Here is a 70,589-nt window from a genome sequence, read left to right as displayed (position 1 = left end):
AATCCAAATTAGGATACTTTGGATAAATTGCGGGTTTAGGGTTTATCATAAACCCTAATTATGTGGGGAGCTAGGGCTCACTATCCTATCCCAATTATAATTAACAGACAGGAAAAAGACCAGAGAGGATTTTCAAGATTGAAAGAGCTTAAGGCATAGGCAAAAGCTCCCAACGAAATTGTATTACCCAGAAAATAAATAACAACGTATAAAAAAAGTATGGAAGATATATACTCTCAAACTAAACCATAATCACTATCATCAACCCCGTATGTACGAAATTTTCAAATAACTATTTATGATGAGACCTCCCATATATGTCAAGAGCATGCCGATTCTTGTCCATTACTCGTCCGGTATATTCTATATTCACTTTGGAAACTACCAGCACCTTCATCGTTGAGGCTCAATGATGCTCCATGATGTTCATTTAAAACGAGACTCAAATTCTTCCAGTCATCCAGTGGTACGCTTGGAGGATTATGTATGGGGAAAGTTTTGTAGATTTAGCCAAAGTACAGACTCAAAACACCTCTTCCTCGTCTTGGCACATAACCAGAATTAGACATAAACATAATTACTAAGCAGGATTTAAAACTAAAATGACTAAGCATGTAGTCGAATCAATGACTGAGAGAGCTCCCGCATTGTCTTCACAGCAAGCCCTCTCCCTCTCCGCAACAATAAGTCAGGTCCAGGCATTGTCTTCTCTCTCCATTCTTGCTCATGATTGATGGATTCAGGGGCATTCCCTTCTCCACTGTAGGTCACGTGAAGAAATCCATCTTCACCCTTGTTTTCCACATCGACTTCAGACATCAAGGCACCTATAACAATATTCGAAGAGTTACAACCACAAACACAGCTTTAACTTTGGGAACAAGGTGATATATTAAATAAAAACGAGTGGAAACTCACCAGCAGGAGGTTCTGTGTTCTTAAAAGAGACAAATATAGGCTTGTCTATGTTGTCTACGTTGAGCCACCCGATCCGTCCCCGAATATAATAAACAAATTCTCCAAGTGGCAGCTCACCATGGACATTGAATCTGCAGACAAAAATACAGAATATGCAATAAAATTGTGAGAAGAGAACCCCGTCATTAATTTAGGACAAGGAACTATGAAGGCAACTGGTCTTCTTTCTTTTTCCGATAAATTTCTGAACATATACCAAAAGCATAAACGACGACTCCATGGTAACAATGAAAATAAAGATCACTAAAGCAAAAGGGAATTGGAAACTAACTTAACCAACTCAATGTCAGGAATGTCACTCCTTCCATGCTTCTCCACAATCACCTGCATGAGATCACAAATTAGAATATAGTATATTATCAAATGAATGAACGCATGGGAAGTAGCTAAAAAATAAATTCCTACTGGTACAAAGTTTGGACGTTTTTGCCTCAATTCCCTAGCTTCTGGACAAGTACGAAGTTCACGTCTGCATCTCTTAAAATATGGCCTGAACATATATCGAAAGCATGAATATTAAAACAACAATCCCAATCTATTGAAGCAATATACAAGTCATGATAACAAAAAAGAACAAGGGAATTGGCAGCTAACTCCATCTTTCTCATGGCAATCTCCTTGTCAAGAATGTCAGGCCTCGCCTCAATCCAAGCCTTCACATTCTCCTTCACGGCAGTCTCCTGCAACTTCTCAAATATCCCACCCTTCTCCGCAAACCACATGCATGCAGGTTAAATCAAAACATAGTTCATCCACAGAATTCATCGTAGGAAATAGATTGAGTGAAATTATTACCCATCCTCTGGCTTTCCAAGGCTCTAACTCAATAATGGTCCTTGAAACCGCAAAGTTTCCTATAATCCCAAAAAAAATTTGGAAGAATACAGATATATTTGAGAAAGAAAACTAATCACGAATTTCCAAAATTCACACCAAACAGAAGCACCAATCTTAATTTCCATTTTCTTGTTTTGTTTTGTTTTATTGTTTGTGTTTTAATAAACGAACTTTAATCGATAAGCAACTTACAAATTTACAATTCAAAGAGGAACAAAACTCATACTAAACATTCAAAATTATCACCAAATATTTATTTAAAAAAAGAAAAAGAAAAAACCAAAATAGGCACATGAGTATTACATATATTATATTAGTAACTAGTTTAAAAAACAAAATAAACCAACCAACCCCGAGCATATTCGGCAAAAGAGCTCTGTGCCATATCGGGTTAGGATTGTCGTTGCCTGCAAATTTTCAAACAACGAAATAAGTTACGGCAAGAAATAAGTTGTGGGATGAATAATTTCAGAAAGAAAATAAAATATATCAAAGACCAAAAAGGGATCGGTAATGAAAGAATTCAAACTGGAAAAATTAACAGAGGGTCCAAATCAACCGAAGAGGGATCGAAGGAATCATATGTATGAAGGCAAATAATCATATACTCGTACGCATACGATACATAAATTTAGGGTTTGATATCGGGCAACGGACCTGTTCTGCAGGTTATGTCCAATTCTGAGTTTCAAACCAAGGTCTCTTCTCTGTGTCTTTTTTCTTTCCCTTCTCTGACAACGCGAGGTCTCTACTACATCTTATCACTATTTATATCCTAATACGTTCCTCTTTTTTATTCCGGGTGTTGCAACCGACCACGAAGCTGGCTAGGCTATGGGATATTGTGCTCATGATCCCATTTAATCAAATCTCAACCACTTATTTTTATAGATGAATATCAGCGGCTGTGATGCGTTTTTAAAAGAAACCCTAAAAATTCTTATCCTGGAGAAATTATAAGTACGAAACAACAGAAATAAGACACATGGTAATGCAAAAAGGCTAACGTCTTTTTTAGTTTCACGCTGCTAATTCATATCCCAATTTTTTAATTCATATTAGAGATGATTGTCGTTCCATGCAAATTTTCAAACTACGACACATTACAACATCAATATATATGCACGGCAAGGTAATAAAGAATCACGGACCTAATCTCATATTATATGGAGATGTACTGAGCACCTATGGTGTTCGCTCCAGTCTAAGTATCGTGATTTAGCTCATGCATGTGTAGAGAATCCATTTGGGTTTCGTAGTCACTTTGGGAATTGTACTTCTCCGCAACCTTGCTGACCTGTGTACTTCGGGAAGTGCACTTATATGGTGATAAATTCGTTATTGTTGGAGAATAGAATCTTACATCGTATGACAAAATAATATACAATTAATATATGAGAGTTTTCACTCCTAATATTACCGAGGTTTTCTGTGATAAAACTCAAACACCTAGTAACAGATGGTTAAGTTGGATCAATATCAGTGAGATTGGTGGTGAACTATGCTTGAGTCTACAAAGTTTATCATGGTACCAGAGCAGGTTATTCCATTGACACGGCATGGGCTCAAATGCTTCCTAAAGTTGGGCTTTCGAAGATTGAAGTTAGTTCCAGTAATTACTTGATCAGTTCCTTATGTAAGAATTGGTTTCTCTTGTGACCCCGTGTGGAACCACTCTTGAGGGGCGCATGTTGGAGAATATGATCCCACATAGGTCATATGACAAAACAATATTAATGTTATATCATGTTTCGGCCTACAAAATTTATCAGTTGTTCCATGCTTCCACTAAGCATATTGAATTAGATTATCATTTTGTTCATGTGTCAAACTTGGAATGCACAAAGTGTTCTTCATTCCTTCTCTGAATCAACCCGCAAATAGTCTCACCAAAGAACTCTCCAAGCAACTGTTCCTCTTTGTCCGGTTCAAACTTGTCTTCTCTCGATCGTCAAGTTTGCGCGAGCATAATAAAGATGGCGTGTTAAATAAGGGAACCAGCCCTCCTTAAGTTTAGGAGCCTTGTTCATAATTGTATTATTTGTAATCGTAAGTTATTATTTCTTGTACGGAAAATTCCACATGTGTATATAAATGCACCATAAGTTATCCAAAACATTGTAGAATGAAGAATTTCACGAAAAGTAAAACACACCAAAGATTAGATTTTGAGAAATTTTATTTCAACCCATATAATCTCTCTCTACACCGAATTTACTCTCCACACCCATATTACTTTTAACTGAATTCTCAATTTTTCTTTAAACCCAATTTATTACCTAAACTACCCTCACAAACTCAATCCAAAATATAAGTTTATCTTTGCACCCATTTAGAAAATAAAAACCAAAATCAATGAATTGAAGCTCATTTTATGCGATACATGTCACTCAATCCTTTATGAAGATGAGCACTATCAACCATGACATGCACTTGGAAGTGTTCATTGAATTTTTCCTCATTACAGTCGGATGAGACAAAAATTATTTGAAACTCTTTGCCTTCCACTCAAAACATTTTATAAAGTCTCACATTTGAGAGGTAAGAGCCTTGCAAGGCCTGCACGAATTTGCAGAGAAGTAGAGGCACGCCATCTTCCCATTACATGACGATAACGAAACCCAATAATCTCGTAATTAAAACAAGATTATGTTTTAATTATCATAATCAAGATAAAAAATTCACCTTTGAAATTGAAGGCATGTTTTTCTATGCTACAAACATACTTGAAAATCACGTTCCTATATTTTCATGAAATTGAAACATTTTCGACATCCAACAACTGAATTAAATTATGACTAATTGAAACAAGCGGAAGACGGGGAAGCTTTTGAAGACTACATACATACATTTGTTTCACCGGATAGAAGGAATTCAACACCTTCAAATTCAAGGACAATCGCTATATTGCTGCAATGCACTGCCATCAGAACTACAAGCAAAGTATAGCCTCCACCCTTCATGAATGAAACGAAAAGAAAGCATGATATTCACACAAGTAGCTAGACTTTAAAATTTTAAATCCTATATATGTTTCTGCTAGTAATTATGCTTTGAAAAGGGGGTTGATTGTGAAATCAAACGAAAAAAAATTTGCATAAATCGATTCATACCTTAGTTGGAGGATTCAAAACTTCAAAATCATCATCTCCATCGTTCAAAAAGAGCTTGTCTTTCTCAAGAGAACATCTTAGAGTTTTAGCTAGAATGAATGGAGGGTAAAGATTCGGTGATAATAGTTTTGATTACTGGTTATGGGTTTGTTAATAAATTTTAGTTTTATTGTTAGTTTCATTTTGTACTTAATGGTAATTATGCAATAAGATAAAAAGACAAAGTCACATTTAAAATTTAAGTTAGGTGTAGAAATAAGTTAGATGAGTTCAAATAAAACTTCCCTTAGGTTTTTAGTAATTGAAGAATTAATTGATTGAGAAATCATATGAATAAAGGCAAACTCATGTACTCATACAAGCATACTACGATGCACAAATTTTGGGGTTTGATATCAGGCATCAGACCTGTTTTGGGTTATTCCGACTCTGACTTTCCAACGAGATGTCCCTATACTAACATCTTAATCTCCACTCCCCATATCCATATCTTAATCTTTCCTGTCCAATTAATTTAATGAAACGTTACAATTACCCCTATTTTCTCTTGAATTCCGGACTGATGAATCTAGATGTTTCTTGATCAATCCATCTTATGTTCTGTTGCGTCAATTAAATTGAAATAATGGCAGTGGGTTGAATATTTATTATAAAAATTTGAGCTCAATCCAAAAATCGAAATTAAAAAATATATATATCGTAAAATTAACCTAATAATAGCCAGTTCTACAACCCGCGCTTACACTATATTGGTGGACTATTAACTCGAACCCACGCTTTCCGCCTCCTCTTCTGCACCAGCAAACTCCGCCGCCTCATCTCCTGCTGCACCGGCAAACTCAACCGCCTCCAGCCAATCAATATTGTTAACGTTAATATTTTGAATGTATAGAAGATCCATATCCCGGCACAAGACAGCCTGCAGATTTTGCTCAACATGCTCCAGAGGCATATTGTTGACCACGTCATCCCTCGGCAATTCTGTGTGGCCTTGATTTCCAGGGGAAAAGAATATGTAGGAAAATGCATGCAGCAATGGAGGCCCGGGCAGAGGCGGCTCCCCGTCTAATTGCACGTACATGCGTGCGAGCATATATTGTTCAGCGCGATCGATGTCAAAAGGCCTGACATTGACATCTCCTCGAAATCTCGTCTCTCCGTTTGGAAAAACTCTACGGAACGGAACAAGTCTAGCGTGGAAAAAGTCATCCATAACCACGTACCGGATAAGCTGATAAAAGGCTGGCCATGTCAGTTCCATAGCCTTCTCCCTGGTGTATCTGTCTCCTCCTAATAACCCAGGAGAGTACACAATTGTCCAGTCGTCAGGAATCCGCCATCCACGGAGGTTATATAGGCACCTACAGGTAGTTGCAATGAGAATCTCCAACTCTTGCACACTGCCAAACAGCGTCAGGTCCAACATAAACAAAAACTGCCACACGTTCGAGTTGAGATCAACTGAAATAAGCCTGTCCCCTTCGTTAACTCCAGGGACATTCGCTGCAGCATTCTCCTCTTGTTGCTGGCCCTGCGGCCCGTCCCCACCTTCACCAGCAAAAGCGAAACCAACATTGTCAATGTTCGGACCAATATTATTGTTAATATTCGGACCAATATCCGAACAGAAGACACACTGCAGACCACGCTCAACATCCTCCTGAGGAATGTTGACCACGTGATCCCTAGGATATTCGTAGATGCCTAGGATTCCAGGGAGAGACAGTTTGTAGGAAAAGGCATGCTGCAATGGAGGCGGCCCGTCCTCCGGCGAATACATTTGTGTGAGCATATATTGTTCTGCGCTAACGATGTCAAAGGGCCTGATATTGACACTTCCTCGTTCTCTGGGCATCCCGGTCAGCAAAACTCTATAGAACGGGACAGTTCTACCGAAGATATAATCATCAGTAACAACGTATCGGATGAGCTGACGAAAGACTTGCCATTCCAATACCATAGCGTGACCCGTAGTGTATGTGTCTCCTCCAAATAACTGGGAAGAGTACACACATGTCAAGTCGTCTGGAATCCGCCATCCACGCAAGTTATATAGGGTGGTAAAGGTATCTCTAATGAGAATCTCCAACTGTTGCACACTGTCAAACAGCCCCAAGTCCAACGCAAACATAAACTGTCGCAAGTTTGAGTCGCGATGAACTGAAAGAAGTGTGTCCCATTCATTATCTCCAGGGACATTTGCTGCGGCATTTGGCCCCTCTGGCTGGTCCTCTGGTGGCCCCTGTGGTACCGGCCCAAGATGCACATCCATATTATGCAAGGTAATTGGGCATGACAACAGCTCAAAAAATTTGGAGCTGCGCGCGCGTTGATGTCTATTCACGCAATGAATGTCAGAACAATCGACCTCAATAAAAACTTTTGTGCATTAGGGCAGTGTCTCTTTTATAACAGTACACACTGAACTTGAAAAGTTTGAATTAGGGCAATACTTGTTTTTCACTCTAGTACAATCCTAGCTTAGGAAAGGGGAAGATTTCTTCCTTAGGGTGGGATCTTGTCCCTTTTTTGTCAAGTAGCTATATTATGTATCCCCGATTCTAGAAATCATGCGGGAACCCACGTCAAAATCTGACGCCCCAGAATCGATCATCTACGAGTCCATGCATGCAAAAAGAGGAAACAAGTCACGAATTGCCTGTTAAACACTTGGCTCGAAAACTGGCAGTCGATGGTGTGCAAATCAGGTAATTAACTTACTGCTTTAACTTGGAGTACTTCTGATATTCTTAACCTTTTTGGTTTTCTAATGATCAATGGCACTGACTTTTAAGTGCCAGAAAGCAGGAATGGCAATAAAATCTCAAGTCGGTGATGTGTAATTAACTTTTCTTTTTGATAAGATAGTCTATGTAGTTTACGTTTTGCCTCGGCCTTGAGCTCGTGGAAGCATGAATTCTATGAAGGCGACGCGAGACAGGACAATGAGGCCTAGCTGACTGCCTTATATAAAGGCAAAGAATGATATGCACCCATACAACGCATAAATTCTAGCTAGGGTTTGGAATAGTGCAACGGACGTTACAGACCTATTTCTGTCTAAGTAATGCTAGAGAAACCAAATGTTTTAAACAAAATTGCAAACCAAATGATGTGTCACAAATGAGAAACAGTAAGTTAATCGACACTTAATTAATAATCCAATTATTTAAAACCACATCATTTAATTTGTAAGTTTGTTCTCTCTAGCATTACTCTTTCTGCTTTGGGGTTATTTCTAATTCCTAGTTTTCCAGCCATATATATTTTAGACCACACAATGGTCTTGCCCACCCCATGCGAGAGATGTCCTAATCGGTTAGTGTTTCGGTAATTGTAAGTTATTTTACCTGTGGAGGGTCTGAAGCATCTTTGTCAGATTTACTAAGTGGTGTATCCGGCCTAAATCAACTAAGTCGTGCATCCGGCCCGTTCCTCTAAGTACTGCACTCATGACGGGAAACTTTTGACCGAGATGCGTTCCTTAATCGACCCACAATCATATTGAACAAAGACATATCCAAGCCTAAATAAGGATGGGTATTGGTCAAAACAAGTGGGTTTGGATCAACCCATGCCCGTTAACTAAGATAAAAAGGGACATATTCGCTCCTCCCATCGTAGATTGTTCGGCCACGTCCGGTGACACGAAATGATCGAACCAACAAATTCATCTATCTTGATGTGGTATATCCATGCTCGTATGAATGAATAGCTGGTGGGAATTCAATCTACTATGTAATGAGTACGAATTTTTGTCATTAATAGCCATAATTTAGCGCTTAAATTCATAAATATCAGTTTTTATAAAGAATTTCAAATGTATCGGAAATTCCACTTTAAATGTATCCAATTGCTCTCAAAATTAAAACGTAGTTACAACTAAAACCCAACAGCCTTTTAAACGGAAATTCAACCGATATTTCATCAGAATCTCTTAACATTTTAGAGAGATTCAACCGAAGCTTTGTTATTTATCCGAAATTTCCAAAAATTCCGAAATTTTGGCGACGTTCCATGGAAACTCAGTACAGAGAGCTGTACCCCCATTTCAATTGTCAAATGCCTGATTTTCCTAAATTTTGTTCGTAGCGATTTTTTAATCCATGATTCACACAGAAATTGTTATAAATAAATAAATAAATTACATTAGCAGTACCTTCCCATTGATAAGAGAAAACAAATGCGTACACTAAATTATGTCAAAAGAGGTCTAAAGTATGCTGCTGCTGCTTCACCCGTCACACAACTCCAAAGTCCCTTTCAAACCCAACTTGCAACTCGGGCAAGCTCACCACCTGACTTGAAACGTTTCCCGGTTAATATTTTATCCTCATTTGATTGATTGCTGGAGGTTGGAGGCTCTGATTAAACCATTTGTAGGAGTTCCTGGACAATTTCAGATATTCGTGGCCGGAATTCTGGCTCCCTCTGTGCAAGAAAGATTGGATGTAAGGTGAATTTATCGCTTAACGGAACACCAAGCAGTCCTTGAAAATATTTAACATTCAAGTGTTGCTTTAAGGAAAATAATACGTTGCTTCCGATGTGAACGGGATACGTAACTCAAAACACACACAAAACTTGTGTGTAAACATTTCAGTGGTACGTTTTCTTAAGTTTTATATTCCTGAAGCATGGCCTAGCAAGAACACAAAAAGTTGGTGGGAGGTAAAAGGAACGAAGAAAACTCACTTGTACGCAGGAGGAAATGATATCGGCAAAACGGGATAAAGACTTCATTGTATATGCTCCATTTAGAGAGGGATCAACCATCCTTGATAATGCATCAATGTCATGAAGCTTCGGAACTGCCCATCTAACCAAATATTGCTCCCCACGAGGCCGTGACCTAGATTTTTTTAGTAACAAGAGAAGACAAAATTGTGAATGATAGCTAAGTTCAGCTGAGGCAAACATACTTTGCAGTCAAAGGTGCGAGAAACACGCATATTAGTTCTTGATGTAATTGCCAACCTGTCATAGGCCTTCCTCCCTGTAAGGAGCTCCAACATTACAACCCCAAAGCTGTAGACATCACTTTGGTGAGTATAACTTCCTGAGTCAAATTCCGGGGCAGCAGAACCATAAGTAGTGAGGAGGTGCCCAGACATCTGAGAGTCAACGAACACAAATCAGCTATAGATTAAGCCAACTCTATTTATAGCTTAAATTGCACTCTTATCTCCAATAGTGAGTTGGCTCCACCCAACAAGTCAGCTTATTACTTGCAAGTATAATATCAAGGTTTCAAATCTGAACGTTACAAGCTTACCGAGGGAGACAATATCAGAGGAGCTAAACCACAGTCCGAGACACATACTTCAAGCTCTTCATCAAGGAGAAGATTGGCAGACCTGAAATTATGGTGCACAATGGGTGGCTGACAGGCCTCATGCAAATACCTATACCAAAAGTAAAAGATAAGATTAATAACCTAGGTGGAAGGCCAGCTCAATGCACAAGTGCACATGTCAAAAATAATAAAGTACGGAGATTTTGGTTTTGAGTCATTGCTATACTTACTCAAGAGCTCTTGCAGCTCCAAGTGCAATGCGGATGCGCACACTCCATGTAAGCTTATGATGGATTTCATCATCAGTATGCAGTGCATCATGGAGAGTCCCGTTTCTGCAATACTCATACACAAGTAGCCGTTGGCCATGCTCAGCACAGTAACCCATTAATTTCACGATATTAGCATGTTTTGCTTTAGAGATATTAGACACTAAATCAAGAAATTCCTCATCGCTCTGCTGTGTGCATGCTGTACTGTCCAGTTTCTTGACAGCCAAAATCTACAAAAAAAAATAAAAAAGTGAAGGGTTAGATGCCAGGGCAGAGACATAAGAAATGAGGAAGCCAAACAAAGTAATCAAGAAACCAGTATCATCACCCCAACTGCCAACGAACAAACAGAGTCTAATGTAAAAGGAAAAATAAGCCACACGACCAAATGACCAGTTCGTAGTTCCAGAAGATAAGTTAACGAAAAATCAAAGGAATCGTACCTTTTGGTCAGGAAGCGTAACCCTATAAACACTGCCAAGCATGCCTGCTCCAATATAATTTTCTTCAGAGAAGCTATTAGTATACTGCTGAAGTGATCCAACAGTAAACACTTGTACAGAGCTTAGGTCCAGCGATTTCATGGGAATCCTGCTTGTTGTTACTCTAGCAGGGCCAACCAAATTTGCAGTGTCCTTGTTGGCAAGGAAAAATGGGGGAGGGGGTGGTCGTGGCAAAAATTCTGCACTCACGTCTGTCATGTCAATTGAATGATCCTTCTTATACATCGAACTTTCTGCAGAACTTTCCACCTCTATATTTTTTTCTTTTTGTGGCTTTGGAACTGCAACCACTCTGTTGCTGTCCACTCCATAGTCATCCAGTGGTTTCATAACTGCCTCTTTTGGGACTGTAAAAGAAGTTCAGGAAGTTACCTTTCTTGTATATATAATGTAAACAGAGAAACTTATGTTTTAATAAAACTCATAGAAATTAAGTTACCTTTCTCCATTTGACCACCTTCCTGAAGTGACAATTCACTGTAATTCTTATCCACTTTAGGGATCTTATATGCACTAATCTCATGCTTCTTTTCTTCCTTGCTCCGTCTCTTTCCTTTGAAACATCTTACTAGAAGACATAAAATTAGTACAATAACTACTAGAATCCCCCCAATAGCAATCCACATCACCGTCTTAGTTGTAAAAAATTTCCTAGTTCTAGCAGTAGTTAGCATTGCTGGCGAAGAAGGACCATTAGCCTGTTGCCGAGGTAGCTGAGAAGAAGTAGGTTCCCCAGCTACGAACGAAGGTGCTGGTGATAGAGGTGATGGAATAATAGTAGTATTGAAAGGATTTCCATCTTTTCTGCACCCACAGGTGTTAGCATTAGTAAAAGTAGAAAGAGATGTAAACTATACCGCATTCAGTAATTTCTGGGGAAGTTTGGCAAAGGAATGAAGAAAAAAAAGAAACAACAGGAACATTCAACATGAATACACTGAGACGGAAAGCGATGACAATATAAGCATGCATGGTTTTTCTGCGGAAGGTTCCACCGGAAATTTTATAGTCCCTCAGGTTTACCTGAAATTAGGAATGCCAAGCAACTTTGGAGGTATTGGCCCAGAGAATAAATTGTTTTCAATGTTCCTACATCAGAAAATAACAATTTTGAGTTGCTAAAGAGAGCTGCAAATTGGTTGGTGAACTAAAACGAAATCCAATTAAGGTAAACAAGCAAATAAAAGGCCATCAGACAAAGTAATTTAAGTTATAAGGGATGTAAGAATTTACAAATCCTGTAGGGGAAGATCCTGTAACACATCAAGGGTTCCAACCAGTTTATTGTTCTGTAAGTTCCTGCATTCAAGAAATACTTACAGTTAGCAGAGATTATGCTCGGATAGTAAATAGATGATGAGAAATCTGAAAATTAAAAAATGTCGGACACCACTATCCAAAAATCTTAAGTAGTCTTGAATGGACCAAAAATTTATATCAAGCACCATCATAACTCACAATGTGGAAAGAGATGACAAATTTGCCAATGAGGGGCACAATTGACCACTTAAATTATTGCCAGACAGATCCCTGCACCATGATATATCGTTATGACCAAAAGTACGAATTGTAAAACAAAGGAAAAACAGATTGAATCAATGAAAAAGTCGTACAATCTATTCAAAACGGTGAGCGGTTGAAAGGCATCTGGTATTTCTCCACTAAGATGGTTATTGTCTAACGACCTGAAGGCATATAAGAATATATCATATTGCAATGAGAACAAGACAGCATATTAAATAACAATACAACACCAAGAAAAGCAGTTGTTGAATGAATCTTACAATTGCAACAACTGCGCTGATGATGACAAACCGCCGCCTGGGATGCTTCCATTGAACTGATTATTTGATAGTGAACTAAAGCAGGGGAAATACAAGATAGAACTTTGTTAAGGAAACATGCACAAAAGGATATACAAACAGCTAAACAATCAAAACAAAAACGAGTTGTGGTGCAGACATACACGTTCCTGACGGTCAGGGGAAAAGATGTTGGAATACTCCCTCCAATATGGTTATTGCTGAAATCTCTGATCCATAAAATAGAACAAAATTTCATAAGATTACACATAGAGATGTACATAAATTTAAACAAGCGAATGCAAGCAGCCAACACCAGACAGTTTGTCCACCCTTTAAGATGATGAAAATTGAAAATGAGACTCACATTTCTATGATGGACCCGAAAAGTGCCAAACTATCACCCAACTGTCCTCCCAAGTTGGCTCCATTAAGATTTCTGTTAATGCAAATAAATAGTTCAGAACATATGGCTTAAAAGATTAGTTTGCACTATTTACAAAAGAAGGAAATCAACCTACAGTGATGTTATGTTTGAGAAGACGCAGCCAACACCTTGCCAGTTATCCCCACATGGGTCTCCTCCAACAAGAAGCCACCCTGGAAGAGGAGGGTAGCCTAGAGCAACGAATAAACTATTCATTGCCATAACTGAAAGACAAAAACGCACAACATAATCATTCAGAGCATGACGTTCGCAAACTCAATTAAAAATCAGGAGTAAAGTTCACAGTTTTTAAATAGTTTGAATCTTCATCCATTGAAATACAAAAACCCCCAAGACTACAAGAAATATAAACGCAGAAACAGCAAATTATGAGGAAAAAAAAAAAGGGGGAAAATCTATTCTAAGCATTTTGCTCGCAGTTGAGCTAAAGGTTTCCCGATAAACAAACAGAGGACTAATTGTTGAGAGTGTTAATCCCACATTGCAAAAAGAAAAGACTATGCATGTGCTTCTAAGTATTTGGGCTACTCCTCAAATCGCCAATTGATTTATGGTGGGACCTTAACTTTCTTCTTGTTTTAACAGTATGTTGTCCCACATGTCCATGTCACTACGTTTGTTTGTGTTGTCCACATGTTAGGCTTAAAAATTCACCATGCGTGAGGAACAACCATATCACTATCACAGCATATGTTCAAGCATTTTGCACTCAGTATAGTTCAAATTTTCGCAAGAAACAAACAGATGACTATCAAAGCATATTCCAAGTATTTTTCTTTCAATTCAGCTCAAATTTTCCCAATAAACAGAGGACTACCAAATCATATTTTCAAGTATTTTCTTTCAGTTTACTTAGCTCAAATTTTCCCGAGAAACAAACAGATGACTACCAAAGCATATAAATTCAGCTCAGAAATTGAGAATTTCATACTTACCATCTTGAGGATCAGTCAGTGCAACAGAAGCTGGCACAGTGAGAATCAGCATCAACCCAATCAACAACTGCATGCGTATCTCCCACTGCACACGAACCATCTTAGGCTGCTCCAAGAAAAACCCAACCTTTTAATCTCCTTATTTTCTCAGGAAACAAACAGAAAACCCCTTGAATACGAAACCCAGATTTTTTCTGCCTTTATTTTCTTTTATTTTCTCAGGAAACAAACAGAAAACCCCTTTAACACAAAAACCCAACTCGTACAAAAGCTTACAAATTTCAAAACCCAGCTAAAAAGTTCAAATTTTCAGAAACTCCATGGGCTGAAAACTGAAGAGCTGAACTCAAATTTGGCTAATAACTTGAGATTAGCAAACAAAAATCAAGTCTTTGATGGGGTTTGGGAGATTAAAGAAAGTAGCAGGAGCAGCCGAGGAAGAAGAAACAAAGAAAAAGTGAGTTGAACAGTTAGCTCTGCCTTTTCGAGAAAAGCTATAGGGGAGTGCTCTGTATACATCCCATTCATATGTATCTTTTTCAAAGATGCGTTTCGTATTTTTCAAAAATTTAAAAAGAAAATCGAACCGTTTCTTTTTGGTCTTTGGGTTTTTGTTTCTTGGACATTCTTTCAGTTTCAGGTCTTATTATATTGCCGTTAGGAACCCGCGCTTGTTCTTTTTTTTCTCTTAAAAGTTTATCTCCACTTGTATACTCAAGATAACCTAATTTTGTGCTAAATCAATGAATTTTTTCTATCTTCTTAACGTCTGTATGCTGGTTGTATTTTCGATACACCATGTGTTATAATATAATTAGTTTAAAATTTGAAAAACAAATTTAATCAATTGTGTTATGCTACCTAGTGTATCATGTCATATTCTCGGTGCACTGAAAAATTTCTCCTCTTAACAAGTTTGCAGGTTTGGAAAATTTGAAAAAAAAACAAAGAAAGCATAGTTCTCAAGGTAAATTTAGTCTAATTCTTTTTTTAAACCTAAATTCGGCTCCAATTAAAACAATTATATTATAGACCATGGTGAATTTAAACAATTAAAATCTACACGAAAGTACCTTAAAATAGCAAAATACAAGCAACGCCATAAATTAACGAGGTCTGACGATGTTTAAGAAATTTCACTAGCAAAAAGATACAATTCTAATGGTGAATAAATCTAACAATCTCTTGTTGCTCTCCTTCACAATCTCTCTTATGATTTTCCTACTATTTAAAGTACATTTATATCACATAAGACCTATTACATGTACACTATGGGTTGAACATAGGAAACTAAGTTCCTAAAGAAGTATGAAAAGAAAGATGGAAGGAAAAAAACCGACATGCTCGATCCTATTTACCAAAGGGTTTTTGACAATATTTGGACTCTAGTTCTTCCCAATTCTTCTCGACAATTTTGGTAAAACCGACAACACTTTGCTATCTACGTAGTGGATTAATTTTGTAAGAAATCTGAATTTAATAACAATGTAGGTCAATAATTCTCCTTACCAACGTTGTTATTTTATAATTTAAATGGCTTTGGAGTTCAAATTTCATTTTGGTAAACTTTGTCTCAACCGTGCATAATTATAAATTGGGTGATGTTAGAGAGTTATATTTTTAGACTATATGATGTGACATTGATAGTTTGATTATTTTTTTAATTCATTAAAAATAAATACAATCATCAACCACCATATCATTTAATTTACAAAATATGGTCCTAAGATATGATCTCAAGAGCACTTTCCGTATGAATATAATCTGTGATGCTAACTTGGTGAGAGAACGTATTGTTTTATAATTTATTGTTAGATGGTTAATAATATTGAACCAAATCCCAACCATTTATATGCAATTCATGCAAAGGACCCATGTGATTCTCACGTCAGCTTCCACATGAGATATCAATCACGACGAGACCCATAATTTTCTCTCTGCACGCACCAATGCATGATGAGTGCCACAATTAGCGATCACACTTATTCTCGCTATTTTGTTTAGTTTTTGTCAATTGAACTTGAGAAGCGAGGACTTACTATTGATAAGGAAGGGGGAGAGTTCAAAATTATTACTAATTTAGAAGAGGGAGAGTTTTTAACCTGAGACGCTTGGGTATAAATCCTATGATATTGGACCACATGCAATTTAAAAAATGAGAACTTGCGATTTGCTACTTATCAATGGAGAGTGAATGTATGCTTTATTAATCCGAGAGCTTCAAATGTGCTTAATATGATCTCAAATGAGTTGATAACGAGTATCTCAACCTCTTTAACTAATTCTTCATGCAGGTAATTGCTTTAGTATCTTACTTAGTTACAAGCTAAGACTCAGCTATTAGTAGTATTAGTAAAGCCCAATCTTGTCATCTTAAAAATCTATAATATTAATTGTTTTCTTGACAAGCAATTCTTATTCTATACTACATTAAATGTACGGAGAAGAGAATTCAAACTAGAGTACAAGAAGGTAAAAACATTGTTTTGACCAACCAATGTTTGGAGAACTTTTTTGGTGCGAAGGGAACACCGCCTCAGTACACCAAGTGCCAAGTGTCATGATACAATTAATTGGTATTTTTTTTTAATTTTCAACCAATTGTATTATTACACTTGATGTACCGTACTGTGTTCAGGTATACTAAAAAATCTTTCTAACGTTGGTTAATGTAATTTTTGGATAAAGTTAGACTTGTGGGCAGGGAATCCCTTTATGCTTCTATATATGTTGACCAATGCTTTATCAATTTTAATCAATGATACAAACAGCACGCAGCAATCAATCATTGTACTCTTTGAATAATTGATGACTTTATCTAATAATATATGCATGGTACATTTGTAATTGTAACTTAGCAAACTTTGGTCCACATAATTAAGCTTCAAGATCACGCTTTGCACAGAAATGAGCCAATCATTGAATTCTTCCACATCTTGAAATGTGATTATACAAGGATATTTTTGCTCATCACCTTTAATTGATGGTGACGTTCACCATCCTATTTATCATCATTAGATGAGTTTAAATTTCAAAAATACGTATAGTGGATAGATGCAAATATCGGAATGTTAACTCATTTAACAATGATAAATAGGATGAGAGTATCACCAATGTCTAAGAGTGGTGAACAAAAATGCACCCGATTATGCAAATACCTAATGCAAAACTTAACTAGCAACAGCCTGTATGGCACTTAAGTAGCTAAACCTTTCACAGGCCAGTTTTCTCTCTCCTCAAGAGTTTGATTATTATCCCTGGGACGAGCAAAGAAATAGACACTTCACAGACATACTTGTCTCGAAGCAGCTCGTAGTCTAGCTGATTCAAGTAGAAAAACAATGACAGAAGTCGTAACTTAGAGCATTGTTTTATTAGTATAGTATATTTATATACGTTTCTTAAAAGAAGGTTCACACCAACGATTGAAGGTTAACAAGTCATTGGCGTTAATCTAAGTGGCGAGGGAGGGTGGAGTAATTAGTTTAGAGTTCGATCGCTTGAAGTATAATACAAGGATAAAAACTTATGTTGGGACAAGAAGAAAAAGATAATATTAAATTTTTAACGTGTATGTGTGACTGCATAATCACGTGATCCGACAGACAAACTTTATAATTTATCCTAAACAAATCTTCAAAATAACAAAACCACGGTAAAGTAGAGACAGGAGAAAATGCAATATTGGGGCCTTCTTTACGTTTGTGTATGGGTGCACAATTACATGACCCGACCGACAAACCCCAGAATTTGCCATAAACAAACCCTAAAATCATATAACTCATTAATCATTCTGACTAGATGTGGGTTGGTGATGTTCTTCAATTTCTTGTTGATCCAAACTCATTCCAAGGCCGAACCAGCCCAATGTTAAATTCACCACAACAGTTGTTTACCATTTCGCATGACAACATTGACAAGCCCAAACATACCAAACATAAAAGCTCTGTTAATCGAACCATCTACCTGGCATGCATGGCAAAATCAGCCATAAATAAATGAACAAAACCACAGTTGTTTACATACCAATATATATGCGCATTATTTTGTTTGGGTGTAGGAGGGACCATGCTTTTGTTGAAATGTCCTACATTGACCGTATCAATAAAAAAAGAAAAGTTTAAATATTCTAACCTCATTTCAACTAACACTGAGACCTTTTGTGATAAAACTCCATACCTGACGGATTGTGCAGGTGGTAATTACCAAGTTGGGAACAGTATTGATGTTATTGGAGTTAGGACTATGGCCCGTCTCTCTAATAATTCTACATGGTATCAGAGTCAGGAAGCGGGCTCATACGTACTATCACGTGATGGGTGGGTCTTTTGGCCCCGCGTGTAGGGTGAGTTCTTTTGGCTCCACGTGGTTGTCAATGTGTGGATCAAGGGGGCGTGTTGAAATGTCTCACACAGTATCAATGAGAAAAGAAGAGTTTAAATATCCTAACCCCACTCCAACTAATACCGAGGCCTTTTGTGATAAAACCTCATACTTGACGGATCGTGCAGGTGGTAATTACCAAGTTGGGGACAATATTGATGTTATTGGAGTTGGGCCCTTGGCTATCTCTCTGACAATTCAACAGCTTTTTTCTGGTATGCATGCAAGTTGCAACTTTTGGTTTTGTGTTTAGAGCAGCTCTAGTGTAGGAAAGGCCCCCCAAGGCAACTGCCTATTGAATCCCCTCCAGTGAACAATAACTGCCTTTAATGAACAATAATTGCATTTTGCATCTCCACCCCTAAATTGAATAGCCATGGCAATATGCAATAAAATATTAGTATTTTTTATTTTATAAAATAATAAAAAATAATTTTATTTCAAATTTTGGATATGATTTTTAATCGGTCTCGTTGTACCACGTTTCATTAAATAAAAAATTACAACCCAAAGTATTTGAGAAAATATATAATTGTGGTGTAAGGTGAAAGATAATGATAACATATTTATAGAAAAATTAAATCTTTTTTTTTTTTGGATTTTTTATTAATTGTTTACATTTTTTAATTATATTTTTTATATTTTTTTTATTTATTTTATAATGTGGCTAGCGTCAGGATCAACTTTCCCTAAGGCACTTGGGCTTGCGATTCGAGCTCGCCCTCTCACTCAGGCCCCCCCTCAGCCTAATCGCCCGTATAAGCTAGAGCAAGAAGGGGAGGCAATTGGATTGAAAACCTCCTCTGTCCACCGGGCTATCTTATTAATTGTATAATGTGGCTGACGTCAGGATTAGCTTGCCCTACGGCACTCGGGCCTGCGATTCGAGCTCGCCCTCTCACTTGGACCCCCCCTCAGCCCAGTCGCCCGCATGGGCTGGAGTAAGAAGGGGAGGCAATTGGATTGAAAACCTCCCCTATCCACCAGGCTATCCACAACGGTGGAGCTGCTCTTAAGGCTTAGGGTCTTCGTTTCTGCATGTAGGTGAATTATGCAGAGTGCATAGGATAATAATTGATGCACATGAAGCCACATTTCTTCAAAATCCTTTGCTTCTTCTTCTATCACACGTTTATGTCTGTGGCTCTTTGCGCGACTCTATCTATCGATTTACTTTTTAATATGCCAAGTTCACATCCATCCCACACTGTTTTACTGCAGATCTCACATAAACTGTTTTGCCAAATGGAGGAGGAGATGACCTTTCCATTTTCTCCTGCATGCCCTCGTCTGCTTAATCTCATAGTCTCATTTGTCATGGCAATCACCATGTCCACATATTAGTATGTCACAAGTCATCTGGTTCATAATTCATCACGCATACCACATTAACATCTTGATTGCACTAATAGGATTAACTACAAATTTTATCCCTAAAATTATACTCGTGTTTTGCTTTCGTGGTGATATTTATCCCTGATATCTTAGTCATAGGTATGGCCAAAAGTTATACACAATGTAAGTGAGTGTGCATCCCTTGTCGGATAACTAAAAGCATCGGTCAATATATTAGTACTAATGTGTATAAACTACTCTAGAACATACTATACTGAATTTTCTCTCACAAATTCATATGATCATGTTCGTTGTTTGTTTTCATGTAACTTATAAATATAACAGTAGAAATAAAGAAATGTACGTGGGAAGTTAAAAGTGTTGTTCCACCCTTCTGGTTCATTATCTACGGGGGCTCCTATTTGATGATTCAAAGCCGTATGAGCATTTACAAGTTACAAGGACGCCCACCCACCACCTTTGTTTTAGTCCAGTCCAAATTCAATTGCTTGTGGTAGTCTTGCCATGGGACGGCAGGGTACAGTCCCATACTGATTGGACATGGCATTTGTCTTTCTTGCACATTCCCATGTACAGGATGGACGCTTGGGAATTGTATAACAACATTTCTCATGCGGCGCTATATACTAAAAACGCTTTCCATTTTTTAATGTGAAGAGATATTCTCGAATCTATACATTCAGGATTTAGAGTTAAATAATTTAGATTTTTAAATTTTAATTAAACGGTTAAAAATAGAGAAGTTAGTAAAAAAATTTAAAATTTACAATATATTTTTACCATAGGATCAGATTTAAAGGTCTAAATTATTTAATCCCTGAGGTCCGGATGTATAAATCCAAAGAGAATTTCTTTCCTTTTTTTAATAATGCAGCCTATGTATATGGTATTTGTTTAAGAGTATCTTACACATTGAAATTTAGCTGTTAAATTCTTGGTCAAGGATTCAGTAGTTGCGATTTAGTGTCAAAATCTAGTCGTATTAGAGTATTTTATACACGAGATATCATTTTACCGGTACATTAAGCAACTAATGTGATTTAAGTGAAAATATTTTAAGACGTAATAAATCTCACTTGATAATAAAAACATTTCTGAACTGTGTGTGTCTGAAAAAACATTCAGGTGTAAAAGCATTTGAAATATTTTTTAATAAAGCAATTAATTTTAATAAATATTTCCAATTTCTAATAAAGCACTTCTGATAAAAGTACTTTCTGCACCCTAAATTTAAAATAATGAGCCACAGATCACGAGACAATTATCACAAGAACCATATTTATAAACAAATGCAGCAGAGCAGTGTAGTAGCTAGTATGCTAGATTTCCCTTCCACTTGTTTTCTTTTGGCCAGTAAAAACTTCCTTTTTTTTAACTTTTTGTCCACCCCTCATCTGCGTCTACAGTTGCAGAAAGAGAGAGAGAGAGAGAGAGACCCTCCAAAAATGTCCTGCGTCTGCATTGCAATAAATACATTTCTTTGACTCTCCAATGTTCCCAAGCTTTCAGTGTTTTCCTCAAGCAACAATTACCCACCCCCCCCCCCCCCCCCCCGGCCCTGAGCTGTCCCTTCACTCTCTCTACCCCCTCTCTCTTTCTCCTGCTTTATATAGATTAAGACCTCCACCCACCATTGTTGCATCCCCTGTGATCGCAACTTCGGTGACAAAAATCCACAATGCCTTCTCCAGTTTAGCGCGCTTCTGATTGCAAACTCGATTGAAAGCTTGAATCTTTTCAAATGGGTTGCTGTTTAAGCACCGCCGCCGCTGGAAAGTCCTCCGCTTTAGGTCCTCAGAAGCACGGGCATTCATTGGTGGGCAATGAAGAGTCAAGATCTGGCGCCGCCCGCGAGAGTAGAGCACCGCCGCCAGTAGACGAAGAGACAGTGAAAGAAGTGCTGTCGGAGACACCGAAACCCAAAACCAAACCTCCACCGCAGTCTTCGCCGCCGCCGCTGTTCGAACACGAGCCAGTACTAGATCGAGATCAGGAAAAAAGAGCAGCTTCCGACGAAGAAGAGCTACCAGTGTTCGTTTCGTTGAAAACTAAACTCGACCCAGAAAAGATTGAGCAGAAAATACCCATTAGCAACAACAATGGCGGCGGCGGAGGAGAGATCTCGGAGGTGTCGGAGATTTGCAGCCTGAGCGAGAGCATGTCGGCCACCACCTTCACCAGAGACGACGACGAAGAGGTTCATCAGAAGTTAGTCAACAGGTCGCCGATGAAATTACGACAAAACCGGGACTCTTCAATGGGTCAAAGGAGAGACCGGGTTGTGGGTAAGTCACCGACTCGGAGAACGGAATCCTCTCCGGGTCGGAGATATGGGCCAAATGGTGCTGGGTCAGCGAGGTTGGTTCAGAGCAGAGAACCGGGCCCGGGTCAGCAGCCAATGTCCAGGCGTGGGCCGAGAACCGAGTCCAACCGGTGTGATCCGGGCGAGAGTTCCGGTCGGAGGTCTAGGTCACCCGCCATGAGGATTACGGACGGCGGTGGGGTTAATAGGACCAATGCAGGTAGGAGCCCCTCGCCCAGAAGATCCGGAAAGTATCCGACTCGAACTGCAATTGGTCCAATTGAGAGTTCGAGCTCTGGTCCGACCCGGAGAGTGGCTGAGGAGCCCAACAAGGAGGGTACGTGGCCCACCATCAATGAGTCTCTCGACAATCCGCATGTTTCCTTGGAGTGCTTTATTTTCCTATAAGATGCAACGTCGTCGATGTTACCGTAACCATATTTCAAATCAATTATGCACTTAAATAAAGTGATAACGTTACAACGCCTCGGCACTGAAGTTCTTAAGTTACTCTCCTAAATTTGGACCTCCATCTCTTTTTTGGGTTTAGAACATAGAAGCTAGAAACCCTAGTGTACGTTTTTGCTTTCATGGATTTTCAGTATATGTAAATAATTGTTATGTGAATGGGCAATATGGGAATTTGGGGTACGATATAGTGATGTAAGAAATGAAGTTCCTGACTGAAGAGGGCAGAAGGAGATTTGATTTACCTACCGCTGGTGTCACAGATTTGTATGGATATTAGGACATGTAATGTAATTGGGAACTGGATCCCCTCCTAAGCTGAGGATGGGGAGCAGCTCTTCAGACCGTTCAAATTTAATTCAATGTTTGAAATTATTATAATTTTAGAGGGACCTTCTGTTTGGAGTCGTTGGATCAAATTGCAACGGTTCAGATTGACTGCTCAGAAGAATCTTTATCCTGAGCTCGGAAGAGGATCTAGTTCCCATGTAATTGATGTCTGTTTTTGGGGTTTCAGCTGCAACAGCTGCATATTGGGCAGTCCATTATATATTTTCTTCGGATTGAGATACTTCCTTTGTGTCACACTCTGGCGCCTACAAATCTAATAATTCAATTTAAATTATGCTGTTCATTTCCCACACAAAATTATGTTCTCATCTCTCTCTTTAAGGTCTTAATCTCTCTCTTGAACGGTGTGAATTACTAAATCCTTTTGTTTTGGAATATGAGATCCGAAAAGAATCTCATTCCGTTTTCTTGTACTAGTTTATGTGTAGTCTCAGTTCTGCACCAATACACGTATAGTCCCTTCAGTAGAATCTCATTCCATTTTCTTGTGCTAGTTTATGTATAGTCTCAGTTCTGCACCAATACACGTTAGTCCCTGAGAGTACTGATTGATTTCTTGCACCAAAAATACTGCTATGTCTCTCTGGCTCTTGATCACAAGAGATGCTTTCCTACACATCGGGATGCCACCGTTTGTATTCTACACCAATAATGTCACGTAAAAATGTTAAAATAGATAATATCCCGATGTTGTTTTGGTTTCTACGTTGACAATCACAGTTTGTCCGTGTGTAAAAACATGCTTGGGTTGAAATATTCTACATTAACTATATCTCTGAGAAAATAAGAGTTTAAATATTATAATCCAACTCTAACTAATAATGAGGTCTTTTGTGATATAACCTCACATCTGACGGATTGTACAGTGGTAATTACCAAGTTGGGGACATGATCGGTGTTGTTGGAAGTGGGCTTTTGGCCTATCTCTCTCATAATTCCGCACTTGATTGTGTCTAGTGAGTATACTTGATTCCTTACACATGCGGAGGTCATTTCTTCTTATAAACAAATCATTGTTTAATAAGCATGCATCAACTCTCTTTTTGTGACTTTAAAGAGTTACTTTTGTATACGCGTCAGATAATAATTTACAAGTAAGTAAGAATAACTCCTTATACGTAAAGAGCTAAACTGTGTATATTTTTATAAGCTAGTCTCGAACATGTATCAAATTGTCATTTAGGCAACAGAAAAAAGCAAGGAAAACCTCGCTTATAAGTTTTCTCAAGTTGAGTGTCAAGTGGTGTTGAAGTGTATAAGAATTTTAGAAAATAATGCAAAGAAATGCTAAAACTTAGAGAAGTCAGTTTCAATAATTTCGAGGGGCCTTGTAATTTGTGGTTTCCTTGCTACTTTAACTTTTCTTTGCTTTTTGCTAAATTGCTACTTCTACTTATGACGTTGCTTGTACAACCATGAACCAACCACACAAAGCATGAAAATTTGCATGTCATCCTCATTCTTTTGGGGAACCAAACCCAATAATATATAAACAATAATTTGCACCTTATTATTGTGAAAAAATTGTAAAAATAGTCTCTTAACTAAAAATTTCTGATTATTGGTCCCTTAACTCATCAAGACGTGTAGCTATGGTCTTTTTCGTCAACTCTATTATAATTCTGTCAAAATGAGTCATGTTGGAATGACTTGATATAATTGAGTTAAAGTTGAGAGATCATTACTCCAATTGGGTTAATGTTGAGAAATCATTGCTACAATTTTTCTCATTTGGTTTTTCATATTTGCCTATTGATTCAGCTTCATGTGCATGGCACTTGACTCATTTCAATGAAAGTTCTAACGGAGTTGACGAAAAAGACTGTAGCTACACGTTTTAATGAGTTAAGGGACCAATGGTCATGAATTTTTAGTTGAGAGATTATTATTCCAATTGAGTTAAAGTTGAGGGACCATTGCTGCAATTTCTTCATATTTCACAACTTTATTCAACAAGTTTTCTTCAACTAATTTGGTAGTCCAGTAAGGAAAATTGACATCAGTATTTTAAGATTGCCGTTTTGTATTTTTTTACATTAGAGAGAAATGTATTGTGTTTAATTTGAAGTGCCGATAACAGCTCACAAATTGAAAAATATTATATATAGAAGATTGAATAGAAGTGAGCAATTTGTGAATTGAAACTTGGACTAGGAGGGAGGGAAAACTAGCTCAATATTTTTGTAGCCATTGGAGTGGGAGACAATTTGGTAATAGAAAGTGGTCCTATTCCTAATTTTGTTTATTCTTTCGTAACATTGTGCCGTTGTGCCGTTGGTGGTTTTGGTTTCATGGATTTAGTGGCTTATTTCTCTGCCAATATCCCCTATTTTTTGAACTTTTTCATAACTTTTTTCCCGGTGTCCTTTTCATGCAACTTACTTTTTATCCAATCATACATGTGCAATTGGATAGTCAGAGGTGGGATTTCTCAGGTTTTCAAAGTTTAAATTTTGAGCACAAAGTACCAATAACCTGTGAAGGATTATGAATAGCCAAAACAGCACCTTCAGATTTTATTATATTTGATTGAATTGTAGTATTTGGTGGTAAGATTCATGGCACAACACTACCAACAAAGTCTTATTCCACTAAGTGTAATCGATTGTATGGATCCTTAACGTTACTGCACTTGGTTTTAAGCCAAGTCATCCGTTAGCTCCAAGTACTCCGTATATTTTCTTACAGTCAATTCCAAGTAGTCCTAAGTCTTCCTCTACCCTTTTTTTTCCTGAGCCTCTATCTCATAATTGCATTTTTTAACCAAGACATTTGTAGGTCTTCGTTTCACATGTACAAACTATCTTAACCGATTTTCTCATCTTAGATGGCCCTTCAAGGGAAGAAAATGAAGGCTGTTTGGGTCCAAATTAGGCTTGAAATGTGAACGAAAGTTGCATCTTCCTAACCATTAATGGACTTTACCATAGTTTTCGGCCCAACTGGTATCACATGATTCACATGCAGAAAAAGAAGTTGCATCTTTTCTAACCAGACTCCACTTTGTTACAAGAAGTCTGTAAAGAAGGTCGAGGTTTTGTCTCGAAATCAATTAACAATGGGAAAAATAGCATAAATTTTTTATAAGCATTCAACGACCGTTAACTTTTCAATGTGAGAACTCTGCACATTCTGCCAGACCTCTCACATGTGGAGAACTTAATCCACCCGCACGGCCAACATTTATTGGGTGACCTAAGCATTTGTGGTATTTGGCCTTTGAAAGTCGACTAACTTGTTTTTGATATCATGAATAAAGTTAAGGTTTCATAACAAAATCAATTGGCAATGGCAATGACTTCTCACAGCTTATAAACCTATGAAAGGCTAACTTTTTTACGCGAGACAACTCTTCAAATTTGAAGTTAAAATCTCATGGATGATAATTGTTTCTGGTAATACACGAATTTGTACTTTTTAAGTGAATCTGAGAAGGGTGATTTGATCTAACGACTCTAAGGCCATCTCCAACCGACCCAACTAAAGGGCCATAGGGCTAAAAATAGCTCGGAATGACACGAAAATTGTCTCCAACTGAGGGTTTGGGCAAAAGGCTTGTGGGCCCCATCGGGCCCAAACCCCCAAATCAAGCCAGCGAGTTGGCCATTTCCAACCCTCCAGCGCCAGAATGTCAAGCTTGACATTTTGCCAGCCCTCCAGCTTAGCCCATTTGAATGCCAACTAGCAACGGTTAGCTAATGTCATGCTACTGTCAAAATTTGAAATTATTTTTTTGGACGAATAAAAAAAAAATCTTTGAATGCCAACTGGCAACGGTTAGCTAATGTCATGCTACCGTCAAAATTTGAAATTATTTTTTTGGACGAATAAAAAAATTTTTTTTTTTTTTTTTCCTGACATTAGCTAGCCGTTGCTAGCTGGCGTCATGCTGATGCCAGGTAATTGTTGGCATTCAAATGGGCTGAACTGGAAGGCTGGCAAGATGTCAAGCTTGACTTTCTAGAGCTAGAGGGCTAGCAAAATGTCAAGCTTAACATTCTGGTGTTGGAGGGCTGGAAATGACTAGTCCGTTGGGCTAATTTGAGGATTTGGACCCGGTGGGGCCCACAAGCCCTTTGACCTAGCCCTCAGTTGGAGACGGTTTTCTTGTCATTCCGAGCTATTTGTAGCCCTATGGTCCTTTGGCCAAGTCGGTTGGAGATGACCTAAGTGGAATATGACTCCGGCGAACTGTGAAAAGAATTAGTTGTTATCAGTATATAACGGGCTGCATAATCTTCTATTACTCGATAGTCAATACCAATCATAAACTGCTTACACTTTACAGAGAAACTTATGACTTTCTAAATCCATTTGATGGGAATTATAATCCATCTGTAAGGATCCAAAGTCACATTTCGAAAATGGCATATACAGAATCAGGTACTATTGCCTGAAGAAAAATTGGGCAGTTTGGAGTTATCGTCTTCAAATTCTTCTGCTTCATTTCGCGATCTCATCATGAATAGAATTTGATACGAAAAAAGCGGGCATTTCGTGTTTGGTTTTGTACTTGTCAACTTGACTTTGCGCTTATGTTTGAGGCGGAGGTGGAGGTGGGGAGTTCGGCAATGAAATGTGTTGCTGCTGAGGTAAAACAACGCGTTCTGGAGGGCAAGGCACGGGGGCTGGGTGTGCAATGAAGGTGGGGATATCGTCTCCAGGCATCAACACTGAAACTCCACTGGCATACACAGTCATCTGCATAAAATCGACAAAATTACAAACTCATGAGCTTACAGCTTCGAAAGTATAAAGAAATGAAGTTGGCTTGCAGAGAGAGTCAGAATTCGACAATGCATCGATGCACAAACAAAATACACAGATACAAGGACAGATACAATCAGGTCATTAGACAAGTTAGGCAAAAACATGGTTTTTTGGATACAACGACTCATTTCTCAACCCCGGATCCAAATTTCCATGAAGATCGCATACTCAATTATGCATATTACGCCATTTTCCAGCAAAACAAATCAGTTCCTACATCAAAGGCCAAACTCCTGAGCTTGTCTAAGAATCTCAGGTGGAAAAATGTATCATTCTATCTTATAATACCTAGTGAGCAAGAACGATTTACGCGTCCTAATCCAATGCAACAAAAGAATAACAAATGAGGGTTAGTTTTCTACTGCTCATTAATGCTGTTATGTTTGCTTCCGAGAGATACTTCAATGTGTGTGGAACGCAGGATGGTACGCCATATGTTATTATACAAGTGGAGGGAAGTTTTTTTTTCAAGTGTCCCTCCACTTGTATAATGACATATGGCGTGTGTGCCTGTGTTCCGGGCTGAAAAATCTCTCGTTTGCTTCCATTGAATCATCACTTTTTGCACATGCTTAAGGGGACCAATCCACATATTTAACTTAATGATGATAGCAAATACCCAAACATTAAACAACATTTTTGAAACCTAATCACATGACTCTGTTTGATGATGTGTTTTTCCAACCCTAACCACTACCATATGCATTTGACTTATGCTTTTAAAAATAGGGTTTAGTGAATGCTGATAGCAATAGTTAAAAGGACTGTCTGCAGTACTTAATTTGAGCCTGTTTCATTTCAACATCACTGTTGGGGGACTACAAGTTTCTGCGAATCAGACCGATTACAACGTTGCCTTTCCCGGTCAGCAAAGTTTCTGGTACAAGAACTAAACAACAATGCCAACAAACTGAAGACAAGTTCAGAACACAATCGACCTATATTGTTCTTGAAATCCTATCTATTTCGGTTTTTGTCGAAATCTATATCCTTGCAATCATCTGGCAAAGTTAAGAGAACCTTATTTTTAGGGAATCCTATGTTTGAACATTGAAAGGACACTTTGAAACAAACTAAGTTGGATTCGGATGGAAAGTTTTTGTTAATAATAATACTCTACACAATACACACACTCCCGTTTTTCTCATTCTGCACTACGCCTCTAGTCTCTTAATTCTCGTTTGGTTTTTTCAATCCAAAGACTAGAAAAACATAGTGTCATATGGAAAAAATGCGAGTGCGAAAATTACTAGCTTGACTCCGACTCAGGGCTCAATCCGTGCTACATCATAAAAGACTGGCAACGATGGTCCTGAAGACGACCGCCATTAACAACGATGGTCCTGAAGACGACCACCATTAACGGTGGTGGGACTAAAAGACCAAGTCCGTATAGAACAGTCCAAAGTCACTTTGCTTGGAACCAAACACCAACCAACCACACAACAGACAACTACTGAGCTGGACCCTTAACCACAGACCACTCTATTAATTGCAGCAAAGCTACAATATGTAGGAAAAAGATCAAATCAAACACACTATCAGAAACACCTGTTGACGACGGGAGAGAAACTTATCTGCACCGGGAATGTTACTGCGGCGGTATCCCCGTTGCAAGGAAGTTATTCTCCAATCGATGTGTGAAAACCGTAATTAAGTAGGTAATAATAGAGAGAACATCATGATGGTTTAAGGTATGACATGTACAAGAAATGCATAGCATGTAATTTATTTCACTGTTAATGAATAGCAATTTGGTGAGGAAAGGGAAACATAAAAGTTCGTGAACTATGACAGTGGATCAGATCAGAGCAGTGTACCATTGCCCTTCACCTGACCAAACTCCGTAAATTAGAGTACGTTTAGAATATCGCATTGTAATTTGGAAAGGCAAAACCTTGATCTGAGAAGTTCAAGGAAATTTTGCAGAAAAAAGAGAGAAATTATGGATTTCTAGAAAGCTAAAACCCCCCAAACTTAGAATTCCATTAATGACAATGTAGAATTATAAAAAATCTTGATTATGTCAGAGAGATAATGATCACCTAAGCTCAACAAACAAAATAACTGTCCCAAAAAACAATTAGAGAAAGCAAACAAAAGCACTTTCCCTAAAAGCCACCACCATTTCCAAGTTTGCTACTTCTTGCTAAAAATTAGTAAAAACCATAACTTTTTCCCACAAATCACACCAAAATGCAATTCAAAACAAGTTTTCTTTGAAGAATTTGGTTGGTGGGTTGCTTACTTTTGGTGAAGGGTGGCTGAGCTTTCCATTGAAACCCATCTGGGCCTCAAGATCTTCACCCCCACGGCGGCCGGACGGTGACAAATCCGGAGAGGTGGGTCTGAGGAACCTCTCGAAGATGGCCATGACTAAGAACATGGAGATGAGGATGGCAGTGGCTACGAACCCAAACGAGACCGCATTGACAGAGCTGTTGAAAGAAGGGGAAGGAGGAGGAAGGCTGCTTGGATGGTCCTCTCTCAGCATGTTTAGTGGAGCTCCTATTGGCGGCCATTGAAAGCTAACTTCTTTCACAACAAGCATTCTCATATTTCACCGCTCTCTCTCTCTATAAATCTATTTGAGCTCTCAGATTTCACAGCATTTTAAGTTAGAGAGAGAAACAGAGGAGAGAGAGAGAGAGGAGTTTGTGGCAGCAGTAAAGGGTTTTACACCATTATCAAAGCTGTGGGGGAGTACTTAAATTGGTAAACAAACAGAGAGAGAGAGAGAGAGAGAGAGAGAGGGGATGTCTTCACAGACAAGTGAAAAAACAAAACAGAAATATTCAGAAAGCTATGAAATTTCGGATGGCTTTTGCTTCCTTGTACTCGATTTATAAAATAAATAAATTAAAGATCAGGAATAAAAATTGAAAAATAAAAGGACAAATTGTCAATAGTTAGCCACTGAATAAGACTTTTCAGTTTTCTCTATCCAAGATTGGGGATAAACAGATAGGCCTTTTGGATTAACTTTTGTACCATGGTTTTAAAGTTTTCTACATTTCACAAATTACTCTCTTTTACCAAAAAGGTTGAGGTGGTTTTTACTGGTCAACCTCTTTCCCCACAGTTTTATTATGCATTTTGCATCAGATGGTTAGAAGTTTTTTTGTGCATGATGTCCCGATGTAGTTGATATTGTATCAATATTGTCGCAAATGTACTCTTAACATGTACGTTGATATGTTTCACATAAGATAATACCTTATTGATATCATAGAAATAGTTCTAACTTCTGTTTCATAGCCAGACAATAAGACGGTTTGAAACAGCTTGTTTCTTACTCTTTTCTTTTCTTTTTAATCTCAAAATTCTCCATGTATGACCTCCAGATATATATGATATTGTATCAATATGTTTTGTTAGCGATGATAATATCAACAAATTATTTATAACTTACGAACAATAGTCCAACTTTTATTTCTTAATCGGAATATGAGATGATTCGAAAAATGTTTGCTTTATTTCAATTTTTTTTTTGTGAAACCAAACTTTTACAGGGTCCAATTTCACAATCATGGCCACAAATTATCACCTTTTGTTGTATATTTTAGAGACCTGGTTTCTTTTGGAAAGATTGAAGATATGCAAACATGCATTAATGCAAAAATCGGAGTTCCTAGCCACAAGATGCAGAGACAGTTTTTGGCCCAAGGAATATCTTTTCTGTGTTTTATTACTTTCCGAAGACAACATCAAATAATTTATATTCAAGAAAATCACTGTTCGATGGCCTGGGCCATGCCAGCTCCAACACACATTTTCTCTCTTGTTTTATGGTTTTCCTCTCTAAATACCACTGGTTTTGTCGAATTTCACCAGAAATGCCACTCTTCTTTAAGGGCTCAAAGGGGTAGTTTCTGAAAGGTTGTTTAGTCAAAATGGTCATGAGATTTGCATAACTCCTCACTTTAGTCATTGAGATTTGAAATCAATAAAATTGATCCTTGAGTTTGTCTACCATCAATCATTTTGGTTATTCCGTGAAAAATCTCCATTAAATAAGAATAAAATGACCAAAATACCCTTAATTTTTGTCAAATCATTTTGGCCCATTGTTTATTAAATCGAGTGTATATTTGTCATTTTGATCCTTATCTAACATAATTTTGCACATAATGACCAAAACGATTGATGGTGGACAATCTTAGGGACCGGTTTTAAATCTCAAAGACCAAAGTGATGTGTTATACGAATTTCAGGAACTATTTTGGCTAAAAAGTCTTTCTGAAATAAGTGGCTCTATAGGGGGCATATATGGCAATTGATGTGGTATAATCCAGAGTGCTAGCTAGTTGCAGACTTGCAGCTATATGGAACCGATGGAGACGGCAACATGAATGCTTGATTTGGTCCTTGCAATTCCCCCGCGTGCCCTTGATTTCGTGTCAACCCTAGTCCCTCGTGACATACGGATCGTTAGGATAAATTTTCTTTACGTTCAAACAACTCTGAAGTTGGTGTACATCGCAGACAGAGAATGCAAACACCAATAACATGAATCGTCTAAGTTTACAACTCATTTTATAATCGCTCATCAAATAGATTACGGATAATCATCGACGAGATAGAGCTCCCATACGACTGTTTCTATCCTTTGATTATATATTTCAAACTCACATCTTATCAACGATCAAATACCGAAATCCAAAATGCCATGCAGATGGTCGTTGTTCTTGTTGGCAACTTGATCACGCTAGGGGGAGGGACAGATCCCTAAACAGTGCGACAAGAGACCCCAGCTTGGGCTCAAAACCCCATCTTAAACCTTCATTAACCTCCTTCACATGCACTTTGTCTGCCAACGTTCCTATCACGCCTCCCCGAAAACCCTACAACCCCAAATGGTCCCCACAGTAACTCTTTTACCACGGGGCATACGAAGCATCCATGTCACTCATCGACACGTGGCATGTACTGGATTACTCTTTCTCTCTTCAATTTCATCTCTCGTTTTCTCATGACGAGAGACCGACATATCAGCTCCCCATGTCGGGGCTTTCAGGTCCCTAACCAACATGTGAAACATCTAAAAGTCCTCGAGGATTGTCTCCCGACGTCAACGGCTCAGATTCAGTTTCCGAGGGTGCAAAATCTGGGCCGTCGATGTGTTTGAGACAGTCAAAGTCGCACGGGTCGAAAACTCATCAGCTTCGGAGATTTCAGATGTTGCTACACAGTACAGCCTACTTGGTGTAGACGGAAAGGGAGTGAGGTAAGAAAGCGCAGCACATTCTCTCACGCGTGCAAAACCAACGGGTTTTGTGCGTGTACCCGTTTACACGTGCGGTGGCGTGTCCAAGTAGAAATTTTCAAAAGCTCTTTTGAAACTTTGACGGGGACTGGGAAAGATAATCGGAGTGCATAGGAGTGTCAGATGATGGGTCTGCAGGGTCAGAAGGTGAGGCCCATAAGGATCTAGGAGGATTTTCGTCGGATTCTTTTTATGAGAATTCTAAGAATCCTTCAATCATATTTGTTCATCGTATATTATGCGATTATAAATTATTGTAAATTTTTTTTGTTTAAAATTGAATATAAACAGTATTTGATAAAAACTGGCCGCATGATATACGATGAATTTATGTGATTGGAGGATCACCCGGATCCTCTCTCCACAAGGGTTTCCTCAGACCTAACGGACTTTTACTTGCATTCAAGCTACAATTGTAACGATATCTCAAATTAATCGTAAATTGTATATGTATTCAGGGGCATGGGTTAGCGGTGCAGACACGTATATATTTCAAAATTTTAGGTACGTTTCTCATGATACACAAAGTAAGATGAGTTCAAAAATGATGTTACTGATTTAAAATATCGTCACAATAATGTATCGGTTAGAAGTCATATCTCTAAGACAGACCACCAGGGTTGGGGACCATTAGTAGAAGCAACTACGGACCAAAGGTGAGTGAGTGCGACTCTGGGTGTCTCTGTGTGTGGGTGGCTCGTGCAGAGATTTGAGTTTCATGGCTTCACGTGAATGATGAATCTTCTGCTTTCGCTTTCTCCGGCTGAGTATTTGGTTTCCACCTTTCTCTTCTTTTGAGGGTGCTTAAAGCTGGACACCCCCTTGATCACTTGAAAGCTCAGAATTTTGGGCTGAAAAGCCCTAAAACCCTTAACCCTTGAAAAACAATGAGTCTGACCCAGACCATATTCACCCTTTTGAGAACCGGTTGGATAGGTGGGTCCCTTTTGAGAATCGGGTATGCCCCACCAGAAAGATAGAACTGAATTGGGTTGGTCCATGTGGGCTTTTGATGCCAAGCATTGTCTAATACAATTATATTTCTATCAACGGGTTTGGGGCATGTGGGACATTTGATAGGGCCCAATTAGGAGAGCAACATAATTTTCTTTGATATAGACTGATGGGAAAAATGAGTTTACGTGGTATTTGAAGCAGATGTAAATTAAATCAGTTTGCACGTTAAATGTATTTCTCATGTTGTTTAAAGCTAAATGACCTTTTTAAATTAAAGTAGTTTGAAATATCAAATGGTTCAAAAATTGTATGGTTGGAAATTGAAGTTTTAAGTATAATAATTTTATTTAGCAAATGATTTACAATTGAGAAATGCTAGGGGACTCTCTCAAAAAAGGGAACTTTAATGAAAAGTTCCTAGTACTATTAACTTTAACGAAAAATCATATTTTTATATTAAAAAGTCAATCATGGTACTATTTACTGTACCCTTTATTTTGTTGTTATCGTGTCAATCATGGTACTATTTACTGTACCATTTATTTTGTTGTTATCGTGTCAATCATGGTACTATTTACTATACCCTTTATTTTGTTGTTATCGTTAAAACTCAAAGTTTTCAAACCATTTTCATTAGTTTTCCTCTCAAAAAAGGGTTCTTCATGAACTCTTTGCTATCTCATGTTTTTGGCATAATATTTTATAATGATAGCACGAAAATTAATGTTAAACTATGAAGTGGTAGAGAGACCATAACAAGTCCTACTTTTGAGAGAGTATTCTTAGCATTTCTCTTGACAGTTTAATTAAAAGTTATCAAACTATTGAGAATGAATTAATACCACATTGATGAGAGGATAGACCTTACAAGAGCTTATAAGAGATTGAGTTACTTCCTATATTACCAATTGGTTTTACGGTGGAACCCCAACTTTCTTCATGAATAAGAGCAAGTTGTTCCACATGTAAAGTCAAATGGCCACACTCGTTCCACGTCACTCTGTTGTGTTGTCCAAGTGTTAGGATTAAAAATTCGCCACATGTGAAGGGCTTATTGAGAATGAATAAATACCACATTGATAAGAGAAGTGACCTTACATGAACTTCTAAGAGATTGAGCTATTTTCTATACTACCAATTAGTTTTATGGTATAACGCTAACTTTTTTCGAAAACAGTATATGTAATGATTCAGGTCACATTCGTTTCTTTCTGATTTTGGACAAAGCACCATGGAATGCATTTGATCACAAACAAGAATGCCCCATACCCTATTGCCCTATACCTACACCTATAAATTATATTTATCTTTTTTGGCAGCAAACACAATGTGTTTTCCTAGAAGACAAACTGAGCGAGCATCATAAAGTGGCTGGAAAACAAACGAAATTCCAATAGGCCTAGGTTAAATTCCATTTTCTAATTTAGGGTTGGTTTGAAAATATTTTTAAAATTGTTGAATGTATTTTTAGTGAAAATATTTTTGAAAATAAATTTTAGTAAAAATATAAATGAATTCTAAATGAATTCTGAAAGAAAAAAACATTTGAAGTACTTCCATAATACTTATTGTATGAAGTATTTCAAGTACCTTTGAAAATTAAAAATATTTTCAATTATTTTAAAACCATTTTCAAACAAACCGTTAGTAATCTATGTTTTTAACAATGCAATACAAAGTTCATATAGTACATTTTGTTTTGTTTATTGTCGTTTATGCATCTAAACGTTATCGTAAAACATTGTCCCAGATGGATATTATGTTAATCGTATAGCACTCTTCATTTGATCAGATTACATGAACAAAAATTCATAAGCAACATGTTTTCTCAACTATAAAATATTCGAATTCAAGAAAGGATCTATATGTATAATTCATAAACCAGTAACTAGTATGGGAAACAGATTTTACAAAGATTTTTTTCTTCTTCTTATTTTGTCACAAGGTATCCAAAATCATCAGGACTGCTCCATAAAGTTCACAACTTGAGCATATAATCCGACTAGTTAAGACAGCTACCGTGAAAACTTATAGATCAATCAGCAAAACCTTACACAATAATAATATAATATGATCATAATAATAGCTATCAGTAATAAATATAATTAACTAATTAATTAAGCAGGTACCAAATTTTTTTCAATCTTTCTTTTGCTGCAAGCAAAAGGCAAGATTCATGAGAGTTGAACAACACAGCAATGCCCACAAAGCTCTTTCTCTCCATCTTCCTCCATCGGCTCCATGCTCGTCCATGCATCGTTGGTTGCAGATATATCAAATTTATGAACGATCGACATTGTTCTTGATGATTTGCTCTCCATCCCATACCCTGCCAAGAAGTATAAATCCACCCCAATGGTTGCCATTGTTAGGTAACGCCTTTGGCTCAGTGCCCAGTTTTGATCGTGTGGCCCCAATGCAGTGAGGCTTTGTAGGCGGGACCCTTCAACTTCATTCCATATGTTGAGCTTGCCGTCGTAGGATTCTATGTGGCCTTTCCATTGCTTGTAGCAATCGCCCGAGCTGAAAAGCTGTCCATCGACGGCCAAAATTTGATTAGGTGGCACGTCCAGCTGCCACATCCCCACGATAAGGCCCCACTTCCCTACTAGCGGGTCGTACACCTCAGCGGAGCTGCGCAGCATGATGGCCGGCACGTCCGAGTCAGCCTTCTCAGCGAAACCCCCCACCACGTAGATCTTGCCCATCCACGTCACCCCAACGCACTTGTACCTCAACGTGCTCATGTTCGGCAGCGGTGTCCACTCGTCGTGGTCCGGATCGTACACCTCAGCGAATGGGATGCCCCTCGCCCAATCTAGCGTGGCCTTTCCCCCCGCCACGTAGATCTTGTTATCTGAGACCGTGCATGCGAAGTCGCACCGGGGGATGCCAAGTGGCGCGCAGGTAGACCACTGGTTTGACCCGACATTGTAGCGCAAGACCGAGGAGGAGACTTCAATGTCCATGTCGACAAGCTCGCTGCACTCGTCCGACGTGTGAGCTCTCTCCTTATTACAAACCCTACCGCCAATTATGTAAACCGAATCACGTAAAGACACCATGGCAAAACCCTTGAGGACATGATTCTCAGTGAGGCCTGGGATGGAGCTGGCATGCGTCCACACGTTGGTCGACGGATCGTAGCATTCTATCCAATTAGAAATGTTTAGGTTTGGAGCGGGCTCTCTATAGCAAAACGTGGCACAAACCCTAAATTTGGATAGAGAATTAGGGTTTGGCGAAGAGGGTGGTGGAGTTGAGGGTCTTGGTGGAAATGGGAGAGAACCCATTGGACTTGCTTGGGAGGAGATTATTTGGGTTTGTAAGTATGTGTTCGTTTTGAGTTTTGGCAAATGGGAAATGTAATATAAGGGATGAAGGCAAAATAAGATGGAGATAGCGGAGAATACCACAAATGTGTGGTTTGAGGACATCGACTAGAAACTAGGGTTGATGTGAAAACCTATGGTTTCTTGTATTGATTGATGGAATAGGTGATAAGAGTGTTTTGGCGGCTTATTGTCTCTTCCATTGTCGATTTTGTAAAATAATCAAGTTTTCCGGAGATTTCGAAGAGAAAATAAGGGGGAATCGGATTGCAAAGATTAAAGAAATAAGTGTGGAGTTGAGTCACTCTTTAATCTGATGGTTAGGTTTTGTTTGGGCTATAGTTTTGATTGAGGTCAATTGAATTGTGACAGGGACAATAATTACAATATCTAATTAACCAATTATTAAGAACCATCGTGGGGTGGCTCAAGTGGTTGGGAACGAATTCAAGTTCGTATTCCATACGACATGGCTTGCAAGTCCTAGCACTGGTGAGTTACACAAAGATGGTTAGGGGGAAGTTGAAATGCCTCTATGAGTCTTCTTAGCCTCCAAAAGGGTGGACAGTACGTAGTTGCGAAACCACCAATTTGTCCCTTTTTTTAGAGAAAAAAATTAGCCAATTTTATGTACTTTCTTTGGTTATGTGGTTTGCTTGTATCCATTTGTGTGGTATGGAAAATGTTGAGGGGAGAGTAGATGGTGAAGTGGTGTGGTGATCACTATTTTTTTTTACCAAGTTTTTCTTCTTCTTTTTCTATAGTCTCTACTGTTTTGGAATTTTTAGGATTTGCACCTGACTAGTTCAAGTTCAACTATGTAATCATGGTGGGAGCTCAGATCTCTACAAAAAAGAATGACAAATTAGCTTTTACAAAACAACAAAAGCAAAAAGATCATATAATTGTAGAAAGTATAAACGTCCTTAAGCTAACCAACACCTCTGATAGATTTGATTTAATATATTAAATTCCCAAAGAAAAAAACACAACTTTGATTCGTACCGATTGAAGGTATGTTTTCATACCATGGAGAATATCTTAGCGGAACCGAGTTCTTCAAATACAAGAGGATTTTAATTATTTATTTTTTGGGGTTTTAGAGATGGAAGGTGATCTGAATTTAGCTTATCCTCACTCACTAACTTAGTTGATGCTGGACTTAATCATGGTCAATGATTTCAACGTTAGTCAAAACATTGCTCTAATTTATGAGAATTTAAGGTTCCTGATGGTGGAACTAGACACTTCAACTCACTCACAACAGGATGTGACCCTTGCTGTGAGGCTTTTATCTACGCCAGGCCAAGCAGTTCTTAATTAACTACAGATAGCTATTTATTTGTAAGTGAGTTGGACAGTCCACCTGATCCTACTGTTCAACGTAATAAGTTTCTAATGTAAAAAAAAAGAGAATCAAATTCAAATTCACAATCTAATTAACCTACTTTACATCCGAACTAAACTACCATAATTGGACAAAGTTCAGATTTGCAAACTTAGTTTAGAATTGCTGGTATGGCACTGAGTGGTTGGTCAATCAACAGATCTATGCTGATTGCTGAAATGTTTGCCATGCTATAGGTTGCTCCAAAGCATTTTTGTCCCCCATGATCTAAACACATGGGCTGCTGACCTTTAATCACTAACAATATCATCTAATCCCTAATAAATTCGTACTTATTAGAAAAAAAAGGAAGCACAAGCGCTGTTTATACAGAAGGGTTGGGAGAAGCGCTTCTAGGAAAAACATGCATGAAGCAGCACTCTGAAAAAGCACTTAAAAAAGGCCTCAGTAGGGCAAATCCACCTGAGATCCTAATATATGATCCATGAACATATTCTGGAATATGTCATCCTTTGCTTTCACAACAAGGAAACACAGAATCATCCCTCTAGATTTGGGTTTGCTTATCAAGAAACTAATTTCTAATTTTATAAGTAAAAGTGCTTAATACTATATTTATTTTTGCTTCCGGGATCTCATACTTTATCTCTGCTTTTTTATCATGCAGATTTTGAGACAGTAGAATTGCTGGTATGGCACTGAGTGGTTGGTCAATCAACAGATCTATGCTGATTGCTGAAATGTTTGCCATGCTGTAGGTTGCTCCAAAGCATTTTTGTCCCCCGTGATCTAAACACATGGGCTGCTGACCTTTTATCACTAACAATATCATATAATCCCTAATAAATTCATACTTAATAGAAAAAAAAGAAGCACAAGCACTTTTTATACAGAAGGGTTGGGAGAAGCGCTTCTAGGAAAAACATGCATGAAGCAGCACTCTGAAAAAGCACTTAAAAAAGGCCTCAGTAGGGCAAGTCCACATGAGATCCTAATATATGATCCATGAACATATTCTGGAATATGTCCTCCTTTGCTTTCACAACAAGTAAACACAGAATCATCCCTCTAGATTTGGGTTTGCTTATCAAGAAACTAATTTCTAATTAATAGTAAAAGTGCTTAATACTATATTTATTTTTGCTCCCGGGATCTCATACTTTATCTCTGCTTTTTGATCATGCAGATTTTGAGACAGTAGAAAGTAGTCTTAACATATTGGGGAAACAAACAGTGACCAAGGCATGTGACCAACTAAATCATCCATGGTCGAGGGTGCAATTTTGTTCAAGAGAATTATCAATTTTCTGGACAAGACGTTCGTTTTTTTTTATTAAGGATGTTTGGTTCAGTTTTTATTAAAGAATGAATTGTCATATATAGAGCAAAGGAAATAGAAGGCCAGGATTGGTGAGGAAAGTTGTAAAAGCACATGATCAGATCACCATCAAGAAATGCACAAAGCAAAATCTTAAACGAGAAGCAAGTGCAGGTTAAGGTATACCTGAGAAAGATGAAAATAATTTTTGAGCTGACAGATTTGAATGTGCGCTGTCATGGATAATTTGGGCTGGCAAACGTTGTTTTCAACCCCATATACCTAGCCCTAATTTACAAGATGCAACCTTTGATCAAGACAAGATCTCCATTGTCTTGAGGTCTACCATGAAACCTTATCTCTAACCAAGGATCATTGAAGCATGGCATCAAAGAGGCCCCCACTTGAAGAAAATGCCATTTGGCAAAACTTTCACTCAAAATATTCCACTTAGTGAGAGAGACCTAAATACATCTTGAATGCTACTGCGACAGTATCTCATTCATCTAGAGAAACATATATACCTACATGCGTTTTAACTTTGATCAGTTGAGTTTCTTCTATTATTCAAATACATCCCACTTCATGTTAGCTCTCCGCTCGGGATGCATGAGTGTTCGTCTGTTCTTCATTCTCATCCGTTATGTTATGTAAAACGAGACTTCCCCTCTCATTCTCCAATATACAGAATTTATTTCCAGTGTCTTACATATGTTCTCATGCAATATTGTGTGATTGACTTGTAACACTGCCAACAATAACACTCTGTTCTATGCAAGTTATTCTCCCAAATCATCCAAATTTACTAAGAAAAACCAAAACCCTAAACAGAGAAAGCTACATAAAGAAGAAGGCAGAGAGGTGCCAACAGCTGCCAAGCTCTAGGACAACGTTTGCTCTGTGGGATAGAATGACAGGTCATCCGAAATGGACCTGGTTGGGAGTAGCGTGGCAATAGGCACAGTGAGAGACTGAGGAAAGTGCCGCGATTAACCGTGGAGAGAGACAAAACGGAATTTAATGTGCATATGGAAGAAGGCAATAAGGCTTTGAAGACGATGACAAAAAAGAAGGAAAAGGAGACAAACCAGCTTTGAGAAAAAGAAAAACTCTGATTTTGACTCTTCAATGCAGAGCTTCAGTGTACTTTTTTTTTTCACTTTGGAGTTTGAATTTCGCCAAATTTTCGTTGTCCATTATTTTCTTGATGATTTTGTGAATCAATAACCCTAAATTCAGACCCTCTCTGCACTGTTGCATTGGACGTGTGATTTGAAATTATCAGGTCTTCCTTTTCAAATGAAAAGAGTAGAAGTTTAGATCCTTTCGTTATCTAGAGAAATGTACGAGTAAGTTCTAAAAAGCGTGCGGTCGAGGTTTTTAAAAAATGTTATTGTCACTTCAAATAGTCGTTTTAGACTTATAATTCTTTTTTGATGTTAATAACAGAGTGATACTTTATGCTGGGATTGACGAGAAAGTTTCTTACACTCTTAATATACTACTGTGACATGTCGGACTAATAGCGTAATATTATTCGAAAACTTTAACGAAAAGCTCTCAGTACTGTTCACTTTAACGAAAATCCACATTTTAACACTAAAAAGTCAATCATGATACTATTCACTTTACCTTTTATTTTTTCTTTATCGTTAAAACTCAAAGTTTTCAAAACATTTTCATTAGTTTTCCTGTAATATTATTTAAAAACACATAAAATTGTGTTATTTGTTTAGAATGTCATGTACTGAAAATTATAAGCAAGCACTTCTCAAGGTTGAGGCTTCACTAATTGCTAGGGGCTGTAGAGGGCTCAAATTCCTAATAAAGGAGATGGTCATATGGCTTCAAATAGGGAAAAAAAGTAAAAACCGAGGAAAAACCGTGAAATAATTGATTCGTTATGTGTAACAACCACATTCTGCCGTGATAGTGATAGGACCTTCGGCCCACTGCCCACTGCCACTGCCCTCTGTCCACCGTACCTCCTCTCTCTCTCTCTCTCTCTCTCTCTCTCTCTCGAGCGGAATTTGAGCATCCCAACGTAACTTTCAAGAAAAAAAGTATATCAGTTTGTAGTAGGACTGCAGCTTGCAGCTCAAGCTGCACAGCTACTTTGAAAGACCAAAAAGATTGCATTCACCGTCTAAACCTTTCTCCAAAAGCTTCCTTCTCCTCCTTTTTATGCCTTTCCAGTTTCCACAAGGAAAAATTGCAACCCATCTCTCAAATTCTTCAGAAAAAAAGTGGAAAAAAGAGAGTTTAATCCTCGGTTTTGACTTGTGAATATGGGGTTGGTGGGAAAGTTGGTTTGGGTGAATGCATACAGCAGGAAGCAGTGCAGGAGCTTGTTCTGGAGAGTTAGAGCTGCATTGAGGAAGGCTATCAAGAATTCTGGGAAGCAGCGGCTGAGGACGTTCCAGTATGATCCTTCGAGCTACGCCCTGAATTTCGACGATGGAAGCTGGAAATCGGGGGAGGGAGGAGCAAATGCTGCTTTCAAACTTGCTAGACCTCAGCACGGATCGGGTTCGGATTCGGATATCGGCAGTTCTGGGTGGGTTTATATTCTTTGGGTGATTTCCGAGTGATGTTTTTGGAAGAATATGGCGGAGGAAAGTAAATTGTTCTGTTCTATTTTTATTTTTAATTAGTTTTGTGTTGTGTTAAAAAATCCCATGCTTGTTAAAAAGTATGGTCATTGTCCAAACGATGAATGAATCCAGGTTAAGCCAATTGGTCAGAGCAGTGTGCCCAAATTTGAATCTCGTGCTAAATTATATCACTTGACGAAAAAACTCAACCCAAGTTTAAATCTCCGTCGCCTTAAATTATATCATTTGTTTATGCTACACCTTAAACAGCCAAAGAATTAACCCACAACAGAAACAAAGAGATGTTATAGACAACCATTTGTACAAATGTTGAGAATGCTACAAACGAAAATCGAGAACAAATTATCAAAGATCGCAATGAAACAGCATCTGAGAGGAGAGTCATTTTTCGCAATAAAGGTACATACATCATTTGTCATCCCATGAGAAAGCCTAGACGAAACCTAATCCTCCATCTCTCCATGCAAGGAGGTTGGAGATCATCTAGACAGTAGGGTCTTCTAGCTTGGCAGTGGAAAGATCGTTTATCCGAGGATAAGCGGCTTTTTCATCAAGCTGGTTCTGAGCCCATAACAGCATCTTCAATAAGCTTGGAAGCTTCGGATCTGTGACAGGACAGCGAAATATATGATAGTTTAGCATAGACTCAATCAAATGTTCTTTCAAAGATCTGATCTTCTCGTCTCAAAGATGCTCATGGAAGAACAAATAAAACTATAGCAAACATACCAACCTTTTTCATGACTCTGGCTGGTAAGGATGGCTGCATTCACCTCACTTGCTGTCTTTAGGCGCTGTGATATGTCGAGAAGCTCTCCAACGGGACAGTTGTTCACATCTTCAAAAGCTAGCAGTGCAACAGTCCTCTCCAACTCTTCTAAAAAGCTTTGCTGCACATAAACAACACAGTGAACACAATTCAGTTGGATGGAGTTACAGAGGAAGCCAGAAGGAACTTAAATCATAAATAATCAAATTACACACATGATAGTCAGTCAAGGAAAGTTGCAATGGGCCGAATCTTACATTTTCTTCTCCCCTTGGTGCTAGCTCTTCCTGAGCAAATTCAAGAGCCTCTTCGACTTTTCCATTCCGAATTAGTTCTATCAACCTTTGCTGTTGGAGATGGAAAAATAATTGAGGATTTGTATCCAGAATCTGCAGACGGAATTTGCACAGATATTTTAAATAATTTTAATAAAGATTACGATCGAAATAATAACAGGATGCTCATTAAAGATAAATAAATAAAAAATCAAAGGATACGAACTATGAATAGATGACAAACTACTTGTGACCCATCATTAATATAAACAAGAGATCAAAATAAAGCATCATATAAAGGAGGAAACGAACCCTCCCTATGAATGAATGTCACATTAAAGTACATGCATGTCAAGAAAAACAAACCAAAACAAGTAATTGTAAAGTGTAAACCACCCATGTAATACCAGGTCTGCATTTGTTGTGTGCATATTTTTACTCTACAAGGTTGAATGCAGCAACTTTGTGGTTGCAGTTTATCGCTACATCATATACCCAATGATGCTGCATATTCAACCTGATGTCCTGATTCACAAATCTATGAAAATATGTAGCAATGATTCATACAATCTCAATTCCAAAGGGAATTCAAATGAGGCAGTTAACCTTATGTATGGTTTGTACGACACACATGAGTCACAATTATTCAAACTATACTTCCAAACTTAATAGGGCAATTAGCTAGAATGATCAGTTTTTTACGTTTGGTTGCAGAAATGATCTGTTTTTACCATGTCGTCATTATATCATCGATGTGTGGTCGTTATGTCATCGATATATGATCAACATGTCATTGTTACTAAAAACCGATCACTTTTGAAAACAAAGGTCAAAAACCGATCATTCCAGCTAATTGCCCTACTTGATATGCAAGGCCAAACTTTGATACTGGCAGAAAGCAATAAGATTCTATCAAAGGAAAGAAAAGACAAAAGTTTTTCATCAATGGTATCAAAAGTATAGACTCCATGAACAAAACATTGAAATTTGAGAATTGACATCCCACCTCAGGGTTTAGGTCATTCACTTTCTCGATCGCATCCTCCACATTACCACATTGTACTGCCTTCTTGACAGCCATGCGTTCCGTTATTGTTGCAAGATCAATATCTGCTATTTACCCATAAGGAGAAACACAACAACATATAGTACAAAATGAATCACACCAGCAATGTCCCAATTATAAGAGTAGGCCATTACACTACGGAAACAAAAGGATACGTTGGGTTCCAGATTCCATACGGAATTTCTCAGCAGCATCCACATAACCCTCAGTGACAAGAAAGTTCATCACCAATTTATTCATGTCTTCTTTCCTAATTTTTACATCCTTGAGCTTCTTCTCCCACTCTTCCCTCGTTATGACTTTCTTCGACGCGGCCTATGCACAAAAATACAAATTATATACACATTTAACATGCCGATGGTAATGCTTATTGACCTAATTACTGCACATTCAACCTCAAATCAACATCGTAATCGCGTTCTATAAACTCGAAATTAACGAGCTAAAACAGATAAATTAGAATCGATAGCAAGATTTCAACTTTACCATTGCTTCGATCTCTGCAAGCTGATGAACAACAATCCAGAACAGGGACATCAGTGTACGGCCTCGAAGCCCATTTATTCAACTCCAGCAACTACTTTCCTTCAAATTGTCCTGTAAAATTTTGAACACCGATTCAAATCGAAACAAGAACCCCTAGACTCGCCAAAAACCCTATAACTGTAGCCGAGTGATAATTTTCCCGAGAAAATTCTAATCCAAGACAAGTGTTTGTCTGCCGAGAAAATTATAGTGAAGTAAAAGAGTACCTTCGAAGCGTGCTGGGTTTGCTGGGTAGCTGGGTTTGCGACGATTGCGTCTGTATATGTATATTGGTTCGGAATTTGGGTGTGAGTGTGCGTGAGGGATTGGGATTCCGGCGATCCCTTTCTTCTCGCTGCTCTCTGACCCTTCACTCTGGCTAGTGTTCTCGGGTTCCCTTAATTGGGCCCTGACCTTGAGCGGGTCGGGTTTTGGGTTGAATTTTGACGTGTCACGTGAACATGCACTCAAATCTTTCACGGAACCGTTGGGTTTTAACCCGAATCGAGTTTGGGCTTTAGTTTTCGGCTACATCTTGATCTACAGACGAGCTCATAACGAAGGGCTTGCGAACAAAGAACGTTCACGAAGAGGACGGCTAGTCTATTTCTACGTAAAACACTTCTCCTCATAAACGATTGTTTGAAGTGTTATAAATTTGTACTAATAGTTTAAAAGTATTGGAGGCCAGAGTAATGAAATTCTTTTTTTATTCGTATTTTCAAGTTTTTCTATTAAACGTTGTCATAAAAACTCGTAGCCATTTTAAATTACCTTCAAATAGACCGTACTATGAAGTTTCGGTCGCCTGAATTCTGCTTATGCAGATTCTCGATTGCTGCTCTCGAAAGAAAATTTCATCAACGAAGTGATCTTGAAACTTTTGCGAATAAGCTGATTTGAACTCAATCCAAAAAAAGAAGCACACGACCTTAACCTATTTGATGAAGCGATATCTACACTTCCATTTTTTACTTTTCTTTGTTGGATCATCATCCTTTTTTTCCCAACTACAATTTTCACATGTTTGTTGAATTACTAAACATATTAGCAATCACCAGCCAAATAAGACCCCAATCAAATAATTAAAAACGAGTTCCAATTTAAAATGACCCCTAAGTACCACTTGTTGGAACTTGTGTTTTACATGGGACTTGGAGTCCCACATCGCCCAAACCTTCTTTGAACATCACCTTTATAAATGAGTGAACTCACTTATAGTTTGAATTGAATTGGGCCAAAGTCATGGACTTTAAGCCTTAGGCTTGGTGGGTTTGGGTGTATATATTAAATGTCAAATATGGGCCTTGGCCCTTAGGGCTCGGATGGACGAAAAACACAAGTTATGTTTTTTATTTTTTGGATTCAGTTTTCTCTGAAAGGATAAAACTGATTGAACAGTTACATTCGGGTTTTTTTTTTTTTTAAACTGATAAGCATGAACGGTTGTATTTGTTCAAATTATGCCATTATATATATGGCAATAAAATCAGAAACTGAATAATCAATTTTCATTTTCCTTCCTCCATATTTCACAGAGAAACACTCAATCAATTTGCCTAGAATTCAAGTTCGTGTGCAAGAACTTGGATTAGATAGTTGTATCCTACAAGATAAACGTCCATTTGAACTACTGCACTGGTGTAGGGGCGTATTTCTGTCTTAGGAGATTGCTACTGCAAACCTTTATCTTCCTAACCAAGTTAATGTTTTGTGGTTTATTAATTCAGTTTTATTAATTGTTTATATTGTAAGAGAGAGATATATATATATATATATATATATATATATGTATATATATATATTGTTTCCTTGTGAAATTTCTATTCGAAATAAACTGTGCAATTGTTGTATAATATATACTTAACATTTGATTGTTTCTAACACCACTTAGTATTACAGTCTGGTAGTATTCATTTTCACTTGTAAGCACGATATTTTAGGTTCGATTTTCGCCAAAGACGAATTTGAATCGTATTATTACTAGTCCATTAAAAGGCTAAACCCACCTCATCTCTTTTATTATAAATAATATCATTTGTTTTAAAAAAATAAAAGGATCCCCGAGTAATAAAAGAATGAGAAAATTCTGAAAGTGTAAGAGAAGCAGGTACAACATTAGTGGCGCGAAGGCGGACATGTTAAGTATAACCGGTACTTTCCGCCTATTAAACTTTTCGACTTGTACGCATTGGATGGATTTGGCCGGTTGCCAGTATACACCACAAGGCGCGAATTACCAGTCCCACTTATTTTTTTTAGTTTTAATTTTTAATTTTATTATTATTAGAGAAATAAAAAGTTCGAAACAACTACAATAATTTAAATGAAGGAGTTTTGATCGCAGGATACATATATAGAAACTCATCACCCCATCAATAGGATGTGGTTCAATATCTTAGTAGAAAGGATGTTGAGTTTTCATCCTATTTCTTTAAATTATTGTAACATTTTCGGGTTTCATATTTAACTCCACTTACCTTAGGTTCAATTTATAATAAATTTATTGTGTGATTTAGTTCAAACCCCTATTTCTAGTATGAAATTTATTCGTAAAGAAAACAAATTAGGTTTTGGAAATCTTGTATAGTACCTTAGCAATTAGGACAAGTGAGCACCAATGTGGGTTTGTTTTTTATCAGTATTTTTTGAACGTGCTTCTCTTTTTTATTGTCGGTTACTAGTTGTAGATATATCTAAAGTTTTATGATCACATGATATGTTGAATTTTCATGTAATCTTTCTTTTTCTTTTATGCTTATGCCCGTTGTAAAAATAAAAAAAAAAAAAAAATCGTCACCTCTGTTAATAATCAAATCAAAATCATTTACCAAAAATAAATTAAAATCCCCCCAAATTCCTAGTTCAAGCAGGAAAACCAAACGACGGCGAAATATGTATACGAAGTTACGAACCAACAAGTGTCCGACGAAATCCAAAAAAAAAAAAAAAAAAAAGGAGAGGGAACGAGTCGTTAACCTGCGCACCCCTCCAATCCAAATCCCCAAAACCCAATCTAAACCTGCGCCACCGCATTCTTCACGATCCGCGCGAGACTTTGTCGACGAAAAGCAAAATAAATAAATAAATAAAAAAAGTAATAAAACCAAAAGTCGCCTTGCGAACTTTCTCAGACGCCTTCACATCGACAACGATCCAAACGCCGCGCCTCTCTCTCTCTCTCTCTCTCTTTCTGCGCGCTCGATTTCTTTGGATTTTCTCGGCGGCTTCGTTGAGAATGCGATTGCAATTGCTCGGATCCAGGTTTTCGTTTCGGAATTCCGAGTGTAATTTGACTGCTTCTGGTTCTGGTTAGGGATTTTTCGTTAAGGTGCGAGCAAGCTAGGGTTAGGGGTTAGGGTTTCACAGTATGTTGAAGGCGGAGGACTGCTCGAATTGGGGAGAGTTACCGGCCGTCGATGGATTTGCAGGAGAGGAATTTGACGAGGACGACGAGATGTGCATAGATGTCGACACGCTCTATCGCCTTCTCGATGAAGAACCCACGGTAATTTTTGGTACTACAACTGTATAGGAAAGGATTGAACTTGTTTGCAGTTTGTGTTGGGAGCTTTGATTTTTTGCAATGTTTGGCTGCGGTGTGAAAGATATGGCAATCTTGTGGGGGTTTTGGGATTCCTGCGGGAGTGGGTTTTCGATTCCATTGGGTGCGACTTGAGATTGAGCTTGTAGTCTGTACGTGTATGTGTTTGTGCATGCTGAAGGATTTGCATGCAATTCTAGTGGAAACACTTAATCTCAGCTGGTTACTAGTGAAAAAAAATCGTTGTGTTGTGGATAAGAATGATCGAATTTCGAAGATTTTGTCTGCTTAAATTACTAGTAGAAATGGGTTTACTAAGGGGAAGCACCAAAGGGGTTTATGAGCATATTCACACGTCGTTTTGTTGTTGTAGATAAATTCACACATGCCTTTCTTGTTCTTGTTTATTGCTACATTTAATTAACTAGACCTTCGAGCATTTCGTTGAGCACTTTTTTGTTGACGCGGAATTTAGACAAGACTTACAGATGTCTTCCTTTTTCGTGTTCTTGTTTTGCTCTATTATTTATTAACCCCACCGTTTTTCTTTAATGCTGAACTTTTGAGTATTAACTGCAGAGTTGTCCAGAGGAATTGTCATTGGAAAATCAATTGGACGCTGAAGAAGTTTCCTATGCTCAGCTCCTAAGTGGTTAGTATTTTGTTTTGACTTTATAGCTTTTTTAATGTTTTATTGTTTCTCCCATATATGACATAGTTTTCTCAGCTTTGTTTTGTAGTAGGGCATCGTTACCTTCTATATTGTTGTGGTATTGTGGAACATCTATGATTCTATATTGGCAACATATGTGTTTGACCACATCTGATTGCTTATTTCTCTGTTGATTGTTTAGGATCCCAAGCAGTAAAAGAAGAACCACCAATAGAAACTGATTTAATGGGTCCAGGCGCGTGGAATCATCCATACAGCTCAGAAGCTTTGCACTCTGGGGCAGGGGGTCCTGATGGCTCTTTTGATTATGAAGGGAACCTTGAAATGAATTTTGATTACAAAGAAATGCAACCATCAGCAAACACTGGTTCTCTTGGGCATACATACTCTACGAGTCTTAAAGACCGGTTTTCCTTGGTTCCAAGCGATGAGACTTGCTTTACAGAGAGGGTTGCAGTTTCACACCCATGTGGTATGTCATCTAGTTTTTCTGAAGGGCATGCCAACCATGTTTTGGACCACGGAGATCTGAATGTCCTGCAGAGGCAAGTTGATGTACCAGGGAAAGCTGAATCTGAATGTATGTTAATATTTCATATTGGCTATCGACTAGAGAATTGCATTTTTTTTCTGGGCTTTTGAAGTTATTGATGTAGATCGTTGCATATGTGTTTTGTATTGTTTTTAAATTTTGAGGTGGAAGCACAAATTTATGTCTTCTGATGATTGATTGCAGATGCTTCGCAGTGCCTCGATATCGAGAACATGGGCTTACGTTCCAGAACCTATTTCACTTTGGGACAAAATACCATGGAAACCTTAGGGCCATCTGAAAATAATTCCTGCACTTCTATGGAAATATCCTCTACTCTCTGTCAAAATTCTGATGTTTTCAGTGACCGTGACCCTTATACTGCTATGTGTGGCATGAGCTTAGATAATACATATTTCACTGATGTCTTAATGCATCATAGTCCTACCAGTTATTATTTTCTGAGTAATGAAGAAATGATGGCTAATGTGAAGGATGAATCAGGGGAGTTTCCAGCTGATAGTTCATGCTCAACTAGCAAGATGAATTTAAATGGTCAGGAGTTGATAACTGGTAGATCTGTTTTTGAGCCGTCAATGATTGATGTTTTAGATGGAAAGGAGTGGAATATGAGATATGGTAATTGTATGTCAGCAATCAGTGGAAATTCTTCATTCGATGCTGACTCTTTTCCTGTTGACAATAAGGCATCAGTTGAGCCTTTGAGTTCTACTCAGACATACATGTCAAGCAAAAAGAAAAGTATTGGTGTGAAGGATGAAAAGAATGATGAGTTTGTTGCTCCAAGTAGTGTTGTGTGTCATTCTTTTCGAGGCATGGATGAAGCTGTCAGTACCCAGTCTTCCTTTAGTGCTGATGATCACTTTTTTGAGAAAGACTTCAAGCAGTCTGGTTTTGGTATATCAACACAGAATCTTGGTAACTCATTAGATAATGAAGAAGTCACGATTGGTGCATGTGAGAGAGCTTGTCATTCTCAAGACATTAAGCATGGAAGTTCCACATCCCCTGTTGATGGACAATCTGTGAATTCAAATGCCTATTCTCGAGGTGCTCAGTCATTCACTTCATGCAAGAGTCAGGGTTACATGAAGAATATAGTCACTCATTCTAAGAGCATGCATCCTTCGAAAGTCAGCCCTGAATCAATTCATAGTAACTTCTCTGACAAATCCGCTGCAGAAGATGACGTTGATGTATGTATTATTGAACATATCAGTCATCCTGCACCCTCAAGTCGCTCTTCAGTGGTTAGCAATACTAATTACGCTGCGCCCATGAAACGGTCTCCAGCACTTGGAAATACTGTTGTTAATTCACAACAATTGATGCCAAGTGATCATTACGGAGGAGTGGGAGGCATGAGATTCAAGACACGAGATGAACAATTGGTTTTGCGAGTAGCATTGCAGGTTAGCTCTAACCTTATTATTGTTTTTGTTATTAGAGTAAACTGCCATTTACACCCACCCCCACCCCCACCCCCCGCGAACGAGCATGATATTGTCAATTTGGTCTCAAATCTCATGCCTCCCACAATGCCTATATCAGTCATGGGTCTTGTGGCCCTTTTAATTGAATCAGACATTTGCTTTCTTTCTTTTAAATGTACCCTAAGCTGAATCACTTTTTCTGCATTCAATAGTTGATTTATCAAGTAGCTATATTATGGATCTTTTTTTTGTGTCAAACTGTTGATTTGTTAAGCAGCCTTCATATCATAAGATGGATCACTTTTTCTGTGTCAAATTGTTAACTGATCAAGTAACTTTATGTTACAAAATGGGTCATTAGAATTCATAATTTGATGGCAAGTTTTTGGAAATATTTTTCAAAATGCTATCGTGTGCCCGAATTATGTCCTATTTATGGTTTTGGTTCTTTGTTTTAGTAAGAAAAAGTGTGAGAATTTATGCCCATCACTGAAGTTGAGATCTGAAACCTTGTGAGATAAATTTTGTGTGCAGGACCTATCACAGCCCAAGTCAGAAGCTATTCCACCAGATGGACTTTTGGCAGTTCCTCTGTTACGACATCAGGTTTTAAATTGTACCCTCTCTTGACTTTTATTCTAGATAAATATAATATGAACAACCTATAAAAAGGCAATTTTGCCTTGAATAGTTTTTGCCTTAATGCTAGGTGAATTAAAGGGTTATTCTACTGTATTTCAATAGACAGGAAAGAAAGTTTCCAGTTTCACATATTCTATTGAATAATTTGTGGAGGTTCACCATATGGTTCTTGTTACGGAATCAAAATCTTCTAGCTTAAATTAGAAGTTGGATTATTTCAGCTGCTAGTTAAGTGTTTTGGCATACCAGTTAAATGTTATGATTTGTTTTTATTTTTGCTAAAAAGTCATAAGCAACTTGTTATTTGGAATAGTTGTTAGTTTTGTTTTGTTTTGTTTTTCGTTCCTTCCAATGAGTCCACTGCATTGTGCCTAGTCTAGTTTTATTTGAACCAGTGACTAATTGTTTTGGACACCTGCTTTGCATATATGTGTGTCTGTGGTGAATGCATGGAAAAGGGTCCATCTAATGTAATTCATGTCGTGGGCAGAGAATTGCATTGTCATGGATGGTTCAGAAAGAGACAGCTAGTTTGCACTGTTCTGGAGGAATTCTTGCCGATGATCAGGTTTATACTATTCAGTATTGATTAGCTATCACCACTTCCATCTTTCAAGTACTTGTGCCTAATATAATTATGTATATGTGATCTTCATTTTTCAGGGATTGGGAAAGACAATATCGACAATTGCACTTATACTTAAGGAAAGGCCTTCATATGGAGCTTGTCAAGATGTAAAAAAGCAAAAGCTGGAAACTCTGGATTTGGACAATGATAATGATATGCATTTTGAGATTGGTGGAAGGAAGCAACATACTGATGCCCATGAAGTTATTTCAAACGGAACCCCAAACGAGAGCATAAAACCTCTGATACAAGCAAAGGGAAGGCCCGCTGCTGGAACACTTGTTGTTTGTCCCACTAGTGTCCTCCGGCAATGGGCCGAGGAGTTGCAGAATAAGGTAACTGAAAAAGCTAATCTCTCGGTGCTAGTTTACCATGGAAGCAACCGGACAAGGGATCCTTTGGAGCTGGCTAAGCATGATGTTGTCCTCACAACATATTCGATTGTCAGCATGGAGGTTCCTAAGCAACCTCTTGTTGATGACGACGATGAGGAGAAAGGAAACCGAGACGAGTATGATGGTCCACCTTCCGGTAAGAAAAGGAAATACCCTCAAACTTCCGCAAATAAAGGTTCAAAAGGCAAGAAGGGATTAGAAAATGCTGTGCTTGAGTCTGTTGCTCGCCCTCTTGCTAAGGTTGCATGGTTTAGGGTTGTTCTGGATGAGGCTCAGAGTATTAAGAATCATAGAACTCAAGTAGCTAGGGCATGTTGGGGTCTTCGCGCTAAACGTAGGTGGTGCTTATCAGGCACTCCTATCCAGAATGCAATTGATGACCTTTATAGCTACTTCAGATTTCTCAAATATGACCCTTATGCTGTATACAAGTCATTTATCTCTACAATTAAGGTCCCAATTAATAGGAATCCAACAAAAGGGTACAGAAAACTTCAAGCTGTCCTGAAGACAATTATGTTACGCCGCACAAAAGGTGGGACCAAATATATTGTTTCTGCTCATTGATTGTGTCTCCTTGAATAAAAATAGTCTTAGTTTGAAAATTTTACTTTGGTTGTTTTTTTGGTGCCTTTGTAAAATTCATTGGTTATGTGTTGATTTTAGCCACGAGTGAACTGTCTCTTACCAGTCACTCTTATTTGCTGGTATATATTTACTATTTATTAAGCTTAAGTTCTGTGATGTGAATTGAATTCACAAGGCATTTCCTTTCAGAACTTGCTTTTACATTAAAACCAAGTGTTCATCATTTTGTTTCCACTGGAATTCTTGTTGTTGACATCCATTTAATCAGCATTGATTATCTCCATCTGATGGTAGTTTCTTGCTGTAGGCACACTTCTTGATGGAGAACCTATTATTGCTTTACCACCTAAATCCATAGAATTGAAAAGGGTGGAGTTTTCGAAGGAAGAACGAGATTTCTACTCGAGGCTAGAGGCTGATTCACGTGCTCAGTTTGAAGTATGGTTTAGAGCAAAGCTAATATTGGGGTTCATAGCAGTTTTGCTTTCTTATTTTTCTGACGTGCCCTTTTTCCTCTTGAAAGGATGCTTTTGGCTTTTTTTTTTTTTTTTGTTTTTTTTTGTTTTTTTGTTTTTTGTGTTTTTGTTTTTCAGAGCATGCAGTATCCATGTTTAATTCCTTTTGGTCATTTTCTCAAATATCTTTGCTTCACATGTCAGGAATATGCAGCTGCAGGAACTGTCAAACAAAATTATGTTAACATTTTGTTGATGCTTTTGCGTCTTCGACAAGCTTGTGATCACCCTCTTCTTGTTAGACGGTATGATTCAAATTCTTTATGGAGATCTTCAGTTGAGAAGGCAAAGAAACTTCCTCTTGATAAACAACAATCCCTTCTGAATTGCTTAGAAGCTTCTTTGGCGATATGCGGCATCTGTAATGTAAGTGTTCAACATCTGTTTTCTTTCATAGTTGTATTTTAAAATGGTTGGATGTCATTTACTGATCTTCCAAATTAAAATACATAGTTGGTACCGTGTTATTGTGATATACTTTTTCGTGGAGCATACTTTTCTTTTCCGAAGGACCTTCCATGCTGAGCATTTTAAATCTGATGCTGCTCTCGTATCTTTATAAATGCAATTTGAGGTGAAAAATTTGTATAACTGTTAAAGAAATTAAAACTTATGTTTATTTTAAAAAAAAAATTTCTTAATTTTTGTGGTGATTACAGTTAGGAATCTTTTGATTTTTTAGAAAAGGTTAGGGATGGTCTAAAAAGTTAATATTGATCAAATTTTATAGAACATTTAGACCGTTCCTTGGGGGAAATGTCCTGCTGACACCTCCGTTTTTATTTACTCAGGATCCGCCTGAAGATGCTGTTGTTTCCGAATGTGGTCATGTCTTCTGTAGCCAATGCATTAATGAACATCTCACCGGTGATGACAACCAGTGCCCAAACACGAATTGCAAAGTTCAACTCCACGCTTCTGCAGTGTTTTCAAAAGCTACTTTGAACAGTTCTCTTTCTGACCAGACTAATCCAGAGAGCATTGGTTCTGAAGTTTTTGATGCTGTAGAGACTGTCTACGAGGATCGCTCGTACAATTCTTCCAAGATTAAGGCTGCTCTTGAGGTTCTGTGCTCAATGTGTAAACCACAGGGTTGCATTTCTGGAAATAGTTGCTTAGAGGACAGGGTTGATCGAAATGCCAGCTGTTCTGAAAATTCTTCCGATATTTCTGTGGTTGAACCACTTGAGGACGTTCCTAAGAGTCAGAAATTGGATGTGGTGGTGGGCTCTAAGAATTCAAAGAAGGTAGTTAGAGAGAAAGCAATAGTCTTTTCACAGTGGACAAGGATGCTGGACTTGCTTGAAGCATGTCTTAAAACATCTTCCATTGAGTACAGAAGACTCGATGGAACAATGTCAGTAACAGCTAGGGATAAAGCTGTCAAGGATTTTAACACCCATCCAGAGGTTTGTGGAAATAATAGGGTATCTTGAATTCATTTATAAATCTTTGAGGGTAATTTTTTAGTTGGTATTTTCATTTGTCTGCGATGGTTCTGAAGTTTGACCCTGTTTCTTGTAGGTGACAGTCATGATTATGTCTTTGAAAGCAGCTAGTCTTGGTCTCAACATGGTTGCAGCTTGTCATGTTCTTCTTTTGGACCTTTGGTGGAATCCTACCACAGAAGATCAAGCAATTGATAGAGCTCATCGGATTGGGCAGACCCGTCCTGTTACAGTTTTGCGTTTGACTGTTAAAGACACCGTCGAAGATCGTATTTTAGCCCTTCAGGTACTGTCCTTGAGTTCGTCTGTAGTTTTCCTTTTTGTTTGTAGTTTAATTTTCTTAATCACTACAATAAAGGATTGAAAATATAAAAAAATTAATCACTTCAGTTCAAGTTCGCACTTTAAACACTGTAGGGCAGTTTTTACATAAATATTCCCGTCATTGTTGGATGGTATGTATGCGCTGGCTCTTGTTTAGTGAAACCTTCCATCGTCACAATAACTTTCTTGCATATTATCCATTTCCCATGTCAGGATCTTTCTGGCATATTATCCCTTTCCCATGTCAGGATCGGGACTAGCAAGAATGGTTGAGTGCTTTTCATTATCTTGTATATCTCGCTGTTAGACTGATAACACCATCTGTGCATTGCTATTCTGATACTATGATACATACGGTTGATTTCCACAGCAAAAGAAGAGAGAGATGGTTGCGTCTGCATTTGGAGAGGATAAAACGGGCGGTGGACAGACTCGCCTGACAGTAGAGGATCTTAAGTACCTGTTTATGATGTGATTAGAGAGAGATTTTTATAGTTCGAGGAGATTTTGGTTTGCTAACACACAAAAGGGTATCGTCGATAGGTTATTTTTTTTGGCATTGGCAGCAGCGGGATTGATACTCGAAGACTATCTGACAATAGATCTAAAAAGGAGTAGCGTATGGGGCTATCAACTGGAAGATTATGTTAATAGTCTGTATAGAATCACATGATCATTCATTTAACAATTTCTATTCTTTACCCGTCCTCGTTGTTCGTTATCATATTGTATAGGATGTGGAGTAGGTAGTCTAAAGCAATGAAAGCTGTGAAGATTCGTCTCTTTAATTTGTAATTCGCAGAGAGTACAGAAGTTTGGGTGTAAAATTTGCTTGTTTCGTGTTGGTGAAATTTGATGATTAATCCAAAGGTTTATATTCTTAGAAATTTGATTTCGTGATCAATCTTAATTAATGCTGATGGTGAATGACAATTTGAGATGTGAGATGAAGTGAGATCAGGCTTGGGGATTTTTTTGTCTTTTGATACAGTGATTATTCTAGGTGCATTGATTTGGGGCTAGGTCACCCGAAGTGACGGCATAATAATCAGGTATCAAACCCGTCCTTTGAGTGAGTTGAATATGAGACTTGAGTGAGCCGAATCTAAAACCTCATTTACAAGGGGATATAACTATACTTCTTACCCTTCCTACCGTTCAAAAGAGTGGGAATGAAGTACTAGGCGGAGTGCGTGTGTCCTAACTCATTATCCTACTCTCCCTCACTCGAAAGGGCAGGAATTATCACTTGAAACGGTGGGAATCGAACCCTGAGAGTCCCGAGCACCTTGAGAATCGAACTCTGAACGTGTCTTAATTAACATAGAGAACAAATAATACACACAAAAACGCAGAATCATGAGAGTAAAACATGTTCACCTATAATTTCAGTATTTCAATCAATAATTAGTAACAATTAGGCATTAATGCAATAATCCCACGTCATTCATCTCTTTCGCCGCCGCCGCCGCCGCCTCCTCCGCACCGATGATTCAACCAACCCAAGATATCTCCCCTCACAACCTCCACATTCTCATCAGTCTCGCCAAACAGCAGCGAATGCATCATCCCCTCATAAATCTTCAACGTCTTATCCTCGCTCTTCGCCGCCGCATACAACGCCATGCTCACCTCCGGGTCCGTCACCACATCCGCGCTGCCGTGCAACACAATAAACGGAAGATTCACATCCCCCAATCTCTCGCTCACGTACTGCGTCACTCTCAGCAGTTCCACCACCGTCCCCAGCCTCGGCTTCCCCCGGTATCTCGACGGATTCATATCCGCCACGATCTTCTTCTCCTCCACCTTAACGGACTTCCGCATCAGGTCGGCGGTCGGGACGATCGCCAATCTCGGCAAGTATCTCGCCACGAATGTCAGAATTTCCGGAATCGGCCATCTGGGTTTTACTTTATCCGAGATTTTACACATGGGGGCAGCCAAGATCGCGCCTTGGAACGCCTCCGGGGCGGCGAAGTGGATGAGGAGGCAAATCGCGCCGCCCATGGACTCGCCGTATAAGAAACAGGGGAGTCCCTGAAATTGGGGGTCCTGGTGTTTGACCAAATTGATAAACGAGAGGCAGTCGTTGACCACGAGGCCAACGTCGGGGACGAAGGCGCGGAGGCCGTCGGAGCCACCGTGGCCCTCGAGGTCGAGAGCGAAGCAGGCAAAACCGTTTTGGGCGAGGAAGATCGGGGTGGCTTGGAAGGTCCAGCTGATGTCGTTGCCGTACCCGTGGACCATGAAGATGATGCCACGTGGACGGCGGAGGGGGAGCCATTGGCGGGTGAAGAGCTTAAGGCCTCTGGGGGGGGCGTAGAAGGATTTGGAGGATTTGATGCCCTGGAGATTGTAGTATTCTTGCTCTGGTGTGGTGCCCCAGTAGTGGGGGAGCTGGGCTCGGGGTTGGGATTCGGGTTGGCCCGATTGGGTCCGGCTGGTGGTGGTGACGCTTTCTAGCTCCTCCATTGTTGGAAGCTCGACAGTGCTTTTGCTCCTCTGCTTGGAGAGAAGCAGTTGACGGAGCGATGAGAGAGAAGGATGTGACCTTCTTTGGCTGGCTCGAAGTTGATTTGTTCGAGGTGTGTTTGACTGGGATGCTTTTATTTTTGGGTCACCTGACACCTACACCCAAGACATTTCGATACCAAAATGGGCTTGTGTGGACCTAAATGTAGCGGATTTATTTTCATGTGGCTTTGAGTGTGCAAATGACGGGGAACGGAAGCCTCTACCCATTAATTCATGGGAGAGATTTTTTAATGTGCCTGGTACAACGTATCACTATACAAATAGTGAATTATGTATGCTAAAAAGTTAATAACTTAAAAAATAAAATTTTTCACCACTTCTATTAAAACATATGGTGTACTACTTGTGTTTCTGTCACAATGAAAATTTTCTCCCTCTAGACGGCATGTCTATGGGTTCTTATGCAACTAACAATCGTTTTAGCTAGGTTAATGATATCATAACTAGGGGTGGACTCGAAAAAATGAAAATAAAAAAAATAAAACGAATATCAAACCGAAATTAAAAATGGATCGGAAACAAAAAAAACAAAAAAAGACAAACCGAATAAAAAATTATGGTTCGGCTTTGATTTTGGTGGTTCAAAAACCGAATCAAAACAAACTAAACCAAATAAGATATAACTTATATTTTTTAGGGACATTTTGAAATAGGTGACTCAATTTTGAATTTTTAAAACTAAACATCCATACCTTTTAGAGACTTGATTAAACTTTTTTTCTCATAATTTTGGTGCCACATGTATTAGAATTAATATTTTTTGGGCACCAAAATTACATAACCTGCCACTGCCCCATATTTCTTAAAACCACACGCCAAAATTCCCTATAATCTAGCATTTTGATTACTCTCTCCCTCTTTGGAGATAATTGTAAAAAAAAAACATAGTTAAATACAATTTATTTTCACAATACTTCCTACAATTTAGCAATGATTAGCTATGATTTAATATATATATACATATTTTCAAAACGATTTAAAATATTTTTAAATCCAACGAAATCAAACGTACCAAAAATAGGACTGACAACAGTATAAACGTACCAATAAATAATGTGTACAAAATCGAACATACCAAAATTGAAAATAATGTACCAATATCAACAATATATACCAAATCAAACGTACCAAAACCGCAAATAAGCGTACCAATCAACATTTTTTTTCAAATTCAAATGTACCCAGCAATAATATATATACATAATATGTTGTACCTAATAATAGTTTGTCAACAACTATAAGTAACAAAAAAAGGCAAAGAAAAATAGTCTAACAAAAAAATATGAAAAAATTACTGTGGATCACTAACGATTTGGAAAAAAAATCCATAAAAAACAAACCTTTTGAAAAAAAAAAGAGAGAATATTTAACGTTTGTAGGACAAAACAATTTATTTTGATCGAAAGAATATAATTGGAAAAAGAGATAATAGAGTTAATAACTAATATCCCACTAAATAAGGAAAAAAAAAAAAAACACATCCAACAACTTAGAGGATAAATTCAGAAATTAATCATTATTTTACTTTCAAAAAATACATAATGATATGTAATTTAAATTAACTAAAAATGCCGAGGTGTTTATTGGTTAAAGCTTCTTAATCAAATTTCGAAAAGATACAAATGTTTAGTCTAAAAGATATAAAAAAATCGTAGGGAATTCTAATTTTCTCTATTTTTTATTTATTTACGTTGGGTTTTCATTTTCTAAGCCAATTCCAAGTCAACCATTAGTCTACTTTGTAACCCAACTTTAGGCCCAAATATGTTGAAAGCCTTATTCTCTAGATTTTTTTTTCTTCTTCTCTCCATTCCTAGGTTAAAATAAAATAAAATAAAAAAAATTGAAAAAAAAAAACCAAAAAAAAAAACGACCTGAAAAAAAACCTTGAATAAAACCAAACTCACCCCTAATTGTAACTGAATGAATAATGTTAGATAGATCAACTTTTTAGACCAAATATGCAAATCATATGACATGCCACATATAGGAAATAAACACGTTAATCAACACTTAAATAATAATCCAATCATCAATAACCACGTCATATGATTTATAAAATTTGGTTTAAAAAATTGCTCTATCTAAGATTACTCTTTTCTTTTTGATACTTCCATGTTGGTTGAGAGTGACAGGGAGCTCAAAAGATTATAACGAACAATGCAAAGTAGTTCACATTACTGTAATGAACAATGTAAAGTAGTTCACATTACTTTAATCATTATAATGAACAATGTAAAGTAGTTCATATTTGGGTAAAGATCAAAATAGATTTAGGGTTCCAGTTCATCCGGTATACGTCTGTGATTTTGTAAATTTCCAGATTTACCTTGATTAATTATGATGGTATAATGGAGAGTAGTAAGACTACTTCGGAAGAGTTAGCAAGATAATGAGTTAAGGGTCTTATCCGGTGTGAGTTATATGAACCGGCCGATTCAAACCCTAACAGATGAATTGTTTAATCAGGATGACATATATGGACTTTTGTTGAACAAGAATGACATGCGCTCGGATAAGAATCAAATCAATTATTAGTTATCTATCATTTGTTTCTAATCCGAATACCATCCGAACGCATGTCATTCTTACTTACCCTGAATTCCGCAAGAACCTTTGAATCTGACATCGTAACGAAAAAAAAAATAGAAAAGGAAAGTAGTATGGTCAACTGCAACAGGCAAAAGGGAAGAAGAAAAACAGAAGGTGCACAATTCAGAGTTGTTGGAGGGAACATGATAGCGGTTCCACTAAGGGCACTGAGGAGGTAATTATGCTAGTATTAAAAGGCGAAAGGGCTAAGAGTATGATTAAAGTAATTTCTGCACTAAATACGCGACGAAGCTTTTAGATTGCGAAAAAGTTAGACTGAATAATTAACTAACGGAATATGTTGCCGATGACATAAAGTAGAATAAGTCTCCCAGAGACTCCCACATTTTTCTGTTATGGATCTTTACCTAATATGCCTGGGTTCTCCAAGTGATTTGACTAATGATGCGAATCTTAGGCAGCTTAATCAGATTTGTTTTGCTTTAAAAAGAGAAAGCATGGTCTTCCAAAAGAACCTTGAAAGTTCTCCTGTAGTTTGGTGAAATTATTAAAATAGTAGTGATTTTCATGTTCTTAGTTTCTTGTTTTTATGCACTAATTTTCCTTCAATTTATCTAATTTTAAGACTGAAAAAAAGGAAACGGTGCATAGGAGAAAAGGAAATGCGAAAATCACTTCCTTTATGGAAAAGTTACAATCTTTTTCTTTGGTCAATGAAAAGTTACAATCTAAAGGATTCACTAAGAGTATGTCAAAGCTGGTGTAACCTTTACTGTCTACGAAAGTTTTTCTTCTGACACTGATGAGGAAGTGGAGTAAAACTGAATACTTGACAAGTGAGATGAAAGTAACATAGTGTGTATATAATCCATCAATGCACAGAACAGCTGCATATTTTGTTCATCTAAATGTCATCATGTTAATGTTTCAGCTAATTGGATGCAACTCGATTGCAGCGCACCAGGCACCAGGATCATTTCTTATCAAATCTTACAGTAGATAACTCTCACACCAACCAACTGGAAAAGGTAATGGAGCCTGTTCCTTTTATGTAAATCTATATAGGTTCAAGTAAATGCTCTAGGAAAAGGATTATGTAAGCAAGAATGACGTACGCTCGGATGGAAAGCCTATCACAATCAATGAAGAACTTTATGCACAGTTATATCACCCTCAAAAAGAAGTCTCCCATTAAGTGTAAGCTAGCTTTTTGTAGTGTGAACCAAAATATTGGGGCAATAATAACTTGTTGAATGGATTACGCACGATTTTCTTCTGGTTCAGCCAGATGTTATATACTTTATGATAGATATAACGTTTTCAGTATTACATGATTACGAATTCTAAAAGTACCCCTTCCTCCCATAAAAAATGTATGTTATAGGTTATAGCTGCTTCTCGATGGATTATGATGTCGGTAGTCCTCTTAAAAGATTTTAATTGCTTGGTGACATCATTTTACAGGGAAGAAAGGTCTCAATATGTTAACACGTAAACCACATGGCGTTGCCTTTTCTCCGTCCAACCAATGAGATCATTAGATGGTTTCTTCTCTACAAGCAGGTACATGAGGCAATAGACAGAAGATTATGGTTATCCTCGTTCTGCTAGTAGCACTTGTTATTTTGTTTATTATTTTTAGACATGTACTTTTGCTTGAACACGAAAACCTGTAGTGTTTAATGCATCGAGACATATGCGCATTTAATTTGTCAGGAAATTTAACTCAAAAATGGGAGGGAGAAATTTCAGCAAGAGTACATGTTGCTAGATGTTAAAACCAATAGTCCCCGTAGATTCACAGTGTGTAAAGGCAGCGATAATTGGTTGCATTATCCAAGTCTTCCGAGTACAAACAAATCTAGTCATCCTGTTTGAATTATCTAGTTACTAGTTTATACTAAAGTGTCTGGCTGATTCACCATGGAGGGATCTAAAAACCTTAAAGACTAATTGAATGTTTTATCTTACGTTGACAATGACAGTAAAAATAGGTTAGTGCTATTCACACACCTATTTTTACTTCTCACACACCTTTCTCATTTTCTTACCGTCGGATCGAATGAATTGAAAAAGATCAATAGACAAAAATTAACAAGAATGTGAAAAGTTAAAAAAAAAGTGTGAATAGCATTCCCCTAAAAATAAGCTTTTTCTCTACCTTTAGAAGCATAATGTTCGATGGCATGCGCATGTGCATACATAGTACTTTTAGTCTGTAATGGGAATTGTGTTGTCTTCTCAATTCTATATGTACAAAAGTATATATGTGTGTTGAAAATGAGTCTCACATTGATGGAATGAGTGATCTTGCATGGGTTTATAAGAGGTTATACTACTTTTCATATTGCTAATTGGTTTTACGGTTGAATCTCAATTTTCTTCATAGTATCATAGCAGGTTGTCCCACGTGTGAAGCCAAACGGCCACATGCTCCACGTCATCCTGTTGTATTGTTCACGTGTTAAGCTCGAACCTCAATAATTGGTTAAATTTGACATCGAATTTTTTAATTTGTAAAGTTGATTTCAATCCTGTAGCTAATCAGTGCGCTTTATCTGAACTTTGATCAGATTGCTGATGCCTTGTTACCTAACAGGGTTATAGAAAGAAAAAAAATTACACAGCAAGCTCGAGCCTTTCAGCATTTGGTGACTCAAGTGATGATCGCGCTTGGTCAAATGAAACCTACACGTAAAGTATGTAGAGTTTCTGATTTTGGGAAAAGGTGTTTTCATTGTGCATATGGTTGGTAGCAAAACTGATGATGAATTTTGAGCACTGAATGCATACACCGAACGCGGGCATAAATATTACATGTTCTGATGCGTGTTTACGTGAGATGTTAGTTGAGTGGCGATCAAGTTTAATCCTAATGAGCATGTATAATACAGATTTGCACTTTCGTCTATTTGCATTGACTAAACTCCAGCTCAGTGGCAATGAAAAACACAAAAAGTGAAATGAGGAAAATAGTTTCCTAAGGAAATAGGTGGAGATCTACACATTAAGTTGGAGGTAGATCATAGATGCATGTGGCAAGTCCTTAGCCAGAGATGTATTTTCAGGTCCCTAACGAGATGAAGCACCAGTGGGAATATTGCTTTTAAATAGATGTGTTTACACTTTCCAGTACTAATCTGCTGTCAGAGTATTGGATTTGCAGTAAAGATAAAACTGCCTGAAACCATCTCGAGTTGTACCGAGTGAACCTGAAAATAGCAACTAGGGTTTGTTCTAAAGTATAGATGTCTTACACAAGGATTTAACAAATTAAAGTTAAATTAGATTGCAAATTGAATAATTAAGAGATTATTTCCATTCTAATTTCAACTAATAAAATTGGAATCCAAGTCATTGCTCAACCCCACTTACTTAATTGGTTGTCTTCATTCCTTTTCGCCTCTTTGCCTTCGCCAGATTCAAGAGTCATTACGCACAAGGTTCGCCACAAAATCCGTCTTTCTACTTTTCTATGATGAGACTCTTGAGAGTAGGTTTTTTCCTTTTTCTATTTTATTAGAGAGAACACCACCAATTTGGAATATATACCACAATGGCTTTTCCACTGTGTGATATACTCATTGACTGGCAAGAACATGATCTATCCGATATATATGCACCAAGAGATCGCCACGAGCTGTCCTGGTTTATCCTTTTTCAATCATGAACATGTAGCCATTAGTCGTCATTAGACTCTGTAACAGTGGCTTCGGCATCACAACGATGTACCTTAAGGATAATGATTCCCTAGGTTTAGTTAGTACCTACTATGGGACTCTAGTCCCATCCATCTGTTTTAATGACTGCTTTTTCCGCATGTAAAGCTAAGCCTAATACCACTGGTTTTTTATAGTACCACTGACTGATCTCCCCTCTATATATATTTTCTCTAATCCTATAGATTAATAATTTTAAATTAGAAATGTACCATTAACTGCAATACCTAATTTGATTCTCTGCAGATAAGATAATGCTAAAAAATGTATTGACCTTTAATTACTGGGTAACTTTTTCCTTTGTGTTCTTGGATTTATCATGCTAGTTGCTGTGGAAGAGCTGACTACTTCCACAATATTGTAAAGTTATTTGCACACAATTTTCAATTGTTACACGATAAATGCAAATCCAAGAGGAACGGTCAAAAGTTAATTACTTATCCAACATCATAAGACCATATCACGTATCAACTCATCCAATAAAAAACATCGGGTAAATGACAAAAAACAATCTCAACTATTGGGGTTAAGACAATATTATACCTCATTTTTTAAAATTGACAATGTCATACCTCATCTTTATAGAATTTGGTCCAATATTATACCTCCGTTAACTTGGCCGTGAATTTCTCAGTTAAATGCTGACATGACTTGATCCGGGGCCCAATTCCTTGCCCAGATGGATTCCACGTGGCACCACACCCAATGTTTTCCCACCAAATGACATCCAGCTGAGATTCCCAATACACGTGGCTTTCTCAAAGGACACACATGGATATTCCTTGAAAATTTAAAAAAAAAAATTTAAATAAAAATAAAAAAAATTAAAAAAGGTAAGGAACGTTGTAAAGTGTGCCTTTCGAATTGGTTTTCCTGCCGATACACCCAAATCCTGTCGATCTAATTCCATTCCCAATTCCATAAAAACAAGAACCTTAACCCTAGTTCTCGCGGCTCCAAATATCGAACAATTGGATTAGAAATTCAGCGAAAAACCCAAATCATCTTGTCGACTTGCTTCCCTGACTTCGTTGGTGTTGGAAGGGAGTTTCTTCTGGGTTCCATTGGCTTCGAAGAAAAATTGAAGGATTCGACATGAGGTGGTTCGTGTGTGACGATCCCGATGAAACGACGCCTACCTATTGTAAGTTTTTTTTGTGCATTTGATGATTCCAAATGCATACTGAACTTATTATTTGGAATGGGTTGAATGTGAGTTTTGTTTATTCTTGTTTGAAAAGATGGATTCATGCTTTGTGAATTCGAAATGGTTCCTGGGGTGTTGGAATGGATTGAATGTGGGTTTTGTTTAATCTTGTTTGAAAATGTGGATTTATGCTTTGTTAATTCGAAATGATTCCTGGGGTGTTGGAATGGGTTGAATATGGGTTTTGTTTATTCTTGTAGCATCGTTTATTCTTGTTTGAAAATGTGGATTTATGCTTTGTTAATTCGAAATGGTTCCTGGGGTGTTGGAATGGGTAGAATATGGGTTTTGTTTATTCTTGTAGCATTGTTTATTCTTGTTTGAAAGGGTGGTTTATGCTTTCTTAATTCGAACTGGTTACTGAGTTGTTGGATAATGGGTTTGTTGCTTTCTTGCTTTGTTTATTCTTGTGAAGATAAGGTGATTTGTTGCTTTCTTGCTTTGTTTATTCTTGTTGAGAAATGGTTAATGTGCTTTGGCTGTTTGCATATAGTTATGGTTTGTTGCAATTGCATATAGTTGCATATAGAATGTTGTGCATTAGTTGCATATAGAGTGGTTTGTTAGGTTAAAATGCAATTGCTTCTGTTTGTTGTTGGCTTTTGATTAGGGTTTGTTTTTGTGAATTTCAGTATTTCCAGAACTATTCTCTATTGAATTGCATCATGGTGGGGAGATAAGTTATGACATCTACGTTGGGGGGAAAATGACATATATAGATAACTGTGATAAAGACCTCATGTCACTGTTGGTGATAGATGATATGGTGGAGGCACTTGGATACAATGAGTGGTTTATGAACTATTATTACAAGATTCCCAACATGGACCTTTCCAATGGTTTGAAGCCGATTCAAAGTGATTTCGATGTTCAATCCATGTGCAATTTTCTTCCAAAAGATAAAGTGATTGAGATGTACATCGAAGAATTGACGATAGAAGAAGCCATAACCCAAGAGCAACAGTTTCTGAAGTCCATGGAAGTCGGTGGTCCAAGTAAATTGGTTATTTAAGAGATAAGTATTTCATAGGGGGATGTTGGGCGAACAGCAGTTAAACCAATCAGATTTAGGGGCTTGCTATCTATTAAAGGGCCAGAAGTGGATGATTGTTGCACATCTCAACTAGTGCAATCATGTGTGACTGAGGTAGGAGAGATAAATGCTGATTTTGGGAATGGTCAAAAGAGAGAGAAATTGTGAAGGGCCATAGGAGAATAAGGGGAAATATGTGGCTGAGGTAGGAGAAGAGGATACTCAGGTAGAAGAAGGGGATACTGAGGTAGGAAAGAAGAGGGGGACATAGGAGAGGGGGACGTAGAAAGGGTGGATGCTGAATTATTCTTTGATGTACCTATTAGTTTTGAGGGGAATGTTGAAGAAGAGAATGAAGAAGCTGCTCAAGAAGATGATAGTGACTTTGAAGAGAGTGAATATGGGAGTGATGAGGATAACCTAGTGTTTTCCAAGTTTGATGGTATTGTGGAAGAAAGGGAATCTGAGCATAGAAAAAAAAAAGAACTCTGAACAAGCAGATGAAAGGGATTATGAGGAAAGAAGTGCAAGGCAATCTGAGTAAAGCCGGGAAAGAGAACAAGAGCAAAGGGAAGAAGAATTTGATACTACAAATGTGGAACAAAATGTGGTTGATGATCCAGATTATAACTCTAAAGCTCTTAAGAGTGTACACTTTTCGGATGATGAAGGAAGCAAAAAACATGAGCGATTTCCAGAGTTCAATGAGAAAACAGACATGAAGAATCCCACTCTTACACTCGGGCTTGTTTTCAGGGATCATGTGTAATTCAAGCGAGCTGTCATCATGTACTCCCTAGTTAATGGATATGGGGAAATACATTTTCCTAGGAACGAGAAATTGAAAGTCACAGCAAAGTGTGCAAAAGGGTGCCATTGGAAGTGTTGTGTTGGAAAAATGTATGGTTCAACAACATACAAATCAAGACCATACTTAATGAACACATATGTGGGAGAACTTGGGCAAACAAGAACATGAAGTCCCATTTGCTGATTGATTTGTACATGGATAGGATAAAACTGAATCCCACATGGCAGGTGGATTCCTTTTTAGCAACTGTCGAATCAGAATAGAATCACGGTTGTGGAAAGAGGAAGGCTTACAGGGCTTTAGATAGGGTTTTAAAGATCATTGAGGGAAAACATGCAGAGCAATACACAAAGTTGTGGGACATTGCTGAGGAAGTAAGGAAGACTAACCCTGGAAGCACAATGAAGATGAAGTTGGATAGAGGAGGTTCCAAATGATATATGTGTGCTTGGGGGCTTGCAAAGAGGGTTTAATTCAGGGTGCTGTGACATCCCACGTCGCCCAGGGGAGTGATCCTTAAATGTATATTCCCATCCTTACCTAGCACGAGGCCTTTTAGGAGCTCATTGGCTTCGGGTTCCGTAGGAACTCCGAAGTTAAGCGAGAAGGGGGCTAGAGCAATCCCATGATGGGTGACCCACTGGGAAGTTGCTCGTGAGTTCCTAAAAACAAAACTGTGAGGGAATGGTAAGCCTAAAGCGGACAATATCGTGCTACGGTGGTGGAGCGGGCCTGGGAAGTGATCCGCCCCGGGCCGGGATGTGACAAGTGCAGACCATTGATAGGATTGGATGGATGCCATTTAAAGAGTGTACGTGGAGGTCAGCTACTTTGTGTTGTTGGCATTGACCCAAATGATGAAACATGGGTTATAGTGTATGCAGTTGTAGAAATGGAGAATAAGTCCAGTTGGATTTGGTTCTTAGAGTTATTGGTCGTTGATGTTGGGATTGTCAATAAAAGGGATGGACATTTATCAATGATCAGCAAAATGGGTTAATTCCGGCCTTTCAAAAAGTCATCTCTAATTCCCACCACAGATTTTGTGTGAGACATTTGTATACCAACTTCAAAAATCAAAGGGAAAACATTGAAGGATGCTTTGTGGTCAGTAGCCAGAGCAACAACAGTTCCCCACTTCAAAAAGGCAATGGAGGATATGAAGAAGCTCGATGAAAAGACCTACAATTGGTTGGTGAAAAAGCCTGCACATCGTTGAAGCAAGTTCCATTTTGAAACATATCCCAAGTGTGACATGTTGCTGAACAATCTTTGTGAAAGTTTCAATGCTGTCATACTTGTGCCGAGACAAAAACCTATTGTCACCATGCTACTCCTTATTCACACTTTTGATGAAGAGAATTCAGATGAGAAAGGATATAATGGTGAACAAAGTTGGAGATCTCTGTCCTAAAATCAAGAAGTTAGAGGAAGCCAAAATTCAAAGTGGCAGGTGCATTGCACAACGGTCAGGGGGCGCTAAATTTCAAGTTGATGATGGAGGAGGGAAGCAATATGTGGTTGACTTGGTTGAGAAGACATGTTCTTGCAGAAAGTTTAGCTTGACAGGAATCCCATGCAACCATGCAATAACGACCTTAAATTTCAAGAGAGAAAAACCGGAGGACTATGTCGATGCTTATTATTCGAAGGCACGGTACTTGGAGGTGTATTCTCATTTAGTAACGTCGATGAATGAGATGTCTTTGTGGGAGGAAACTGATAACCTACCAATATTGCCTTTTACATATACAAGGCAACCTGGAAGGATGAGGATGAGGAGAAACAAGGAAGCTGCTAAGAGGGACAATGAGGGTGAACAAACTCCCACAAACCCAACCAATAATCCTCAAGGTCCTCCTCAGCCACTTAAGCTAGGAAGGAAAGGGCAAGACACTTTGAAATGTACTATACGCAAAAATAAAGGTCATAATGCAAGAAACCATCATATACATCTTCCTCCAAGGGACAAACAAGTAACATTTTCTACTTTATGTGGTTTTTTAAATCCTTTAACATCATATCACACTCTTAATCCTTTAAATTGCTTTGTAGGCATCCACATCTGCTCAAGGACAATCACCATCAACAAATTCAGCTCAAACTGCACCTAAAAAGAGGACAAGGAAAACAAAGGTAAAAACTTAACCATTTCCTTAGTTGTAAAACATTTGGATTTAGTTAAAAAGCTTGCTTGTTCTCTAAATGAACATTGGATTTAGGCATCACAATCAGTAACTGAATCACCTAGAAGCACCAAGCAGAGAAAGACCAAGCAAACCCATAACTGAATCATCCAAAGGCACCAAGCACAGAAATACCAAGCAATCCAGCCACCTTTTTTGCACAAATGGTTGTTTTTTTGTAAAGCAATTGTAAAGTTAGAACAAGTTTTATGCATCCAGTACGTATTTTGTGAATTGAATGGATGATGTAGCAGGTTTTTATGAATTCAGTAGGTTTTGTAATGTTGGTTGGAGATGATAGATGAATTTTGTTAGTTTTTTGAACAAGTTTATGAATTTCTGGATAATTAAGCAGGTTTCATGCTTAATTTGGTCTATTTCATGTATTTCTTGGAAATGATGAGTAGTTTGTACTTGAATACACTTGTTTTGTTGTGGTTATATCATTATTTTTTTGGTGCTATTTTTCTAATTTGAGGTCAAGAATGATAATATGTGCTTATAATGGTAGATC

At 38.0% G+C, this 70,589-nt stretch overlaps 7 protein-coding genes and 1 pseudogene across 8 annotated transcripts; 2 read left to right on the top strand and 6 right to left on the bottom strand.

Moving 5' to 3' along the window:
• Positions 1-129: 129 nt before the first annotated feature.
• LOC137730334 (uncharacterized) lies at positions 130-2,610 on the bottom strand. The gene is made up of 8 exons (XM_068469402.2): positions 2,473-2,610; positions 2,167-2,222; positions 1,774-1,832; positions 1,573-1,682; positions 1,384-1,468; positions 1,250-1,302; positions 919-1,049; positions 130-827 (listed from the first exon to the last, which is right to left on the bottom strand). The coding sequence occupies exons 2-8, from the start codon at positions 2,198-2,200 to the stop codon at positions 607-609; spliced, it is 693 nt and encodes a 230-aa protein (XP_068325503.2). The 5' UTR covers positions 2,201-2,222; positions 2,473-2,610; the 3' UTR covers positions 130-606.
• A 6,367-nt stretch (positions 2,611-8,977) lies between these two features.
• LOC137728753 (protein STRUBBELIG-RECEPTOR FAMILY 3) lies at positions 8,978-14,804 on the bottom strand. The gene is made up of 17 exons (XM_088677814.1): positions 14,461-14,804; positions 14,185-14,290; positions 13,323-13,452; positions 13,169-13,240; positions 12,966-13,031; positions 12,784-12,858; positions 12,613-12,684; positions 12,458-12,529; positions 12,233-12,298; positions 12,023-12,088; positions 11,439-11,803; positions 10,940-11,346; positions 10,455-10,726; positions 10,204-10,333; positions 9,906-10,042; positions 9,624-9,780; positions 8,978-9,359 (listed from the first exon to the last, which is right to left on the bottom strand). Exons 2-17 carry the CDS (start codon positions 14,282-14,284, stop codon positions 9,297-9,299), a joined length of 2,250 nt encoding a protein of 749 aa, XP_088533940.1. The 5' UTR covers positions 14,285-14,290; positions 14,461-14,804; the 3' UTR covers positions 8,978-9,296.
• A 6,431-nt stretch (positions 14,805-21,235) lies between these two features.
• Positions 21,236-23,074, top strand: LOC137728571 (uncharacterized). The gene has a single exon (XM_068467321.2). The coding sequence runs from the start codon at positions 21,665-21,667 to the stop codon at positions 22,631-22,633; it is 969 nt and encodes a 322-aa protein (XP_068323422.2). The 5' UTR covers positions 21,236-21,664; the 3' UTR covers positions 22,634-23,074.
• Positions 23,075-27,261: 4,187 nt separating this feature from the next.
• LOC137730162 (uncharacterized) lies at positions 27,262-30,621 on the bottom strand. The gene is made up of 2 exons (XM_068469225.2): positions 30,063-30,621; positions 27,262-27,745 (listed from the first exon to the last, which is right to left on the bottom strand). Exons 1-2 carry the CDS (start codon positions 30,369-30,371, stop codon positions 27,578-27,580), a joined length of 477 nt encoding a protein of 158 aa, XP_068325326.2. The 5' UTR covers positions 30,372-30,621; the 3' UTR covers positions 27,262-27,577.
• A 5,419-nt stretch (positions 30,622-36,040) lies between these two features.
• Positions 36,041-37,363, bottom strand: LOC137727411 (F-box/kelch-repeat protein At1g26930-like). The gene has a single exon (XM_068466279.2). It carries the CDS (start codon positions 37,328-37,330, stop codon positions 36,212-36,214), a length of 1,119 nt encoding a protein of 372 aa, XP_068322380.2. The 5' UTR covers positions 37,331-37,363; the 3' UTR covers positions 36,041-36,211.
• Positions 37,364-42,907: 5,544 nt separating this feature from the next.
• Positions 42,908-45,913, bottom strand: LOC137728713 (protein GID8 homolog). Its single transcript, XM_068467461.2, has 7 exons — positions 45,513-45,913; positions 45,247-45,357; positions 44,916-45,075; positions 44,701-44,807; positions 43,677-43,808; positions 43,384-43,540; positions 42,908-43,255 (listed from the first exon to the last, which is right to left on the bottom strand). The coding sequence occupies exons 2-7, from the start codon at positions 45,295-45,297 to the stop codon at positions 43,134-43,136; spliced, it is 729 nt and encodes a 242-aa protein (XP_068323562.1). The 5' UTR covers positions 45,298-45,357; positions 45,513-45,913; the 3' UTR covers positions 42,908-43,133.
• A 2,484-nt stretch (positions 45,914-48,397) lies between these two features.
• On the top strand, positions 48,398-56,915 carry LOC137727729 (helicase-like transcription factor CHR28). The gene is made up of 12 exons (XM_068466546.2): positions 48,398-48,793; positions 49,409-49,481; positions 49,684-50,082; positions 50,239-51,467; positions 52,023-52,094; positions 52,621-52,698; positions 52,794-53,688; positions 54,049-54,179; positions 54,401-54,622; positions 55,048-55,665; positions 55,781-55,990; positions 56,399-56,915. Exons 1-12 carry the CDS (start codon positions 48,656-48,658, stop codon positions 56,501-56,503), a joined length of 4,170 nt encoding a protein of 1,389 aa, XP_068322647.2. The 5' UTR covers positions 48,398-48,655; the 3' UTR covers positions 56,504-56,915.
• A 402-nt stretch (positions 56,916-57,317) lies between these two features.
• Positions 57,318-58,638, bottom strand: LOC137727730 (caffeoylshikimate esterase pseudogene; annotated as a pseudogene). The gene has a single exon (XR_015952256.1). The product of XR_015952256.1 is annotated as a caffeoylshikimate esterase pseudogene (transcript).
• Between the last annotated feature and the right edge of the window lie 11,951 nt (positions 58,639-70,589).

The sequence above is a fragment of the Pyrus communis genome, chromosome 10 (genome assembly GCF_041283825.1).
Source record: "Pyrus communis isolate YQ-2024b chromosome 10, ASM4128382v1, whole genome shotgun sequence".
Taxonomy (NCBI): domain Eukaryota; kingdom Viridiplantae; phylum Streptophyta; class Magnoliopsida; order Rosales; family Rosaceae; genus Pyrus; species Pyrus communis.
The sequence above is the reverse complement of the archived record's forward strand: the minus strand, read 5'-3'. Positions and strand labels throughout refer to the sequence as shown.

Coding starts and splice junctions, on each gene's coding strand:
- LOC137728571 (XM_068467321.2), top strand. CDS start 21,665: ATGGGTTGCTGTTTAAGCACCGCCGCCGCTGGAAAGTCCTCCGCTTTA.
- LOC137730162 (XM_068469225.2), bottom strand. CDS start 30,371: ATGAGAATGCTTGTTGTGAAAGAAGTTAGCTTTCAATGGCCGCCAATA. Junction 27,746..30,062: donor TCAGCCACCCTTCACCAAAA/GTAAGCAACCCA, acceptor GATTTTATGCAG/ATGACTGTGTATGCCAGTGG.
- LOC137730334 (XM_068469402.2), bottom strand. CDS start 2,200: ATGGCACAGAGCTCTTTTGCCGAATATGCTCGGG. Junction 1,833..2,166: donor TTTTGCCGAATATGCTCGGG/GTTGGTTGGTTT, acceptor TTGGGATTATAG/GAAACTTTGCGGTTTCAAGG. Junction 1,303..1,383: donor AACGTCCAAACTTTGTACCA/GTAGGAATTTAT, acceptor GATCTCATGCAG/GTGATTGTGGAGAAGCATGG.
- LOC137727729 (XM_068466546.2), top strand. CDS start 48,656: ATGTTGAAGGCGGAGGACTGCTCGAATTGGGGAGAGTTACCGGCCGTC. Junction 52,095..52,620: donor TTCCTCTGTTACGACATCAG/GTTTTAAATTGT, acceptor TGTCGTGGGCAG/AGAATTGCATTGTCATGGAT. Junction 55,991..56,398: donor ATCGTATTTTAGCCCTTCAG/GTACTGTCCTTG, acceptor TGATTTCCACAG/CAAAAGAAGAGAGAGATGGT.
- LOC137728753 (XM_088677814.1), bottom strand. CDS start 14,284: ATGGTTCGTGTGCAGTGGGAGATACGCATGCAGTTGTTGATTGGGTTG. Junction 11,804..12,022: donor CTTGGCATTCCTAATTTCAG/GTAAACCTGAGG, acceptor CTGTGGGTGCAG/AAAAGATGGAAATCCTTTCA. Junction 10,727..10,939: donor TTACGCTTCCTGACCAAAAG/GTACGATTCCTT, acceptor TTTTTTTTGTAG/ATTTTGGCTGTCAAGAAACT.
- LOC137728713 (XM_068467461.2), bottom strand. CDS start 45,297: ATGTCCCTGTTCTGGATTGTTGTTCATCAGCTTGCAGAGATCGAAGCA. Junction 45,076..45,246: donor TTGCAGAGATCGAAGCAATG/GTAAAGTTGAAA, acceptor TTTTGTGCATAG/GCCGCGTCGAAGAAAGTCAT. Junction 43,809..44,700: donor TGAATGACCTAAACCCTGAG/GTGGGATGTCAA, acceptor TTCCGTCTGCAG/ATTCTGGATACAAATCCTCA.
- LOC137727411 (XM_068466279.2), bottom strand. CDS start 37,330: ATGGGTTCTCTCCCATTTCCACCAAGACCCTCAACTCCACCACCCTCT.